General features: G+C 35.8%; 1 pseudogene; it reads left to right on the top strand.

Annotated features, from left to right (window-relative positions):
* The first annotated feature begins 30,148 nt into the window (after positions 1-30,148).
* Positions 30,149-62,199, top strand: LOC101089285 (annotated as a pseudogene).
* The last annotated feature ends 9,890 nt before the right edge of the window (positions 62,200-72,089 follow it).

Genomic DNA, 72,089 nt, shown 5'->3' with positions numbered 1-72,089 from the left:
AAGAAACTATATGTTATTTATATGATATACATTTAACATGTTATAAAAAGAGATGTATCATGCAAACTGTAAGCAAGAAAGGAGCATGACTATATTAATATCAGAAAAAAGGGACATAAAGACAGAGTCCTACAAAAGAACGAAGGACTCTAGATATCAATAAAAAAAAAAAAAAAAAACAATTTTCCAGGAAGAACTGACAACTCTAGATATGTATGCACCTATAACATGAGACAAAGAAAAGTAGAACTAAGGGAAGAAACAGACAAATCCATAATTATTGCTTAGGATTTTAACACTCTTCTTTTGGTAACTGATAGGACAAGTAGGAGAATAAAAAGAGCTAAAGTATTCAGGATTTAGACAACACACCTAGCAACTTGACCTAATTGCCATGTAAGGTGGAACATTGCGACCAGCAACGCTAAAATGTGACTTTCCAGGATGCATTGAACATTGGCCAAGAGAAGTAATACACCTGGACATAAAATAAGTTTCAGTAAGTTTTAAAAAGATTGAAACCTGACAAGGAATTTTCTCTGATAATGAAGAAATTACATTAGAAACCAGTATCGACAAAATATCTAAATATTCAGAAATTTTAAAAATGCGCTTCTACATAATTCATGACTCAAATAAGAATTCCACAATATGTATAATAAAATATTTCAAACCAAATAATAACGTAAACAAAAATATTTAACTTTGCATAATAAACTAAAGCACTTTCAGGAAGTCTACATAGCATTAAATAACTATAAAAAAAAAAAAAGAAAGCTTAAAAACAGTGACCTAAGTCTCTTCCTTAAAAACTTAGAAAAGTAAGTCTATTTTTCTATGCAGAAAAATAGAAATAATAAAAATCACAGCAGAAATCGATGAGTGTGAAAAAAAGCTCATGGAGAGTATTAACAATGCTTGTATGTTGGTTCTTGGAAAGCCTAATACAATTGCAAAGTCTCACATAAATAATGAAGAAAATAAGAGACGATATCTCACAGCATGGTAGTTATAGAGTTACTGCACTTCTTGCACAGTGGCTGTCTTCCAAGTGTCAAGTAAAAGAAACTGACCCAGTAAATGTTACATCCAGAATCAGCCACCATATTTTATTAAACAAAGCAGTCCCAAAGTCTGATCAAATTCAAGAGATAATACACAGACTCCAACTAGCAAGGTCCCACTGCAAAAAACATGCTGGATGGGAAATATTTTGCAACCATTTTTTAAAAATGCCAAACACTGCAAAATCACATACGATAAAAAGCATCTGGCAAGAATCAATACCCATTGATGATAAAAATTCTCAGCTAAATAGGACTAGATGAACAAAGACCTAGGTAGATATTTAGACATCATTTGATATGATTATTGCACAACAAACAAAGAACTTTTAGAAGTGTCTTCTAAATGAACAATTATTTTAGATGCTAATGGTGCCCTACAAAGATTAAAGAACTTTTTGACTGCCCATTTGTAAAATCAGTAATTATTTTTATAATTATTTGATTATTATTAACTAAAAGCAATTCAAAGTATATGAACATAAAATATTTCACCAATAGAAATTTTACTTTATGAAAAGCAAAGATCTATTTAAAAATTATACTATAGCTTCCCTTACATACAAGCCTGTAAGTCAGATTACTATACTTTGTTTGTTGTTTCATAAATACAGTACCCAAATAAAATTTTTATACATACTAATTGGATTCATCACCAATTAATATGTCTGCATGTTCAGGTAACACATTTTATTTTACATTCTGATGAAATCAGTCTTTCTTAAAAAGAATTCTTTTGTAATTTGATTACTTTTTTTCCCGCCTCAGTGATTCAAATATGATCAATCTTTAAATGCATAGTCCTGGGGCACCTGGGTGGCTCAGTCGGTTGAGCGTCCAACTTCAGCTCAGGTCACGATCTCACGGTCCGTGAGTTCGAGCGCCGCGTGGGGCTCTGGGCTGATGGCTCAGAGCCTGGAGCCTGCTTCGGATTCTGTGTCTCCCTCTCTCTCTGCCCCTCCCCCGTTCATGCTCTGTCTCTGTCTCAAAAATAAAAATAAACGTTAAAAAAAAAATTAAAAAAATAAATGTATAGTCCTCTTTAGAGATTAATACTAATATTCCAATTTATAAGATTCTTATCACTGAATATATCAATAATTACATAATTATTGTTATATCACAATGTTTTTGTTGACATTATTATCAGTTGTTGAGTAGGAAAGTTCTATCAAGATTTTTTGTAGTCTTAATGGTCAAGTCTCAATAATCCGAGGTGATGAGAAGGGCCCTTCAGTCCATGATGAATGCAAAGGTCTCATTTCAATCCATTTCATACTCTCGTGATTTTAAGAGGATCATATAATAGAAGCATTTGTTGATTTAAATTTCCCACATGGTCTATTCCTTATAAGACTTCTGGTGTTAATAAGCAGTAAAATGACTATAAAGTGGGCATTGGAAAGATGAGAGATGAATAAAGAAAATGGATAATCCCCAGATTAGATAATTGAGAGATGACAGATATTCCCAAAGTCATAACAATTATATCTTTCTTTTCATACAAAGACACCCTGCTTGCTTCCCAAAGCAATTTAAGATGCATTTTATTTGATTAGAAATACAGAGAGGATTTTATAAAATCTTATGTTTAAATTCAAAGGGGTTTTTCAGATGATTGGCACTTGGAACCTCAGCACAGAGATGAGAAATTTGGGACTAGATGTGGTTATGTGACCCTACTGCAATCCAGGTACCTCGCAGTCACTCATGCGTTGTTTCTCCTCTGGTTTTTGGAACTTGCGTGACTACTCTTCTTTCACACGTCTCTGTCATGCTTCTTCTCTCACTCCTTGTGATTTTTCTTTGCTCTTTAGCGCCTTCTATTCATTCTCTCCACCAAATATATTAATGTCACATGTATTATTAAAAGACATTTTAGGGGCGCCTGGGTGGCGCAGTCGGTTAAGCGTCCGACTTCAGCCAGGTCACGATCTCGCGGTCTGTGACTTCGAGCCCCGCGTCAGGCTCTGGGCTGATGGCTCAGAGCCTGGAGCCTGTTTCCGATTCTGTGTCTCCCTCTCTCTCTGCCCCTCCCCCGTTCATGCTCTCTCTCTCTCTCTCTCTCTCTCTGTCCCAAAAATAAATAAAAGTTGAAAAAAAAAATAAAAAAAAAAGACATTGTATAGTTTTAGAATCCTTTTTTTCAAATAGTACTTTATGGGGTGCCTGGGTGTCTCAATTGGTTAAGCACCCGACTCTTGATTTTGGCTTAGGTCATGAACTCACAGTTCAGGAGTTTGAGCCCCTCCCCGGGCTCGGGGCTGTCTGCTGTCAATACACAGCCAGCTTCAGATTCTCTGTCTCCCTCTCTCTCTGCCCCTCCTGCACTCGCACTCTCTTTCCCTCTCTCAAAAATAAAATATACAATTTTTTAAAAAATCTGTAAATAAATAAATAAATAAATAGTTCTTGTCTTAATATTATACGTTGTAAATATTACAACTAAGAGTGGAAAAGATACTCCAAGCCATGAAATGTATAAAGTCTTGAGCCCATGTATAGTTTTGTTATTTGTGTTAAATATGCCCAATCTCCACAAATGGACTTGTACTTCTATTAAGAAAGAAAATTACATGTGAAGTCAAAGTGGACCTCCATGTATGACTGATGAGATAATTTAACAACACTGTGTAAGCACTCAATAAATTTTTGATGACCTGTTAATTTAAGCACACTAGGAAATAATTGCTTTACTTAAATATACTCACTTATGTACCATTCTATCTAGCTAAAGTGAAAACAATATAATCCTAAAATAAAAAAGTGGAAATTGGAATCTGGATAGATATGGGAAGCATTGTAGGCTCATAACTTGAAAAGTAGCCTTAGAAATAATCTAATACAATGTCCTACTTCTAGGACGATGTTCCAGTTAAGGAATTCTGGCTCAGTGTTTATTGAGCTTCTGAGTGAACACTCCTTTCGAACTCTATGTGACTTGTGCCATATGGTTAAATCAAAATCTGACTCCATCTCTCAATTATATAATTTTCATCAATTTTACATACAATTTAATGATAATAATCCTCTCTTCCTCCCTTCTCTGCCATGCTTCTTTTTCTACACATAATTTTCCCATTTCTCTAATTGTCAACTCTTTTCCTATAACCTAATATCCCAAAGCCTCATCATTCCATTTATGTCTTTGCATGCACCTCATTTTTAAAATATAGTTCTTAAATTGTCAAAACCCAAAGTAAACATAATGCATTAGATGGATGATTATTAAGAAAGAGTAGTGTGTGAACATCTCTGTTTCTGAACATATTTTTGACAAGGCAACATAACATAGGATGATTTCTTATAAGAGACACATGACTTTATTGTTGAACGTTCTTTTTACAATCAGAAAGCCACCTCCCAGTGCTGCACTTAAATGATGTATTTATTTTCTAATCAGAAAACAGAATATTACATTTATCCCTCACAAATACTTTTCTAGATATTAATGAAATAATAAAGCATATAACTTTTTTTCATGAATTTATGAGCCAGTAGGGGGCACACAGGAAACATCTAGCTCACGATAGACAGTAAAGTATTTACTGAATAATTGAATAAACTAATTTTAATACATAAAAAAAGAATTAAGTATCCTCATGGAGATATAAACAAAATGTCAAAGCAGAAAAAGGGAAAAAAATTATTTTAACCCAAGACTTCAAGAAAGGTTTCAGTGCATAAGAAATTTTACTAAGTTTGAGAAGATGGAAAAAAAATGTTGAAACACTGTATTGCATTATTATTTTTGGTTGTCTTCATCTCTCATGTGATGTTTCTTTTATGGTGGTGACCCATCCTAATACTTAATGTCTTTAATACCAAATATAGACCCTTGAATAGTTTAGACACCACCACATTCTGCAATGGATGAGTAAATTACAGAGAATATTGGGAAATGATATAAGATTGAGAAAATATTATAAGAGGAGTGACACAGCGGGTTCTTTTTCCAAGGTAACTGTAATAGAAGTTTCATGGGGAGATTGGTTAAAAAAGACAGTAGAAAGGGCACTTAATGTCACATAACAGCAGTTTTGGTTGCCATGGTAAGGATGTTAATGTGTGGATCCACGACACTATCCGAAAGACAAGTGATATATGATTGGCATGGTTTTCTAGAAAAAAGACACTAATCATAAATGGGAAGGCACTGGAAAGGTTCTGTTAGAGTGGCAAGGCAAGATCAGCAGCTATTAAGATAACCCGAGACAGAATGAGAATTATCAAAATTAAGGCACTGTCAGAAGAATTTTTTTTTAAAGCTGGTTACAATTCACATAATGGAGATACAAATTACAGATTCCCTTACTAACTTTTAGTTGAGGTATTAGGGAAAAAAATCCAGAAACCTAGCTGTGCATTTAAGACTGGGATGACTTTAAAGAAAATAGTTCTCTCACTTGTTCTGTTTACCCACTACTCTGTCCCCATCCATCTTGCCCTCCCTAATTCTTATTTATCATTCAGATTTTTCTAGTTTTCCTACTCCTTCTGTGCATCCAAACTAGCTGTCACTTATGCTGGTATTTTGCTTATTTTTTAATTCTTTTTTTAAGTTTTATTTTTTCCTAAGATGTTTACATCTTGAAGGCAGGGGTGATTTCTGGCTTATTCAGTGTTGTGTCCTGATGTTTAGTGCCTTATATATAATATATGAAATGTAATAAATCTTTTCTGAAGAATTCTTTCATTGCACGTATATGGAATCGAAGGTAAGTTATTTTATCTTCTGGGCTTGTGGTCATCAATTTATGTATGAATTCATTTAGGCAAACATTTATTTATTCTTTTATTTAAACACATTTCATATTTCTGTGCACTGTTCTAGATGATAAGCACAAATGAAGTATAAGACAGCCATATTCTCCATGGAATTGTTTGTTTGAAGTTTCTTGATATTAATTTCTGTCTTGCAGAGATAACCAGAGGAGAAAGTGCCAGGAAACCTTTACTCTGTTATCGATAACTTTCTTAGATTTTTTTTTTCAAATCCAGTGCTCATGTATTGCTCTTTCCTCTGAACTATCCATCTTTATCCAAAATCCCTAATAGCACAAGAACTTAAATAAGGATAATACATTATATAGAATATATTTTAAAAATATAATATCGAATAGGCTGATGATTTCTGTAATTTTTAATGGTTATAAAATTTATTTTTGAAATTATCAAATATATATATATATAGGGTATAAAAGGAAATATTTTCTGTAGAATTTTATTCTCAAGAAAATGTGTCTTTCAACCAAATGGAGGAAAAGTAATCAGCAAATCTGCTGCTTTTGGTTTAGGTATCCTGTCCAAAAAATAAACAAGACTCCTATCAAGTAGCTTTTCTTGTATCTTTTTATCTGTGAGTTTCATTATTTCAGGTCATATGTTTAAGTCTTTAAGCCATTTCAAGCTAATTTTTCTGAGTGATGTAGGTAGGGGTCCACTTTCATTCTTTGATATGTGAATATCCAATTATCCGAGCACCATTTATTAAAGAAACCAACTGTTTAAATTCCAAAGATGGGGACAAGGGACTGTCATGGCCTAAGAAGAGATGGACAGGATTGTTGGCTTGGTTCCTTACCCAATGGAGGCTGTGGGATGGGCTCCACACTTCCTTGAATAGTCTGGCCAGGCCCAATAGATGTTTGAGACTGGGTATTATATTTAGTACTTAATGAAGCTATGCATTTGCTGCCCTGCCCTAGCAGGGAAAAATTTAAGCAAAATTTTCACCATTTATTTGTTTTCTCTTTTGTATCAGAAGACTATCAAAATGTCTGGCTGCTACTGTAATGGTTTATTAAGAGATCATGAACAATGATGTCACCACGATGGTGACATAAGTTGTTCCTAACTTCTCTCCCCTTCATGAGAAAAACAGCTAATATCTATTCAAGAAGAAAACACCACTGAGAGAATCCTAGAACATAGGGTGAGGCTGAGGCAAACTCCTGAACCTCAGAGACCTAGACAGACTGCATTGAAGGGTAAGAGAAGGGGGCTACATGTTGACCACATTGCCCTTTCCTTAGAATAGTATGGCATTATATGGACAGGGTTCTCCTGAGCCGTCAGTTCCCCAAGTGGGAAAAGAGAGACCAGGGGGAAAAACCAGCTCCCCCGGCCCCTGGCCCTGTGGGTCATTTTGTAAGAGCCCCTACTCTGATCTCATACCACAGGGATTGCAGAAGAATCTGAGGGGCTCCACCTGTGATGGAGAAAGGGAAGGGTGCTTGCAACAACCAGCACACAGAGTTGCAGACAGAGTTCATACCTGTAGTGCCCAAGTAGTAATCCCAATTAGTGGTTTTACTCACTGACTCACTAAGTGGGGGACACACACTGAGCAGGGCACTTAGTGGGGTACAGATCTGAGTGATTTGGCAAATGAGGAGTTTTGCTGGCCTTGGAACCCAGTGTGTTCATGTCTAAATAAGGAGTCACAGTCCCATCCACTGTGGAGAGAACACCTTCCAGCCCTATGTGGTCTGAAGGGCTGTTGCCAACTCCAGAAGCTGTGTGCCCAGTGGTGCTAGAGCCAACAGAAGTGCAGACAGCACAGAGAGTCCCCAGAGCAAAGCCAGTAGTGGGCATGCGATTTTTCCAGGCTATGCACAGGCAGGGCGATTAATTCATTCATAGGTCTGAGGATAGCTCCTGGACCTTTCCAACTAGACAGACTGGAAAATTGAGTGTAGCCTGGAGTGGCCCCTCCCTTCCCATCCAGGAACGGTAGTTGAGACACCACCCCACCTACTCTGGCGAGTACCTTTCAGCCCCATCTGACCAGAGGGGTGGTGAAAACTTGAAAGGGATTAAAGACTTAAATGTATGACATGAAACAATGAAAGTCACAGATGAAAACATAGGAACAAAGTTCCTTGCTATGAGTCTTATTAATCATAGCAACAAGCAACAAAATCAGAAATAAACAAGTGGGACTACAGCAAACTAAAATGCTTCTGCATAGCAAAAGAAACTATCAACAAAGCAAAAGACAACCTATCGAATGAGAAAACACACCTGTAAGCCATATATATGATAAGGAGTTAACATCTAAAACATAAATTATTTATACAACTCAATAGCAAAAAACACAAATAACCCAATTAAAAAATGTGCAAATACCTAAATAGACATTTCTCCAAAGAAGACATATGAAAGTTCAACAGGTACATAAAAAGATGCTCAATATCACTAGTCATTAGGAAAACACAATTAGAACCACAATGAAATATCCCCTTGCACCTGTTAGTATGGCCATTGTCAAAAAGACAAGAGATAACGAATGCTGGCCTGGACATGGAGAAAAAGGAACCCAGTTGGTGGGAATGTAAATTGGTACAGTCACTATTAAAAACAGTATAGAGGATCCTTAAAATATTACAAATAAAACTATCATATGATCCAGCAATACTACCTCTGGGAATATATCCAAAGGAAATTAAAATACTGACTCAAAAAGATATTTACACCCCCATGTTCATTAGCAACATTGTTTACGATAGCCAAGATATGGAAACTATGTAAGTGGTCATCCATGGATGAATGAATAAAGAAGTGTGTGTGTATATACATATATATTCATATATATACACACATATACATACACATATATATGCACACATATATACATACATATGCAATGAAGAACTATTCAGCCACAAGAAAATGAAGAAATTCTGCCATTTGCAACAACATGGATGAGTCTTAAAGGCATCACACTTGAAGTGAAATAAGTTAGAAAGAGGAAGACAAATGTTGTATGATCTCAAATATATGTAGAATTTCAAAAAAAATTATTTTTAATTTATAAAGAAAGAGATCAGACGTGTGGCCACCAGAGGCAAAGGATGAGGAAGGGCAATTATGGAAGATTATCAAAAGATACAGATTTCCAGTTGTGCAATAAATGAGTATTAGGGATGTAAGGTACAATATGATGATGGTAGCTAACACTGCTGTATGATTTTTGGAAAGTTATTAAAAGAGCAAATCCTGAGTTCTCACCATAAGGAGGACTTTTTTTTCTTTTCTTCTTTTTCTTCTTCTTTTTAATTGTGTATATAAGAAGATGGATATTAGCCGAACCAGTTGTGATAATCATTTCACAGTATCAAACCATCATGCTGTGTGCCTTAAACTTATCCAATGCTGTATGTCAACTGGGAAAAAGAAAACCAGATCATGAGGAAAGCAATCTAGATGTGTATTGGTGCATGTTAAAATCAGTAGATTGTTTCAGTTTGTAAGTACAATGAAAGGAAAGTCAATCATAGGTGTTGGCACAAAATTTGAGCTTAGCATGTTACTATGCATATAACAGACATTGGATAAATCCTGAGTTATTCAATAACTCTAGTGACAAACTCCTGACCATTTGGGACAAAGTGGAAAGATAACTCAATTTGTTAATTTCAGGTAATTATAATTTAATAATAGCCTCTGCACATAAGTTAAAAGCTTGGAATATATGAATTTCTTCAGTCTTATATCTGAAAATTATAAACAGCAGTACAGTATGTATTTCAAATATATTTATCAAAAATAAAAAGAATTATAATCTTTCTATAAAAACAGATTTATAGGGGCGCCTAGGTGGCTCAGTCGGTTAAGCGTCCGACTTCGGCTCAGGTCATGATCTCGCGGTCCGTGAGTTCGAGCCCTGCGTCGGGGTCTGTGCTGACAGCTCAGAGCCTGGAGCCTGTTTCAGATTCTGTGTCTCCCTCTCTCTGCCCCTCCCCCGTTCATGCTCTGTCTCTCTCAGTCTCAAAAATAAAATAAAAACGTTAAAAAAAATTAAAAACAGATTTATAAGGCATACACTCAAGGGCCCAGTTTATTTCCAAGTATGCTTACCTACAAGTATCACATTATATCCATTATTAAGAAACTTGCTGTTTTTCACTTAATAATGAGGCTCAGAGAAATTTCTATATCTGTACATCAAGATATGGACTATGGACTTTCATAATTTATTAAACACATCTTTTTTGTTTTCATTAGTTTTCATTATAATTCATGGTGTTGTAAATATTTCTTTCCCTCACTTTGTATGCACATGCTCATGAACTGAAGAGAAAGAGGGAGAGCGGGAGAAAGAAGAAATAGAGAACTAGAAGTCCAACTCGCACAATAAAATTTCTGCATTTTTCTTTTGCGTGGACAATTCTAATTTCCTCAATTTAAATGGAAGATTTCACACTCCCACCAGAAATGTGTGATGATACACATAAACTTCACCACACACTTATTAGCAATTGATAGGACTAATTTTTTTATACTTAAAACTATGTTCAGTTAGATGTTTTGTTTTTATTGATTTATTATTTATTTATTTATTTATTTATCTATTTAAGAGAAGAAGAGAGAGACAGAAATGAGTTGGGGAGAGGGACAGAGAAAGAGGGAAAGAATCTTAAGTAGTATCCATGCGCAGCGCAGGGCCCAGATGAAGGGCTTGATTTCATGACCCTGAGATCATGACCTGAGCTGAAATCAAGATACCTATGCTCAACAGACTAAACCACCTGGGCATGCAGATGTTTTCTTTTAATTATATTTTCTAATAGTAATTTTGCTAATAAATGGGAAAATTGTAAATTTCTTATGTCATATCAAGCCATTTTAAGTCATATTAGTTTATATATATTTTGAGGGTATGTTGTGTTTTTTGCATTATTATTATTATTATTATTATCATTATTACATTATTTAATATTAGGTTTAAGGCAGTGAAATTTTAGCATGGCAAATCAGGATTTGGAACTCAGGTTTAATAGTGACTTCTTAATCTTAAGTAAATTCTTTACATTTATAAAAGGTCTTGACTTTAACTTTGACTACCCATTCTATTTCTTCTATAGTTTTTAGTCTAGTCAGGTTTCTGCTTCTTGGTCAGTTTTGGTGCTTTGTAATTTTGTAGGAGTTAACCTGTTATATCTGATTTTAAAATGTATTTTTGTGAAGTTGTATTATGCCCACTAACTTTTATCTATCTATCTATCTATCTATCTATCTGATATTTGTCTATACCTTTACTAAATTGTATTATCTTTGATAGCTTCAACAAAGTTGTGCTTTAATTATTTTATTATGAGTAGGCGTACACTTTTATTGTAAATTTCACTATTTTTACTTTATATCTATTATTTTACCTGAAAATAATTTTGACGATACTTCAGAGATATGGGATGGAAAATTCTACTCGCCTTTGATTTCTGAATAATATAGCAGCTTAAAGAATCTTTTTTTTGTTTTAATTATAAGTGAATTTGTATGTGAACATACTTTTAAGACTATGCTTTTGTTGTTTTAGTTTGGATTTATTACATTTTGGTTAAATAATATGAGTGTGCATGATTCTTAAGTTTTTGAAACTCATTGGGATTTATTATGTTTTCTAATATATCAAGTTTGAAAATGATGCTTCAGTGGATGTTTATTAATCATATACTATTTTTCTTTGCTTATTTATTGAATACATGATTTGTCATTCTTTAAAAGAGACTTAATGAAGCTATTAGGATAAATAAAAAATTAAAAAATTTGTCTTGTGTCCAATATTTTTTGCTTTACACATTTCATAAATATATTGTTAAATATAAATGAATACTCATTATTGTTCTGTCTCGTGGGTGGATTTAAACTTTTATTAATGTGAAGTATTACTCTTGTTTCCATTTAAAGTATTATGTCTTCGATTTTATTTTATATTAGATGTATTACAATAGAGTGCTTTAACATTCCCCATGTTATTTTCTTTCATATCTAGGCATAAGACAGTTGTGTCTATAACATTATTTCATGTTCTTGATTAATGTATACTTTTATAGATGATTATATAAATATAGTATTTTTTAAATTTCCCTCAACAATGTGTTTTGCACCAAACGTTTTGGGGAAGTTTAATTTTTGTTTTCTTCAATTTGTCAATAAATTTTGGAAAAATATATTTCAGAAAATGTCTCTCATTTAGTCTGTGTATTGCAATGTTAGTTTTTCTGCATAGGATGATAGGTTTAAAATAATTCTCTTTCCGGTTGTCATTGTCTTTTAGTAACGATGAAAAACCCTACGCAGAGGATTTTCTGTTGTTGATTTTAAATCTATTTATTTTTGGTGTTTGAAACTTCAGACAAATATGTCTAAATTTGTTTCATTAAAATATATTGTTGTTGTTTTTTTTTCTTTTTTTTTTTTTCTTGTTCTTGCTTAAAGCCCATGTTAGTCCTTTCCATTTTAAAAAAGAGTGTATTTCCACAACTCTGGGAAATTTATTCAGCCACGTCTTTATTTTTCTCTGTTCATTTTTTCTGTTATTTATTTTTACTTCTCTTATATAGATCTTGGAACATATGGATCTTTTCATTTTTTCTACTTTTTCTTTAATATATTCTACCACTTTGCCCTTGACACAGCATCCAGATAGAAACTTTCAATGAGACCTTCCAATTTACTAAGTCAGTATTCAATCATGTTTGTTTTCTTTTTAAAAATAATGTTGTTTTAATTTTTTAAAATACTCTTTCTTTGTGTTAGCTGCACGTTTTTATTGAAGATATTGAATACTCAGTTTTTACTATAGCTAAAAACCGCATGATTCTGAAGAAGGAAACTCTGCGGTTAATTGTATTCTACCTACAATAATTGTGCATCCCTCTTAGGCTCAAGAATTTGGGGACTTCTCTACTTTCTCTCTCTAGCCAGAGCCTGCCATGTCAGAGGTCTTGATCCTGAAAGGGTCACTGCTTCTGCATGAGATCCTGAGTCAGATCTGTTTCTTCTCTCTTTGTTTCTGCCTCAGTAGTCTTCGTGGTGGTATGGATTTACATCCTCTCCTGAAAATCTCCAGTCTTGACTATTACAGTAGGAGTTCTGCCTTAGCAGATGGCTCACTGTGTTTAGAAAATGTCTGAGGGAGATTAAGAATGAAGACTACCCATGATGCCCATGAGCAGCTTCTCAGAATAAAGATCTTAAAAATGCTAACGAATGTCCTTGGAGATTCCATCTTGCTTTTGATTATTACATCATTTAAGATTGTCTCAGAATCTTCCTTGATGTGGTGTTGATTGTCATTTTCTCTGCTCTTTCTTCTCGATTAATCTACCTCATAATTTCCAAGAATTTCTGGAAATATAGGGTCTACTGCTTGCATATTATCTGGCTTTCCATCATGATTATGAGTTTACTCTTTAAAAATGTACAGAATCTGTTATATCATTTCAAGGACTTCTTGGGTAAAAAGCAGGAGAAGATGGGGTAATAGTGCTGTTGGCTTTTCATTAAAAATATAAATATTAATTATTGTATATGCATCCTTCCACTCAATAATAGTCTTTTCTTCATCCTCTTACGTTGTTGTCTTCAGTATCTTTGTGCTTATTTAGATATATGTATTTCATACTTAAGCAACTGTGACATTTAATGGCAGCCATTTTTAGTGCCAACTTTTTTTTACTATACACTATGGAAGGAACTTTGTACGAAGACCTTTGATATAAAATAATAGCAAGCAATTAACTTTAGGCACGAATAGAACTGAATTTGAGTTCTAGTTTTTGCAGCTACTAGTTGTGTGACCTTGAAATATTTGTTTATTGTTTCTAAACCTCTGTGGCTGGAGATACACAATTATCATCATCATCATCATCATCATCATCATCTTTCCATTGCGAGAGTTAAATGGGATAATGCATGCAAAACATTTAGAACACCGACACCAGTAAATACTCAATAAATTCTAGTTTATTATTATTAATATTAACAATATCAATATAATAATTTAAATATTGCTTTTTATATTATAGGTTTCAAGTTATTTTAGATACATTGATTGATGACTATAAGTTTTTCCAAACCATAACTAGAGTATTACTGAAATGAAATATTATGAGTTTTTAGTGGGCTGGGTCTAGACAGAACTTGTTACTTGACAACAACTCCATGCCACACGAGAAGAATTTACCAAGTTACTTTGGTAACTGTAGTGTTTAATGCTGGACTAGTCCATACAGAATGATTGTCAGAACATTCCAGAAGTTTCTGAACACGAGTGTCCAAGCTGAGCAAGGTGTCATAAAGAGCTAATAGAAACTGAATTGGAAAAAAAAATCAGAAGACCCACTGTGAGTATATTGTATATAAAAATAACAAAGCTGTTACTGTGAAGAAATCTTTACAGAGTAAGATCATAACTTCTCCTACTCTTGAGGATTATGCTGAAGATAGATGATAGATGATAGTTATAGATACAGATATAGATGTGGATATAGAGAGACACAGGCCTACCTCAGAGATATTTCCAGTTCAGTTCCAGACTACCACAATAAAGTGGATATCATAATAAGGTGAGTCAAATGAATTTTTGGTTTCCCAATGCATACGAAGCTGCGTTTACACTTTACATAGTCTGTTAAGTGTGCAGTAACATTATGTCTAAAAATAGAATGCACACACCTTAATGAAAAAATACTTTATTGCTAAAAAATGTTAACCATCACCTGAGCTTATAGTGAATCATAATCACTGATCACAAATCACCATAACAAATAATAATGATGAAAAATTTTGAAATACTGTGAGAATTACCAAAATGTGACACAGAGACACAAAGTAAGCAAATGCTGTTGAAAAATAATGCCGATAGATTTGCTTGATGTGGGGTTTCCATAAACCTTCGATTTGTAAAAAAAAAAAAAAAAAAACAAAAAAACAAAAAAAAAACCAATATTGTGAAGCATAAAGAAGCAAAACAATAAAATGAGGTATGCCTGTATAGATATATAGATGTAAAGATATAAAGATATACAGATACAGATGTATTTTTAAATGGAGAGTTAGTATTTACTAGAATTTGTCATGGCTATATATAAACTTACTTAAGCTCTGCTATGAAAAAACTACCAGAATAATAGTCAGGATTGCTATCAATTTTAGATTTGAATCCTCTTTGAACTGAGTAACTACCTGATGTCAGGGCTTCTGTTGTTTTATCGACAAGTCAGGTATGGGGCTATCTTACAGAGATGTTGTAAAATGAAATGAATGACAGTTCTCAAAGCATCACGCACTTAAAGTTGAATTTTTTCTGTCTCCTTTTAAATGCCCCCACGAAGCTGAACACCTTGATGTTGACTTAACCTCCATACCTCTCTAGATCTACCTTCTGTCCCCCCATTCAGCCTTCACCCTACTTGCTCACTCTGCCTTAATCTCGCACGTAGGTTTCCATAATAGACTCAACAATGATCCTTAGTCTTGTTTCCTGTCTTCCACCCCACCCAAATGACAGCAAGAGTTATCTTTCTAAAATGGAGATGGTAATTTAAATTGTATGATATATCTCTAACCCACCTTCTGGTTTGATGTCCCACCACTCATGCCATGTTCTATCCGCATTAGTTACACTGGATTGCAACCCAACATGGGAATGCCCCATGTAGTTTCACCATATCTGCTTGTATGCTATTTCCTCTGCCTGGAAGAATCTTTTCCCCCCCCCCTTCCTAGTCTGAAAAAAAAATCCTATCAATTCATAAAGTTAACTCATATAGCTCCTTCTTTGGGATTCTTTTACTTTTAGTTCGTGTATTTGCACAGGGTCATAGCCCATTGCATTGACACTATCTCATCTGTTAGGTGGCTCATTTCCACTATGAAGCCAGAGATTCTATATTTTCAATTTTGAATTCCAAGTACTTTGTACAATATGTAGTTGAATGTGTGAGTACTTAAATTATTTGAATTGCACAGTCCTACAAATCAGAGTGCTCCTTATTTTATTAACTGTATCAATGAGTATTTTCTGGCTGGTTGGGAAATTCATAACACTCTATTTTCTGTCTATTGTGCTTGCGGTTCATCTGGTTGTACTTGCCTTAGATCTGTACTAATATATTTAGCATTATTACAGATTCAGGGAAAAAATATAACCACTTTCACATTGAACACTAGTGTTGAAGGATTTTTTTTTACCTCAATACCTGGGGTTTGTTGTCTCACCACTTCAAAGAATAAAGAGGTAGACACCAGATGAGCAGCAGGCAAAAGTTAAAAAAGAGTATAAGATTATAAAGGAGTATAATATTAGAAAGTAAGAATATTGGGGCGCCTGGGTGGCTTAGTCAGTTAAGCATCCAACTTCCGCTCATGGCTTGTGAGTTCAAACCCCAAATCGGGCTCTGTGCTGACAACTCAGAGCCTGGAGCCTGTTTCGGATTCTGTATCTCCCTCTCTCTCTGCCCCTCCCCGGCTCACACTCTGTCTCTCTCTCAAAATTAAATAAACATTAAAAAAATTTTTTAATAAAAATAACGTAAGAATATTAGGAAAGCTCTCTTTACAGAGAGGGGACATTCAAAAGTGAATGCTTGCAGACTATAGGTAAGGGTCCTTGTTTTATAAGGTTCTGGTCACCACCCCTCCCTTTCCCCCTCTTCCTTCTCAGATCCTACCCTTACTGACTTGATAACTCTAGGTGCTGTGTTGTCCATTCTTTATTGGCTTACTTCCATTGTATGAGGGGTGGTCTATGGCCACATCCATTCCTTGCGGGTCATACTTTTATGGTCTATTTATTTTTAGTCAGGTCTTTTGTCAAATTCCTAAGGGAAACCTGGGGGGAGTAGGTGGTGTCTGTTACATTCTTTTTTTTTTTTTAACATTCATCTTTGAGAGACAGAAAAAGACAAAGCGTGAGTGGGGGAGCAGCAGAGAGGGAGACACAGAATCTGAAGCAGGCTCCAGGCTCTGAGCTGTCAGCACAGAGCCCGATGCAGGGATGGAACCCATGGACTGCGAGATCGTGACCTGAACCAAAGTCAGACGCTCAACCGATTGAACCACCCAGGCGCCCCTATCTGTTACATTCTTAAGAGGAGCCTTAGGCTCGAAGAAGTTTGCTTGCTGTGGTCAGAAGCCCTCCCCCTGCCAGCATTGTTCCAAAATATATGTTTTTCCATACTGAGGGAACTCAGGTCCTAATCTTTCCTTCTCTGCCTACTAAATTCTATCTTTTCCCATAATACTAGCATTCTTGATATCTCCCTGCCGCCTTTGTTCTGTTCTCATGTGGTGCTTTGGTTCTAAAACAAAGTGTGAATAATAACATTTGAGAAGTAACATGCTGGTGTTGTCTTATGAAAGAGTGCTAAGCTGGTGAAAATAAGAAGGCTTTTATTTGTAGCTGCTATCTTTCACAAAGCAATTATCTAACATCAATCACTTGGCTAATAGGAAGGTACCTTTCAATCATTAACTTTCTTTCAAAGGATATGACTTCCTAACAGCTGCGAAGACAATTAGAAACAAGAAGTCTACTTAGAAATTGTAGAGCAAGGACAGACAAACCTATACTGCAGAAATTCAGAACGTATGTTCATTTCTTCCTCACATTCACACAGCCTATCATTCACAGCAAGAATTCATTTGAAGGACAGCAAGGTCTTGCTATAAAGTTACATAATAATCTTCTGAGGTTATTGTGATATGCTCCTTTATTTATTTCTAAATTTTTACTACCAGAAAACTAGAAGTTCCAAACGAGATTTTTTTTAATGGCAGAAGGAAATGATGATAGACAAAACATATGTTTGCATAACTTTGTGAATAGCAAGAACCAGAATTTTGCTACCAATCACAGGGTTATCATAAATTGCATCTGCTAAATCCAGACCTTACACTTAACACATGTGAAGATGTACACAGCAAGCTTATCCCTCTTCGCCATGCAGAGAAGACAAATTCACATAGCCTGTTTTGTGTCTGTCTCAACCTATTAATAACCACTGTTGTGGCTTGACTAGACCCTGTGATTTTTATTATGACTGCAAGAACTCCTCAGCAATAATCATTAGCTTGGGGGGTGGGGAGGAGGGGGAGGAAAGGTGGTATTTCTTCTAAGTACGTCTGGAAAATTGCTTGGCACACCTGGAGCCAGATAGCCAGGTCACATGGAGAGAGAGCAAGTACGTGTGCCTGGGGTCTGCGTTTATTGGGGTTGAGGGTGGGGGCCTAGGGTTTCCAGGGCTCAATCTTTATTGGTGAATTTAAAATAGAAGATTGGGAATTTAAAGTGTGGAAAGAGAAAAACAAGCATCCCAAATGGTCACTTATTGAAAGCAACTATGATCTCTAAAACAGAGGAGATGCAGAGTGGCCTGGCTCTTTATCTAGTCACATGTCTGGCAGTGTGTTTGGGATAGCCAGGTTTGAAGTGGGTGCTTCTTTGAAGTGAATGAACAATCAAACTTAAGTCAGGCACTTATATTATAAAAAGAAAAGATGGGGGCACCTGGGTGGCTCAGTCAGTTAAGTGTCTGACTTCTGCACAGGTCATGATCTCATAGTCCGTGAGTTCGAGCCCCACCTTGGGCTCTGTGCTGACAGTTCAGAGCCCGGAGCCTGATTCAAATTTTGTGTCCTCCTCTCTCTTTGCCCCTCTGCTTGCACTCTGTCTCTCTCTGTTTCTCTAAAAAATACATAAACATTTTTTAAACAATCAAAAAGAAGAGGTGGGACAACTGACTGGCTCAATCCTTGGAACTTAGAGACGCTTGATCTAGTGGTTGTGAGTTCAAGCCCCACATTGTTGTATGTAACAGCCATTACTTCAACAACAACGACAACAACAACAGAATCCTAAAAAGAAAAGACAAGACAAGACAAAACAAGACAAGACAAGACAAGAAAAAAGAAAAACCAATGTCAGGGCTTATGCTACACAATCAGAAAGCCTGAAATTGAAATCATATTAAGATAATCAACACTGAAAATACTATAAGGAAGTTAGTAGGCTTATTTATTTATTTATTTATTTGTAAGATGAAACAACAATATTTTGGAAGACAATTTTGAACTTAAATAAAATGGTATTTACATAAAAAGGTGTAGCATTTATTTTTTATTTTTTAAAAGTATTTATTTTCAGAAAGAGAGAACACGAGCGATGGAGGGGCAGAGAGAGAGAGAGACAGAATCCTAAGCAGGCTCATTGCTGCCAGTGCAGATCCCGACATGGGGCTGGAACTCATGAAGCATGAGATCATTACCTGAGTAGAGATCAAGAGTAGAACACTTAACCGACTGAGCCATCCAGGGGACCCAAGGTGTAGTATTTAAAAACGTGGACTCAGAAGTTCCAGAAAACTCTTTCCAAATCTATGGTCTATCATGTACTGGCCACATACACTGGGTAAGGTACTTAGCTTCTCTGGGAAGTAGTTTCCTATTGTGCAGAGGAATGCTAGGTTTTGGATTATAACCATAGGTATTGGGTTATGGTGAAGATTGATTAAGGGAATTCATCTAAAGTAGTTAGCACCATGTCTTGCACATTATAAATTCTCAATAAATCATAGCCACTTGTAAAAAAATAAATAATGACATTTAAAAAAAATTAATGTTTATTTTTGAGAGACACAGAAACAAAATGTGAGTGGGTTAGGGGCAGAGAGAGAGGGAAACACAGAAGCAGAAGCAGGTTCCAGGCTCTGAGCTGTCAGCACAGAGCCCGACGCAGGGCTTGAACTCATGAGCTATGAGATCATGACCTGAGCTGAAGTCGGATGCTCAACCAACTCAGCCACAAAGGCACCCCTAAATAACGACATTTTTACAACACGGCTAGAATTGTATTTGGCTGATTCTTTTCATTTCCATCACAACTTAAGAAAGCATACTATATTTATTTTATCAGTTATAGATATATAAAAATAACACACATACAAGGAAACATACATATGCATGCGCATATATATATGTAAATATATATGTATGTATGTCAGTTATATACTTACATGTATTATCAGACAAGTTGAACTTGAGAAGAAATAGTGTATTATAGATAAAGGAGATTTATAAGTATATCACAAATATCTAAATTATTACACTTTAAAAATGAAAATATTTTATTTCCTCTACTTATATGAACAATTTAGGCAGTATGTAAAGAATTAAGCTCGTAGCTTTACCCATACAATTCAGAAATGTTCACTGTCAACATTTGCTAAATGACCTCCTAGGTGTTTTCTTATGAATATGCAAATACACATATGTTTTTAATGCTGGGTCATTGCTGTTCATACTGTTTCATAAAATTTTTCATTTAAAGGTATGTCCTCAACTTCAAAATATTAATTTATTTGATTAAGAGAAATTTTTCCATTTTGTCATCATTAATATTTATTACACTACCAAGTATATAGTAGGTGTTCAATAAATATTTTTTCCAATAAATGATTATTAAGTAGGGGCACCTGAGTGGCTCAGTCGGTTAAACATCCGACTTCAGCTCAGGTCATGATCTCGTGGTCCACGAGTTTCAGCCCCACGTAGGGCTCTGTACTGACAGCTCAGAGCCTGGAGCCTATTTCAGATTCTATGTCTCCCTCTCTCTCTGACCCTCTCCCATTCATGCTCTGTCTCTCTCTCAAAAATAAATAAATGTTAAAAAATTTAAAAAAGTACAAAATAAAAAAGTAATTGTTAAGCAAATGAACACCTGAATATTGGCATCATCACATCTGAGGATGAACAAATATCTGTATTATTTTAATAAGCTAATTTAAATAAATTCTATTGATGTACATTTATCTAAGTGACCCATCCTTGTGGAACATTTAGGTTGTGTCTATATTTTGTCTATTTTAAATAACACCATGCTAACACATTAGTACATTAGTACATGGTAACTAATTAGTACATAATTAGTATAGTACATTAATCTACATACACTTCACTTGGCCAACACCAGAAATGGAGATGAGAAAGCTGTTGCACCAACTGCCTACCACAGTTTCCCATCACTTAACTACACTTTGCAATCTAAAGATCGAGAAGTAACCACCAGAACCATTGGCTCCAAAGTCACTACACGCTTACTTGCCAAGTGGAGGCCTTGCCTCTTGTATCCTCCTCTTTATCTACATCTCTGTCTCTGTTTCTCTCTGATCTTTCCTCGCTCTTCCTTATTTTAATTCAGTTTTCAATTCAGATCTCATATGAACACATCTGCTGATAGAAATCTAAATCACACATAGCTGTATGAGAATTCAGCTGCTGTGAATTCAGGGGCTCTATTTCTTTGCTTGCTAATCTCTGCAGTACAGGAAATTACATGGGAAAGAGGTTAGGATGGATGATGGATAAACTAGAATATTGAATATGTACACCCTCTGGCTCTGGCTCTCTGCCTTAACCTCCAATAGGAAACATTGTTATGTTTTCCTCGATTTTCTACAAGATACTTCCAGTAACTCTCTTCTCGTCTCTGGAAAGGCATTTTCTGTTACCATCTGATATCTTACTTCAACTCAGTTCAATCTGCACTGCGTGCCTCAGACACTCCAAGTTGTTGAGATGCCATTGCCTGGTACAATGATGAAAATATGGAAATTTATTTCTCTTCAGCTATGCTTTCTCAGAGAGCATAGAAAGCATGTTCTCTTCAGTTCTCTTCTGGCTGCCTGGGTGGATCAGTCAGTTAAGCGTCTGACTTCAGCTCAGGTTGTGATCTCCTGGTTCATGGGTTCAAGCCCCACTTCAGGCTCTGTGCTGACAGTTCCGAGCCTGGAGACTGCTTAGGATCCTGTGTCTCCCTCTCTCTCTCCCTCTCCCCTGCTAATGCTTTGTCTCTCTCTCTCAAATATTAAATAAAACATTAAAAAAATAAAAAAAAACAAAAAAAAAACAATATACAGCTTTTCTCTATGAAGTTCCTTATTTTGAAGCTGATCTGAATGTCTTGAATTAAAAGGCCACTTAGTTCATTTAAAATGACATGTTAAATCAAAACTACATTTAGATAAAGATTTCTCAATCTTGGTGTTATTGACATTTTGAAGAAGAAAATTATTTGTTGTGCGGAGTATCCTGTGTGAAACATTTATCTGCATCCTTGCCTCTACCTGGAAGATAGTAGTAGCAAACCCATTAGGGACCAAAGTTGTCTCAGACATTGCCAAATGTCCCCTGAAAGCTATCATTGCACTTGATGAGAAGCGCTGCCTTATGGGTTGTTTTTAGTGTTTACACTAGGTGATTAGACAGCACATTTACAAAGCCGTGAGCTCTAGAGCAGTCTGTAGTTAACACAGTATTCAGACTTAAGCAATCTTTTTTAAAATTGTTATTTATTTATTTTAAGTGTATTTATTTATTTTAAGAAAGAGAGAGACAGAGAGGCAGGGAGGGGCAGAGAGAGAGAATCCAAGAAGGCTCCACAACGTCAGTGCAGAGCCTGATGCAAGGCTCATACTCACGAACTGTGAGCCCATGACCTGAGCCGAAATCAAAAGTCAGCTGCTTAACTGACTGAGCCACCTAGGCACCTCAAGACTTAAACAATCTTACTGAATCTTTGGCTCACGTTTTTATTTGTGAAAATATTATAACCTAAAGGAATTGATAGTGAGGGTAAAAATGTATAAGTATGTTTGGATGCACCTACTTCCCTCTTCCCTTTTGCTTCATGACTATTAATCCTGGTCTAGATTTAAGAAAGTAAATGAGTGTTAGAAGGAAGCATCACCACTTAACAAAATGCATAATACACAGTGTTATTTTCATTTGGGGGAAGAAAGGTGACTACTACTTACGCTGTTTAAAAACAAGCATATATTTACTTATATGTAATATATTTATAATTTATATTTAATATATATAATTTATGCAATGTTTATATATATTTCTTAACTGATGAGTTGGAGTAATGATATCCAACCTAAGGAATAAAATCAGTTTAGATAACATTGTGTTTAGAAATTTGATCTCTCATTAGATGGGACACAAAGAGGAAGGAACTGCATGTAAAATAATGGTCAGATATGCATTTGTAGAGAAGTCATATATATAGCTAAAATATTTGTGTACTTTTGCATTAAAGTGCAATAGATTTGTCTAGAAATAGAGATAGAATTCCAAGTTCTTTATATTCATGGCATATTTTCAAATGTTACTAAATATAATAGTTTATTTAATGATATTTTATTTTAAATTTTAGACTTGATTCAGAGCTTATCAACAGTAAGATTCTAAGGCAAAGTAGATACTGTAACTTGTTAAAAGTCAGGGTTACAGAAATTATTTTTCATAAATCATTCTTTATGATATGAAATAACTTCAGAAATTTTATCATTTTTCCTAAAAATTGATGAGTCAGAAAGTTAAATTGATTATTTATTAAACATAGTAAAATGTTATGGTATTTTGGTAAATATAATTTCAATTTTTGTTTAGGTTTAATTATGAAGCAAAGCGGGAGACATTTTTGTTTTGTTTTGTTTTTCGTTTTTATTTCAGTTCCAGTTAGTTAACATACAATGTTAGTTTCAAGTATACACTATAGTGATTCAACAATTCTATTCAACGCTCTACATGCGCTCCTTAATCCCCATCAGTTTTTTCCCCCACCCCCCCAATAATCTACCCCTTGTCTAACCATTAGTTTGTTCTCTATAATTAAATGTCTGTTTCTTAGCTTGTCTCTCTCTCTCCTTTTTTCCCCTTTACTTATTTGTTTAGTTTCTTAAATTTAACATATGAGTGAAATCATATGGTATTTCTTTCTCTGACAAATTTATTTCACTTAGCATTATACTCTTTAGCTCCATCCTGCAAATGAGAAGATTTTATTCTGTTTTAAGGCTGAATTACATTCCATCGTGTGTGTGTGTGTGTGTATCACATCTTTTTTTTTTTTTTTTTTTTTTTAGTTTTTATTTAAATTTCAGTTAGTTAGCAATACCACATCTTCCTTATCCATTCATCAATCAATGGACATTTGGGCTGCTTAAAGTGGGAAATGTTTTTTTAATGTTTATTTATTTTGAGAGGAGAAGAGAGAAAGTACATGTGTGCATACAGGGGAGGAGCAGAGAGAGAGATGGAGAGAGAGAATCCCAAGCAGGCCTCACATTCAGCATGGACTCATACCCGGAGCTTGATCTCATGACCATGAGATTATGACCTAAGAGGAAATCAAGATTAGAACGCTTAACCAACTAAGCCACCCAGGCACTCTGTGTGGGAAATATTTTTGATGCATTATTTTTGTTTGATATTTGGAAGTTTTTGTAAAATATCAAGAATTTATCTATTTAAAAAAATAATACATGGGGCACCTGGGTGATTGACTTGGTTAAGTGTCTGACTTCGGCTGAGGTCCTAATCTCACAGTTCATGGGTTCAAGTCTGGCCTCAGGCTCTGTGCTGACAGCTCAGAGCCTAAAGTCTGCTTTGAATTATGTTTCTCCCTCTCTCTCTGCCCCTCCTTGGCTCGCATTCTGTCTTTCTGTCTCAAAAATGAATAAACATTAAACAAAAATTTTTTTAAATACATGAATGAATAAAACTGTATTTAGGTTGCATTTTCTAAGACACGAATTTCTCTTACCAATTTGTTTTCTGGGAAATTCTCAAAAGAAGAAAAAAATGAAAAAAAATATGTGAGATATTTCCAGAAAGATAAACACAAAAGATCCAGAAACCCTCTGCATTTAGTATCTTTTCCATTCAGCTTTACTATATTTGTGCATTCTTGATTGGATTGGGGGGGAATGAGGTATTACTCAAATGTTTTTGTCATATTATTTGACCTCAAAGTTATACAGACAAATATAAAAGAATGGGATGCCTGGGTGGTTCAGTCGGTTAAGCATCCGACTTTGGCTCAGGTCATGATCTCCCGGTTCATGGGTTTAAGCCCCACATTGGGCTCTGTGCTGACAGCTCAGACCCTGGAGGCTACTTTGGATTCTGTGTCTCCCTCTCTCTCTGCCCTTCCCCTGCTTTCACTCTGTCTGTCTGTCTCTCTCTCAAAATAAATATAAAAAAAAAGTTTTCAATTTAAGAGATGTTCAAAGTTGTTACCAACTCTGTGTAACAATTGGTGTTTAAGAGCGTCACAGAATTTTACACTTCCCATTACTTCTAGTAAACTTCTTTCATAATTGTTTCATAGGACTTGCTTTATACTTAAGTTCTTGTCATTTTTAAACCATAAAAATAAGTGGAACATGTCAACACAATAAAAGTCATTTTTCTAACAACACCTGAAATTACTCATTTTTATCTTGTATGAATCACTTAGTATAATGACTTTTCTATGACATCAGATTAAAGTATTCTCTGCTTCTCTGAAGTAACAGATAGGAATGAACAAATGAATTCACCAGTCATTTCATTTAACAGGTTTTATTTTCTACCTTCAATTGGAAAGAGACATCTGCTGTATTTTTCTTTTATAATCATATGACCAGTATTTCCATCCCATAGTGTCTTTCACAACTTTTATCCACTTCTACTTCTGTCTTTTTAAATGTTTGCAAATAATACTTTAAAGAACTGAACAGGGGCGACTGGGTGGCTCAGTCGGTTGAGTGTCTGACTTGGGCTCAGGTCATGATCTCGCAGTTGATGAATTCAAGCCCTGCGTCGGGCTCTGTGCTGCCAGCTCAGAGCCCGGAGCCTTCTTCAGATTCTGAGTCTCCCTCTCTCTCTGCCCCTTCCCTGCTCATGCTCTGTCTCTTTCTGTCTCAAAAATAAATAAACGTTAAAAAAATTTTTAAAAAAGAGCTAAACAGTTCTTTAAATGCAAAAGTAGGATTTTGAAATATAATTATATATTTATTTGTTTCCATAAGGACTGAAGAAAATCCTGCTTGTTCATACATATGAAATTATTACCTCTCCTTATAACCAGAGTAATAATAACACCTAGATCTTTCAGGCAACATCCATATCTGCCAACATACCACTCACTCATTCATTTATTCTTTATTCTAACAGAGGTTTATTGAACCGGTACTCCAGTGATGGACATCAATAGTCACCAAGAGTGGAAAACTGCTTTAGTTGATCTTATGTTCTAGTGCGAGGAGGCAGGTGACACACAAAAATTAGTACATGAAATATACTTGTCTAATGGTAATTGCCTGAAGAAAATAACATAGGTTAATGGAATAGAGAGTGACTCATCGAAAAATAATATTTCGTTTCAAAAATAAAAGTGAAAACTCCTCCAACTGAGTCTCCATTTGGCACGTAAGATAGGAAAACAGAATATAGTCAAAGAATTAGAAATAATATATGCATAGTGTAGGCAAAACAGAACTGTTATTGCATTTTCAATCTAATTTGCTATGGGAGAAATTCAGTTTTAAAATTTTCAGGCTTAAATCACACATATACTCTAAGGAAACTAAATTGTATATGTAAAGGAGGATTAAGCTGAAAAATAGTGAAGCTGTACAACTGAGAGTCTCTGCCTTATACTAACTACACACTAATTGTGTGATTGTCTTCTGTGGAGATTGTGCTTTTGTGATGGAAGAGTGCAAATTAATAAAGAAAAGAAATTCACAAGTTAACATTTCTATCTAGTGTGGGACCCAAGGAATTTTACAAAAATCCCCTACCCCTGGAAAAGCAGAACAAGACTAACTCCATTTTGTGCTACACCCACCATCTCATGTATAACCCCCACATGACCTGCTTATTGCTTAAGACACTCCCCCACCCTAGTCAAGCCGCTGAGCACACCCTTACTGGAAACCGGCTCATATAGGAATACGGAACCCCTAACCGCCAAAGAATGTAAACCCCGCCTTTTGCCCGCCAAACTTGCAAGCCAATTCTGACCAGAGTGATAGGCTAGTTCAAACAGTTACTATAGGGTAAATGGTAATTCAATTGGCCACCTGCGTGTGGACTGACATGAATGTGCAACTTTCTGTGTGTGTTACAATCTCATTGGCCACTGGCCCCTATAAAACTGCTACACCTCTTAACCTAGGGGTCCAAGTCCCTGCTCTGCTGTGTCGGATATACTTGGGCCCAAGCTCGAGCTTGCAAATAAATCCTTGTACGTTTGCATCGGTATCGACTCCTTGGTGGTCTCTCGGATTCGAAATCGGGGGCATTACACCAGAAAATATTTTTACCTCCAACCAGCAATCCTCTTCCTAGAATTGTCTACCTGACTCCACCACCAGCTTACCCATTCACGGCTTTGACTAATTTACTCCCAAACTCATTGCCATTTAGAGAAAACTCCCAGGAAATATTTTTCCCATCATCCAAACTGGGTCTAGGCTCATATTTAACTCTCATAATGTCACATAGATTTTTTCATCATTACAGTCAGGCTTCTGCTTGTATCTTTATTTGTGTGACTCCTACTGTCTACTCCTTCCTCCACATTGGGCAACTGGAAGAAACCTGATGACTTTGAGGTAGCCGCATTTACCTTTAGATTAATATCGACAATTAACAAAATTAAAAAAAAAAGTTTTAAAACTTTCAGAAGAAAACACACACACACACACACACACATGCACACACACACACACGCGCGCACACACACACACTCAATAGAGTAAAATTTCCTAAAAGTACTTACTTCCTCTCAAAATAATTTCAATTTCTTCTCCCTGACAATTGCTAAATCTGTCTCTAGATATTGGTCAGTCTTAAAATAGCACATAGGCATTGTTTCTCTTTTTCATAATCATGATTCTTTTTCTACTTTTCTCCATTTCCCACCTCTCTTCACACACACACACAATTAGCTTTTTGAAATATTTATTTCCATTTACCACCCTGACCTACAGTAGGGCACAGCAGCCAAAAAACCCAAAGAAAGGATCTCCTCTCCTGGACCCCCAGGAGCAAGGTTTTGGCTGCAACAATACACTCCTTGAGGGCAGAGGTCATATCTATTTCCCCCCTCATTCTTCCCCATTACCCAGCACAGTGCTGGACTCAGAAAAGTCACATAGTAAGTGTCTAGTAACTATTCATGAACGAATGTGTAAAAATGGAATCAATTGACATTGCAGAGACCCAGTTTTGTGGAAAGAGCCATTTGCTTTTGCTTCATCATTGTTCTTTTGAATCAGAATATGGAAAAGATAAAAGATAAGAAGGATTAAAGAAAAAAAAAGGCAGTTGAGAAGTCTCCATTTGAAATTCAAATTCCCCTTTAGAGACATATAGAGCCAAGGCCATTTTAACTAATAGTAATTATTAATGCTAGACCTAAAGCCTTTTAATTTCCTACAAACATTGCCTGAGAAATGATGAAAGCACATAAGATTGCTCCCAAAATACTTTAAAAAATTCTGACAGCTATCAGTGTATTGCCTCTCAGCTCCAAATTCACTCTTCAATACCTGTTCTGTAATAATGACAGAATTCTGTAAAACATTTCTCTTTCACAGTGAGCATGATGTTAAGCCTTCTCAGGAAGGGTCTGGAGGGATATTGCAAGAGGGGCTTCCCTTGGTTCTGGCCACAGGACTGTTCCTCAGCAATACAAATGTGAAAACATTTGCTTGTACTTTCCCGTAGCCACATACCTACAATGCGAGGTCCCGGGGCAGTGGGCTTCTGCCTGGCTTAATGATCACCTCCCTTTGGGCAAGTACTATTTCCTGGATGGTTGCTTTCTGCTTTTGTGACAGTGCACCAGCTCTCACGCTGTTAACCGTACAGTGACCTGTAACCAACCATCTCCAGTTAAGTTTGAACTCCAACCAAGGGGAGGGGACTCCACCTTCAAGTTTCTTCTTCCCTGGGTTCTTTCCTTCAGCCCTAGCATTGGCTTTTTCCAAAGATGTGCACTAATTACCAAGAAATCACAGCCAAACAGAAATTGAACAAATTATTTATAACCAGTGATTTTCAAAAATCACCATTCTGTTTTAAATTTATTTTTTAAAGAAATGTGTAAAAGAAGATGTTGAATTTTTAATATTTTTCTATGTTGTAATTGATAGGCCTCCAAACTAAGAGTCCCACAGATATCTACCAAGATCTTAAAACTGACTTGGTCAGAATAAAAATGAACCAAAGTTAAATGATAAAACCACGTTGCAGTAATTTCTTGTTTGTTAATAACTGTCATTACAAAAGAACTGCTTACATATGATGGCTATGTCTATGGCTATGAACTTTTCCCTATTTAAATGATGCAGACTATCCTTCATAGAAGGAGAAAGACAGGGTCAAAATTCTGTTGGTGATTGACAAAACAGCAGTAACCATTTCAATGTTATCACTTGATATCTTTCTTTACATATGCTCTCCACATATCTAGCTTCATACTTTCTAAAGTTTGGATTAAAACTGCTAATGTTTAATTTTACAAGTGTTTAAATGGCCAAATCCGAGGTTGTGACTATGTCTCTCAGTCATCTGAGCTTGAAGAAACTGTAATGTCTCCAAGGACTTCCTGATAAATCATTGAAAAACGTTCCTTGAAATGGAAGGTAGCTTCACATCGAAGGATTCAGCAACTCGAAATATGTCATGAAAACATTTTTATTTAATTTTCAGAATTTATACTTCGGGAGAATGAATAATTAATTATACTATTTCCTGACGCCTGTTAGTCCCTTGAAATCTATTTCTCTGCCTGGTTCTTCCAAGTCTTAGTTCATCAAAAATGTGAAACTTTGTAGGAAAGTTCACCTTACAATATTGCAGAACAAGTATATTTACTTCCTCTTCTCTTTTTTAGAAAACACTAATTATTATTATTTTTCATTTTTTATTTGGTAAAATATATATAACCTCAAATGTACCATTTTAATCACATTTAGGCCTGTAGGCCCAGGGGCATTAAGTAGATTCACACCACTGTACAACCATCACCACCATCCGTCGCCAGCATGTTTTCATCTGAAACCATCCACCAAAAAGTTGCAAACTGAAACCCTGTAGCCATGAAACGATCGCTCCCCATTCCATTCCTTTCCTCTCTAATGCTATTTTCCAACCTATATTTTTCCACTCAATAAACAGCCGCAGGCATCCCTCCGTGACAAGAGATGTCCATGGCAGTACATCGCATATGAAATTTTATATACTTCCTGGTGAACCATTCATCCCGAGCTCCCTTCCGTCAGAGCACTTAAACAGTGTTTTATAAAGCCATATGTTCACTTGTCTGTCATCCTAGAGAGTTTTGAACTTCGCAAATCTAGAGTGCAAGTCTTCATCGAATGTTTATCTTTGGCCAAGCATGATGTCTGGTTTGCAGTAAATGATCAATTAGTGTGTATTGAGTGGATAACTCGATGAATGAAGGAGGAATGCCAGCTCCTTGGACTGAGGAACAAAAGGTACCGTAGCTGCAGATTCTGGGCAATCATCCCCAAGACATAAATTGCACCAATATGTTTTAGTTAGAGAATACCTAAAGCCAAGGATTTCAGAGTGTATACTATGGTTTCTGAGATATATTGATTTCTCTTTAAATTTATGGTGAGCTCTCTGAATCCATGACTTCACTTGCCAGTGTGTCGTAGTTTCAAACTGTGCTTGTAGAAATATGTCACTTTGTTCTTATGTTAATATAATTGTTTCTAAAGGACCAATTTTGACAGAAATTATAAATAGTAAGTTGCAAACATAGTTTTAGCTGTTTTATTTGTTCAAAAGACAATAGCATTCATGAATAGTGAATTCAATAACAGAGGTCAAGAGTCAGTTATGTATAAGTGAAGAGATCAATCAGAGAAGTGGAAAACAGAAATAATTGGCTTATAAAGAACGTCTGAGAGCATGAAAGTGCATACAATCATTTCTAGTAAACAAATCTGGCTGAAGCAGCAGCTTTGATTTCCTTCTCTTTATTTTTTGTGTATCCACTTTAGGGGTTTGCTTTGTGTTTATTTGTGAGGCTTGCATAAAACATCTTACAGATAGAACTGGCTATTTTAAGCACAGCCGGGCCATGGGCTGACAACCTCTTTTACTTTCACAATGGCATTCTCCTCCAGGCCCGCAGATTCAGGCCAGCTTTCTGCATATGCTCACTAGCTGTCTGCAAAATCTTGCTCTTGCCACCATTGGGAGAGTGCAAAGGAAACTGCTCATAGGGAGGGATAGAGAGAGTAAGTGAGGTGCATGCAGTGCTGGGGGTGTCTGTGGGCCACTGGGGTGGGTATCGACAGTGAATTGAGGACAGGGCCCTCTATGGAGTTCTTGATGCAGTTAGCGGGATCTGCTTCCCTTTAATCTGCTGTGCTCTGAGCCTTGACTGCTGTGCTCATGAATCAGTATTCTGGATGAGGTAAAAGAGAAATGGGTCTCTTTGGTAGTGTCATGCACAGCAGTGAAACAGCACACTCTCACACACTCATTCACATGCTCTCACTGTCCCCTGTGGGAGGAATCATGGGCTGAGAAGGGTTCGCTGGCACTGAGCTGTACTACCTTGGAGGTAAAATAATGTAGATGAAGTCCAACTGTTTCTCTTGTCTTCTCCAATATATCTAATTTTGGTTTTTCTGCTCCAGGAATATGGTAGAACTGCTTCCTTGGAATCCTGGACTCCCAAAAAGGCTCTCTTATCCGTGGGTGGTTCTCTAAGTCAGTGTTCTCCAAGAGCACCTAGATTGTGGCCAAGTGGGGTGGAGTCAGTTTATAGGTACTTCAGGGTCTAGAGCCATAACCAAGGTCTGTATACTCATACCCACACACCAGTGGGTAAGTCTCCCCTGGGTCCCTTTATGTAAGGTGCTGATGACAGAATTCAATCTAAAACAGGGGGTTAGTGAAGTTCTCTGGGTTTATGCAGTTGTTTCTGGGTCTACTGTTGAGACTTCAGTGGGTGAGTCAGCTACCTGGGTTTAGGCCTGTCTTCTTAAAATGGCCCTCCTCATTTCTGGACGGCCCTATGGTTTCATAATTTCTTACATGGATCCCATAGCTGCCCCAAGGCACTTTTGAGAGAACATGGATGCCAAACTGGTGCTGTGGGGGGAGGGGGTATGAACAAGGATGCCTATTTGGAATCTTGTTAGCATCACTCCAGTTCTTCTCTTGTTGTCGACATTCATCCAGCTTTACGTGTCAAATGTGCCTCAGAGTGTGGTTTTATCTTTTATCTGACTTGCCACTGATGTCTGTGGGAGACAGATATTCCCTGCAATACAAAGCAGCCTGCATTTGCACTTGACATCCAAGTGGGGAGTATCTGCTGCTTTTGGCCACAGTTTGGGTTCCCTCTTCTTCACGTCCTCATTAACAGTGCAGCATCTTTGAGGGAAGGGACACTGAGGTGTCTTTCTATTTGTATAGGATTGTCCAGATCTCCAAACCTTTGATCTGTTTTATATTGTGTTTTCCCATTAGACAGAGGGTATTTCCAGAGTTGCAATGAGTTAATCGTTCAATAAATGCAGTCAGTGTAGCTTAATTCAAAATGAAAATGGATGATGTTAATAAGCTTACATTTCTAGCAACGCAGCTTCATTTAAAGCAATTCCTCAGGGGAATGTACATTAGACTGCATTTAGCAGAGTATAAATTTGAAAAGTCATAACTTTATAAAAAGTTATAAATATTGCTTGATGTTATGAGTGCATTTATTATGACTATAGTAGTTTACTTACCAAATAAACTAATATTATTTATGAATAGATCTGATTTGCCAAATGGACAATTTAAGGATCAATATTAATATTCTTTACACATTTTGATTAAATCTGTTGAATATAATTTGTCTTTAAAAATTAAAATGCGGGGCACCTGCGTGGCTCAGTCAGTTAAGTGTCCGACTTGGGCTCAGGTCATGATCTCCCAGTTCGTGAGCTTAAGCCCTGTGTAGGGCTGGGCTCTTTGCTGTCAGTGTAGAGCCTGCTTCCGATCCTCTGTCCCCCTCTCTCTCTGCCTCTCCCCTGCCCTCTCTCTCTCAAAAATAAATAAACATTAAAAAATTAAAATGCAGGTCACATAAGGAAAAGTTTAATCTATACTTAAATTTTGTCAAGTGTTCATTGTGAGCTTCCGATACGGAGGTAAATAGTTATGAATATTTGTTGTGGACTCAGCAAGTGCATGCCATTAACATGGGTATTAAAGTGATTGCATCAAGTTTTTTAATGGCTTGATTAAAAGTACAAACTGTCTCTCTAAAACACGTCCAACCATGTGGTTTGTGTATGGTTTCAGAGATCTGTCAATATCTACAGTCTCTACAAGGACCTTTTAGCTCCTATGATCTCCTTATTGAGACACTGCATATATGCACAAACTGCATCATATTGTCATATGAAAGCCTACAGAATGTCAGTGATACCTTACATTAGCTTGCATGTAATCTCAGTACAACCAAGTCTATTTGATAAGAAGTCATCATTGCGATCTTTAAGTTCTCTATTGACCAATCTGTTTGGGGGAACATATTATTAATATTTGAGAAAAACCTGTCCCTAGTCGTAAGAAATTGAAGCTACAATATCGATATTACCATTTAGATAAGCATTACAGTCGCTGTTTCAGAGTACCAAATGCCTACTCCTAATGTGGGGAAACCAATACCTATCCTAATTTTGTACTTCTGTAAACTCATGGATAGAAATGTGACACAGTGTGATGAGATTTTAATAGGGTGTTTCAAAAGAATCTCTTGAGCAGCAAACCACTTTTGTTCACTCGTGTGAAGTATCTCTGTTAAGATGTGAAGTAGAACATTTTTTATTGCTTCTCATTGCACTTCTTTTTATTTTGTGAGAATGAAGGTGGAAACATGGCATATTCCTCCTTGACCTTCAGCATTCAACAACTGTGTTATAACTAATCCAGAATAAGGGTTAAAATCAAATAGTAGAATTTTAATCCACTAAAGAAAGATTTAATCAGTCAAAAGCATTCATTAAAATATTGAGATAATACAAAACTAAGACAATAAGTAATCATCATCATAATAAAAACCACTAATTTTTACACTTTTTCTGTATTACACATTATGTTAAGATCATTAGATGTATTGTTCCCATATCTAACCATAACTCTGAAAAAATATAGATTCTAATTTTACAGGTGAGGGAATTGAGATATAATAGTGTTGGCGGACTTGCCTAGATCTCAAACCATAGTTCCAAACAAATTTTATCTGCTTCCAAAAGTTTCTCTTTCTAAACGTAATGTGGCATATCTCTAAAGGAAAATAAAAACTTGCTCAGTGTTGCATTCCACTGGCTTTATCTCTTTTGTGCTAATAGACATAATTATGAGCTTAATGTAAAATAACAAATGGATTCTTTCAGGATTTAGTTAGAAATTTCTCAATTTCTTTTATTTTAAATTTAACTAGAATTTGCATGTAAAATTCAGCCTTCAAAATGTAAAATTCAGTGGTATTTAGTATATTCACAAAACTGTGCAACTATCATCATGTGCAATTGCAGAATATTTTCATCAGTCCAAAAAGAAATCCTGGACCTATTACCAGTCAGTACAAATTCCCCCTTTTCCTATACCCTTGGCTACCCTTAATCTACTCCCTGTCTCTCTATGTTTGCATATTCTAAATATTTTATAAATAGAGTCATATAATATATGGTCTTTCTGTCTGGCTTCCTTCAACAAGCATACAATTTCCAAGGTTCATTCATGTTCTAACATGTGTTAGTAGTCCGTTCCTTTTTTATAGCTAAATAATAACCATCATGTGGATACACCATTTGTTTCTCCATTCCTCAGTGGGTGGGCGTTTGGGTTTTCCCCACTTTTTGGCTATTGTGACTAATGGTGCTATGAATGTTAAAATACATTTTGTTTTCTGTGTGGACCTATGTTCTCAACTCTCTTAGGGATATCCCTAAGGTGTGGATTTGGCTGAATCGTGTGACAAATCTGTATTTCATCTATTAAGAAATAGCTAAACTGTATTTTTTTTCTATTTTTTTCTATTTTTTTGCTTTTGGTATAATATTTAAGAAATTGTTGCCTATAAGCTATAACATCGAATGCCTATCAACCTGCATGCTTAATTTAATAAATTGTGTTAAATGTCTTAAAGTGTATTTACTAAAAGGTAAGTGTTTAATTAATTTATAAACCACCAGGGCTTTCTGAAAAATCAAATAGAAAGACACAAAATCAAAATGGTTGGCATCTTAAGTGTATATTTAAAGTGAATTTGGAAAACTACTTACTATATGGGAATTTAAATCCAATATTTATTTAAAGAGATAAATAGAACTGGGTATACAAATGTTACTAGAATTGTAAGTAATTTGTTTTAGCCAAATGCTAAATCAGGCTCAAGACCCAGTTGTTATGTTATGTTTCTCAAAACACTTATTAACTATAGTATGATTCAGGTTTCTTGGCATACTGTCTGGATAGATAGCAGTTTGATAAATCTTCGGTGTTTAAATGTTCTGAGTTCTACCTGCACCAGCTTTGCTTAAAATATAACTAAATACACAGGCAAAAGGATTTTAATTGTTTACGAGCGTGTTCCTATAAAATAAAGCACATAACAGCTTTATATTGACCACGGCATTTAAAGAAAATGATTGCTGTGTGATTTCTCATTTCTACTCATTGAATGAATAGGCCTTTCTTTCAAACATAAAAATGGCAGATTGCAGCTCCCCAGCATCCCTATTTGGAATCCTAGCTATTCTAAAAATGAACACTGCTGATCGCTTCTATGTAAATTTCCAACATTTGCTATTCTATTTTAATAGCTGAATACATTGGAGGACTAGGAAATCACATCATCTGTGTAGGTAAGGAATTTGTTTGGCAAAGGAAGAAGCTGAAGATTGTCCTCTTTATATAACGAGTGCACAAAGGGAGCCACAATGTGTAACTAGTGAGATAAAACCACTTACTGATATAAGCATCTGAATTACATTTGATTATGGTCTTTTTATTTTAATTTTAAACAAATTGTGCATCACAATATCACTCTTAAGTCCAAAGTGGGACTATTATAGGCCTCTGGCTTGAATGAAACATCCAGGGTTGCCAGGATACCACAGTAGGTGGCTGCCAGGGCGGCCTACAGTGGAGTTTGTTGAGCTCCTGGCTGGCTCCAGTGGTAATCCTGCTCACCCGAAGGGCTGAAAAATCAGCCTTTAAATTCAGTAGTAAGGAGATAATGTATTTTCTTGCTCAGTGCTGAGTTATGTTTATTCACTGTTTCTCCCAAAAGTCAATCCCTTACTATTGTTGAAAAACCTAGAGCTGAAAACCTAGCTGGCTTGCAAAGAAGGTTTTCTTTCTTTCTTTTTTCATGTCCAGAAAGAATATTCACTCTAAGCTATAATAGCCATGTGACCTTCATTTCAACTGCATTGCAACAGGAGACACCAGATGTTGATATAGAAGTTCATCTCCTCAATTAACATGCTTCATCTATGAACTAGGGTATGGTTATTACACTTAAATTATCATTTCTTGCCTCACTTGCATTCTTTTTATATTTGTGGGAACTAAAAGAGGTTTAATCAGTTGTTTTTGAAATGCATGTATAGATTATATTTAGTTAATCATGAGTAGTATACAGTATTTTCCAGGCATATGAGTGTGTGTATTTGCGGTGTGCACGTATGTGTGTGTATTTCTGTGTGTATATTGATTACCACATATTAATTCACAGTGTAATTTATTTATTTTGGAAATGGTTATTCATTTCCTACCTTGAACACACAGTGTCTACACATAAACATGTAGTGGTAAACAAGATTAAGTCCCTAATATTCTGAAGTTTATATTCTGGTAGAGGAGGTAGAAAGTAACTGTTAATTTTCTATGACTTCTGTAACAAGTTATCACAGATTCAGTGGCTTAAAACCACACACATTTATTCTTTTATAGTTTTGGATGTCAGTAGTCTTTAACCAAGATAGAACTGTGTTCTTTCTGGAGGCTTCAGTGAATAATCTACATTCTTCCTTTTCTAAGCTTTTGGATCCTGTTTGCATTCCTTAGTTTATGACCACTTCCTTTTGTTACTCCAGCTTCTTGGTTCTCTATCATGTCTTCTACTCTTCTGATCCTCCTGTCTCCATTTTATAAGACCCTTTTGATTACATTAGGTGTGCTTGGATAACCCAGCCATCTCAAAATCCTTAATTTAATCATATCTTCAAAGTCACCTTTATGGTGTAAGGTAATAGGTTCTGGAGATTACGACATGGACATTTTGTGGGGGGGTGGGAATATGGCATTATTCAGTCTATCACAAAGCAAGTAACATTTCTGAAATATAAAATAATATCAGGTACTAATTAATGCCATGGGTAAAAAATAAGTAAGTTAGGGGGATATTGAGTAATGGCAGCCACTAAAGATCATATCAACAGAGACATGAAGGGCAGATATTGAGCAGAAACTTGAATAAAGCAATGGAGAGAAGCAATGGAGGATGTGGCAGGAAAACTTTCAGCAGAGAGAGCAGCCGTTACAGGGGTCCTAACTTAGGCACTTGATGTCTACAAGAATTAGCACAAAGAGCAGGCTGAGCAGAGTTGGAGCAGGGCTTACGGAGATGGGTAGAAATAAGAAAAAGTCGAGCTTTGTAGGCCGTGGCAAGGACTATTATTCACTAGTAACTCTCTGAATCTATGACATGTGGTCATCCATCATTTTGCTGGTGTGCAATTGTGGATTCTGTTTATTGCTATGAGGTTTATCTGCAGGAATGAGTCATTGGGCTTGTGACAGACGTGAACTAGTGACCTTCCATTGTATCTACTGTTCCCTATCTGTCTGTAGGAAAAGTGACTCCTGAAGTGATAAATCCTAGTTTTGTTGGATTAGCCCATGAAGAAAGCAATAGTCCATTCATACTCCATATTCTGTAAAACTGTTTCGGCTAGTTCTCCAAGCTATGTAGAGGTGTTCAGAAGGTGAGAACTGAAAGGCTAGAGAAAGTTGAGCATTGGTGAATTTCTTGTTTTAGAATATGGTAAAGTACAAGTGATTTCAGACTTCAAGCCTTGCCATGCTATATCAATTAGCAACTGTGAGCTTGTTTTCCTAAATATCTTTGTATGCATGATTTTTGTCTCCATTACCACCATTAATTCTAAGACATTGTGATCTTGCCTCTCTATTACCTACATCCCTTACTCCAGTTCCCTCCATTACTCGTATTAAACTTTCAGCAGCCCGATTTGTTTTCCACAGTGTCAACAGAGTAATCTTTTGTTTAAAAAAGTTAAAATGCATCATATAGTTCCTCCCTTTAAACTCTTCAGTGCTTTCTTTTTTTTTTTAATTTTTTTTTAAAGTTTACTTTTTTTTGAGACAGAGAGAGACAGAGCATGAACGGGGGAGGGTCAGAGAGAGGGAGACACAGAATCTGAAACAGGCTCCAGGCTCTGAGCTGTCAGCACAGAGCTTGACGCGGGGCTCGAACTCATGGGCCGCGAGTTGATGCTCTGAGCCGAAGTCCGCCGCTTAACCGACTGAGCCACCCAGGCACCCCTCTTCAGTGCTTTCTTAATGAAGTTAACTTCTATATGGAGCCGCAGGATCAAGCTCCTGTCTTCTCAGCACCTTCTGATTACAATTTCAAGCAAACATTATGATTTCTTTTTTCCCCCGTGCCTTTATACAAACTGTTTTTTCCTCTTCAAGGCCGACTACCTCCCAATTCCAATTAACAATGGTTATCATCCTTCACATCTCAAATCACAGATCACCTTCCCAAAGAAGCCCATTCTGTAAGAAACATTACTGTCATATGTTTGTATGTCTCTATACTTCTTCAACGCTGTTTTCACAACTGCTAATTATAGACTTTTAATGATTTGCTTGCATCTCTATCAACCACAGGACTGTGTGATCCTTGAGTATAAAAACTGAGTCTGCCATATTCATCGGTGTCCCCAAGACTTTAACACCATGAAAGCCAGGGGGGACTCTGGCTATTTTTGCTTAATAGTGTGTTTCCAGCTCCTCTCACAGTGTCTTCCCACGGTATGCAGCTAGCAAATATTTGTTGAATTGATGAATAATAAATGAAAAGCGAAAGAAGGCAACATGCCTAAACTGTAACACTGTGGGTCATTAAATCTATTATCAGTACAATGAAAATTAGGTAGGGGACTGTCAGCTGTCTTTTAAATATCCTTCTTTCTCTGCAGTTTTTGTATGAGGGTTCTGCTTTCTGTTCTCACCACTTGCATAGTGTGAAGAGCTGTGCACAAATATTTGCCTGAGATTGCCATTTGTATACAGAAAAGCCTCATTCTTTGAGTTGGATAATTCGTAAAATGTATATTGTAATGGTTTTAAAAACTAAATATAGGGGCGCCTGGGTGGCGCAGTCGGTTAAGCGTCCGACTTCAGCCAGGTCACGATCTCGCGGTCTGTGAGTTCGAGCCTCGCGTCGGGCTCTGGGCTGATGGCTCAGAGCCTGGAGCCTGTTTCCGATTCTGTGTCTCCCTCTCTCTCTGCCCTTCCCCCGTTCATGCTCTGTCTCTCTCTGTCCCAAAAATAAATAAACGTTGAAAAAAAAATTAAAAAAAAAAAACTAAATATATATTCAGGATTCAGAGTGGATAGTCACTCACAAATATACCACAAAGGTTTAAGTTAAAGCATATAAGGCAGTCTAAAGACCTAGAAAAATAGAAACACCTAATAAGTTTAGTAACACATGAGGGAAATTGTGGTTGCTTAATTTTGGTTCAACTACTTGGTAAAAAAAATTAATTATTCACAAGTAGAATGATAAAAACAGAAATATTTGTATTGAATGCCCAATTAATCAATAAAAGAAAATGACACGTGTAAAACTAAATATTCAAATTTTACTTAAACTGCCTGGGACATAAATTTGATTCTTTTCTATATTATTTTCCTTAAAGCTTTGGACAAATTTATGCACCAATTAAATTTATAAAAATGGTAGAGACTGTAAAATTACCTTTTCTCCTTTACTCTTTAGGAAATCATCCTGAAATTTTAAATGCATGGCTTGGGGAAGAATAGCCTTGATATTTCTTCATAATTTGCTATTAATTTCATATAACCAAATATGAATGCATTTTTCTTCTTGGGTATTGCTGACAACCTCCAGGCACCACACCCTAATTTGTGAAATCACCTAGATGTAAATGGGGGAAAGTGAGAAGTTATTTTTAAAATGCAGCAGTTTAGCTAGACTGTCCATTTATTTGGAATATGTAATAAAAATATATCTTTCAATAAAGAAATAGTAATTTGATCTTAAAAGGTGGAAATATCTCCCTCTTTAAAAGCAAGTCCTTTTTATCCTGATTTATAATGGCTAATTTCTAGTCAATGTCTACCACTTGGCAGGAAATTTATGTGTACCTTTATATATCATCCCTTGTGTTTCTAAAAACAACTAATTGAATGGGAATTATTCTTTTAGTAGAGATGAAGAAACCAGGCTCAACATTTTTGGAGGAAGCACAACAAAGATATCAAACCAGAATAATTTTTTTTGCTCCAAAGCTTTGTTCTTATGATTTGATTAAAAATTTCCCATAGATCTGTGTACTTGAGAAGGCTATGTATGATATCGAAAGTGAAAGTGGGGTGTGATCGGTCTGTTGAATAAATAGTTTTTTAATACTGTGTGGATGGGACAAAAAAATAAATACCATCTTTGAGCTATTTATCATGCATTCTTGGTTGTGTCATCAGGGAAATTGGAGCAAACAGCTCTGTCAGACATTCCAAAAACATTTCCGCAGAACTGAGGCCATATGAATTAGTCTTAGCAGCTAACTAAAACCGCAAGTTGAATAAAGGGTATTGCGCATTAAAAATGGAGGAACTACATTGTCAATAAGGTATGAGAGCAAAAATTCATCACATCAATTTGCTTATGTGGGCTCTGCACAATTCAAAAATAAAGCAATCTGACCAATGTTGAATAATGTATCAGCTTTATTAAACTTTTGCATCCCTAAACTGAAGGCTCCCACCCAGGAGAGGACCACCCAGTAGGCTGTATATATGTGTGTGTAGAGACACATACAGTAGGCTGTATATATGTGTGTGTAGTAGCAGGTACATGCCTACTGCGGGTTACTAGAGATCAGAGCATTAGAGAGGATTCCTACCTATTATGTTCAAGTTCTTTCTTGAAGTTCACCACTAGGAATCCCTTCCTGCCCAGTAGATGTGGGAGTGAGGAAAGACGTTTGAATGAACAGAAATAACTTCCTTATTACTATTTCCCTCTAATTAGAGTGGAATGGAAGTTTCTTCATTGACACATTAGCATTAGTGATAAATGTGTCTAATGTTTTATAGCTTTTTCTTCTCTTATTTGTTTTAGCCATTAATCCAACAGTCAACCTCTTCAGGGAAAAAGAAAAGGTAGAACTACTGGATCATCTTCATGAGGCTCTCTCCATCTGTCCATTGCTTCTCTGAGTTTTCTGAATCCCAGGACAACAGTTCAGCTTTTTTCCACAGGAAGGTCCTGAAAGGGGTCTGAATAGTTAACTCCAAGATCAAGTTTCCTTTCTATTCTATTTTCCATTCAAAATATACAAGCCATATCCAGTACAATTCACTGAAAGTGATGCAGTGAGCTCAAAGGACAGCCTAAGTACACCTCATTCAGTAACTCAGCCCTGTATGTGAATCCCTTATATGAATAATATGAGTACCTTTTGATGATCCAAATCTCAAAAAGTCAGCAAGGCTGATATGATAATGTATTTGCCTTGAATCTTAGAAGTAAAAAAAAAAAATCAAATTCATTAAGGTTAGATCAGAGGAATCATAAACCAAATATTTCCCTAACCATTTTATTATTCTTTTCATCTCCAACAAGTGAGGTTTTGCCCTGATGCCCAGGGAAAATCCGGCTTCTTCTGGCAACTTCAGCGTAAGCTGTTTTCCACCAAAATGAGTGTAATTCCTCAGGTCTTTTGAGGCTGAATCAAATTGATCCCAAATTTCTCAAATGTCCTCCTCATAACATTAACACAGCATTAAATGCATGACATTAAGAAAATACAAACATATTCCAGCACCTAAAGCATTTATTGAAAACAAAAGTGTGCTTCCAGAACCCAGGACTGATTTTCATACAATTCAGACCCGTGCGATTCTTTTGCAAGACCAAAGTCTTAAAGCATGAAGCAGAGACAGGATGAAAGAAAAACAAATCTTAGATTCAGTTCTTTTAGAAATTTGACATCTTCAGGGATAATGATGCCACTAAATTTTCAATTTCTGGAAGAAGGAAGAATGCACTTATGTAGACAGCATCTCCACTCGGCAAAGGAAATGTGCCATGCTTTCTGCATGAAAGTTTTAAAATCTTCAGGCAACATTACCACACATACTTGAGGCCGACTTTCATCTCTGTGTCATACACTCAATATGTGCATTTTGCTTTTAAGATCTGTTCTCTGAACATCCTGGGCTTCCTGGAGTGTGGACTATGGCTCGTTTCTGCTGTGTCCCTGCATTTGTTTCAGCCATATAATCATTCTGAACAGATGCTTGAAGGAGGCTGCCCTTCATGCATCTGAAGCCCGCGCACTTAGGACACTAGTGAAGAAAAACGCCTCTGTAGTGCCTGCTTCAGAAACCCTGTGCCTTGCCTAAATTTTGAATTTTATAGGCTTTGAATAATATGTGCTTCTGCAGTGGTAGCACAAATATTTTCTTCTGCCACATGATCAAGAAATAGAAGTTGGAAGTGCCTCTGGTATTTTATCTCTTTCTCTTGATGTTTCTCTGCTTTCAGCCAGCCTCAGCTTATTGTTCTACCATTTTTAATTCGATCCTTAAGTTTGTGTCTTTTTTCTTTTCTACTATATTCCGTGTACCTTTCCTTTGCTGGATCTTTCCCTTGCTTTCTGCTGTATACCCATTGCCTCTCTTTCATCTTTCCCTGGCTCTGGATATGGAATTTTTTACCTTTTTTTTTTTTTTTTTTTTTTTTTTTTTAGGGAGGGTGGGGTTTAGAAGAAGAATGTAAAGGATGTCTGGGTGGCTCAGTTGGTTGAGCATCTGGCTTTTGATTTTGGCTCAAGTCATGATCTCAGCATTGTGGGACAGAGTCCTGCATTGGAGCATGGAGCCTGCTTGGGACTCTCTCTCTCTCTCTCTCTCTCTCTCTCTCCTCCTCTACCCCTCTCCCTCTCTTTCTCTCTCTCTAAAATAAAAATAAAATAAAATAAAAATGAAAGTACGATACTTATACAGAGACTCCACGCTTATTCTGACTCATTTAAATATTACTCTGTACACAGATATTTATGTCAATCCTCATTGTGAAATAAAAGGAAGTTCTGATATGCTAGTAACACCTAAGCCCCTTAGCCCCTGAACTTACTATGCTGTAAATTTTGGTAAGCAATTTAATCTCTTGAGTTGTCACTTTTGCAACTGTAAAAATAAATTTTAAAAAACAAAACACAAATTCTTGTCCTATCTTTCTCATTTTATGAGCTGTCTTTGAAAATATTTTTAATATATTTTTAAATATAAAATCTTAGTTGCTAGTATATGTTTTATATGTTTGATTTTTCATGCATTGAATTTTTTAAAATTAGGACACAGATGTCTGATTTCATCTCATTTATATTTTATAATTTACATTTTCATATAGCACTTAGAAATTGACAAAAAAAATCACATGGATATCTTTAAACCTTGCAATAATTCTGATGGGTAGATATTGTTAGCTCTGAAAACTCAGGGTTAAAAGAGGTAAGTCACTGACCTATGGTCCATACCTCCAAAAATGAAAACAAAATTTAAACTATAGCTTATCTGGATGCAGTTTTAACGCATGTTAAGTAGTGTGTGTGTGTGTGTGTGTGTGTGTGTGTGTGTTCCCTCATGTGCACAGATCTGGCTATGTGGATGTTTTATGATGTCTAGTTCTTAATTAGATAACATGCTGACCGGATAATCATACAGCTAGCAAAACTCATTGACTGTCATCTAGGTTCAAAGGTGACAAAGTACCGAAAAAAGGAGCATTCCCCATTCCTTAGCCACAAGGAGATAGGGAAAAGGGGAAAGTCTTTTAAGATACAAAAAGAATGTGGCCTTAAAAACAGAGGACTTGGTTAGAGGAATGGCTTCTTTGTGGCTCTAGTGTAGCAAGGCTAATCTAGATGGAGAACACAGAATCTCTGAAGTTCTCATTTAGTTTTCTTGATAACAATTGATTTACATAAGTTTAATGGACATTGATTTTTATGCATCATCTTCCTGTCTAAATTTTAAAGGTAATAGCTGCAATTTATACTATTTAAAAAAAATGTCTTACAAGTAAGATGGGAATGCTTCCTCATTATAGTTAAGAAGTACAGATAATGGAGTAGGGCAAAAATTATTATAGTTAAACAGCAGCAAAGCTAATCTGTATTGCTGGGCCACTAATTTTCTCTTTAAAAATTTTGAAATCTTTTTATTATAAAATATGAAATCTATATTTTCACATGTACATAAAAACATATACTTGTGTATGTAAATCATAAATATGTAACAGAGTTTTGGTGAATATAGTATAACTATTATACACTGTCTTTAAAATAGTGGGGTTGGTCATGAAAACAATAGATTTCTCTATCTTTCTTTGTATACTCAAGTTTTCTATTTAGCAACTTTCAACTAAGCCAAAAAAAAAAAAAAAAAAAAAAAAACTGAGGCAAAATCTAATCAATTTGGATATCCAGACTAAGTTAGCTATTGCTACATAGTTTCACTTTGTGTCATGAAGAAATCTTAGCAGCAGTCTTATGGAATCACTTTTTAACTAGGGAAGTTCGTCCATGACAAAAATAAGATTGGGGGCATCTGGGTGGCTCAATTGGTTCAGCATCCTACTTTGGCTTAGGTCATGATCTCGTGGTCTGTGAGCTCAAGCCCCACCTCAGGCTCTGTGCTGACAGATCAGAGCCGGGTACCTGCTTTGGATTCTGTGTCTCCCTCTCTCTCTGTCCCTCCCCTGCTCATGCTCTGTCTCTCTCTATCAAAAATAAATAAACATTAAAAAAAAAGATTGAATTATAGCTGATTTTTGCTTTGGCTTGGTTTTCATGCAATTAGTCCTAATTTTCTTTACAAATCACTGCTTAGAAAATTAAAGCATAGCTCTAATTTTTATATACTGTACAGTTGAAGTGAATTTCTAAATTCATTCACTTACATCTCATATGACCTAATAAATACCTATTTTTTTATTTCCCTATTACATGTACATATTTTGCAGTAATAAAATTATCACCATTCCCTTACTTAAAATGGTATATTCTTTTTAGTGACGAGTAAGATTTATCTAATATTGATGAATGAAAATAGAAATACAGAGAAAAGGTCAAGCATATGTAAAAGTAACTGTGATATGTAAAAGTAACTAATGGTCTGTTAGAATAGTGTTGGAAAATGATTAATTTGAGGTATTAAATGATTAAACAGAACTGCATTCCATAGAGCTCAGAGCTTCCTCAGGCATGCTTTGCATATCACTATGTATTTTGGGCTCTCTACCCCTTAAACCCACTCAAACCAAAACAATTCTCCTTTTATGTGTATTCTTTATTGATCTTCTTTTTAAAATTCTGTTGCTAGAAAGGTTTCTCAAGGTCAAAAATGTTTGAAAACATTTTACTGCTATAAAATATTAGAGTATTTTCTTTCCATTAATGTGCTCCATAGGAAAGTATGCATTGCACATGATTTTTGAGCATGATTGTTTATTAAATTAACTTATTTATAGGAGAGCAACACTTTAAAAGGGGTTTGCTGTAGTACATATATGATATTAGAGCATTTATTTTTTAATAATTTATTTATTATTATTTCTTTTTAATTTTACACACAGTTGTGAGCGAGGGAGAGGGGCAGAGGGAAAGAGAGAGAGAATCTTAAGCAGGCTCCATGCTCGGTGTGGAGCCCGAAGCAGGGCTTGACCCGACAAGCTTGGGATCATGACCTGAGCAGAAACCACGAGTCAGACGCTCGACCAACTGAGCCACCCAGGTGCTCATTAAAACATTTCTTGGGGCGCCTGGGTGGCGCAGTCGGTTAAGCGTCCGACTTCAGCCAGGTCACGATCTCGCGGTCTGTGAGTTCGAGCCCCGCGTCAGGCTCTGGGCTGATGGCTCGGAGCCTGGAGCCTGTTTCCGATTCTGTGTCTCCCTCTCTCTCTCTCTGCCCCTCCCCCGTTCATGCTCTGTCTCTCTCTGTCCCAAAAATAAATAAACGTTGAAAAAAAATTAAAAAAAAAACATTTCTTAAGTGTATTTAGTATATATGTTGTGATCACATATGTCTTTCAACTAACATATAATTGATCCCTATTTTACCAAAATAAAACAATTTATAATTCTGTTAAAAAAGCGTGTCATATAAATGAATGCTCTTAATATTTTCAAAATTGCAAGTATTTTCAGTACTGTAAATGGTATCATTTAAAATTTGTGTAAGAGCTTTAAAATTACTAATGAAAACCAATTGATCTAAAAGTAAATGATGTTGTTGATGAGATTTTAAAAAATAAACATCCTCCTTTCATTCTCCATGAAAGAAATCTTACCTTAGCTTTCTTTTTTATATGAGTCACTCATAACTTGTATTTTTCATGTTCAATCTATATGGAACTTTTAAATCTTTGGCCTGAGATAGAAATCTACACTTATTTTAATAGATTGCTAATTGTCCTATATATTGAACAATTTATTTTCCACTTATTTAAATTACCAGTTTTATTATATACAAAGGCTAATGACTTAAAAAGTGCTACCAAGTATAGAGAACTGTGTTCCATAAACTTGGATGTTCACATTGATGGTGAATTTTCCATTCTGAAATAAGTGCCAGATGGAGTCATAAGCATTTGAATAATCAGAAAACCTGGTCTTGATGAAGCTAACCATGGTGAGCATGTAAAGAGACAAAAGTGCTATCATGGAATACTGGTGAACTATGGTAAGAGACTAGACAGCAGGCTAAAAATGTAGGAGAAAATCTAGGGTAGCAGTTCCCCATAAGCTAAAATGCATGCACTCAGGAAGGCCTAAGTAGCAACACATTTTAAAAAGTTCAAGTATGGGAAAAGTATAATGTGTCCTTTGCCTTTAATAGTAAAGATGTTGTTGGGGCACCTGGGTGGCTCAGTCGGTTGAGCAGCTGACTCCGGCTCAGGTCATGATCTCACAGTCCGTGAGTTCAAGCCCCGCATCGGGCTCTGTGCTGACAGCTCAGAGCCAGGAGCCTGTTTCAGATTCTGTGTCTCCCTCTCTCTGACCCTCCCCCATTCATGCTCTGTCTCTCTCTGTCTCAAGAATAAATAAACGTTAAAAAAAATTTAATAGTAAAGATGTTGTAAATAACCTTGGTTAGAGTAGTACTTGGAATGCTATTTCTGAAATACTGCAAAACTTTGGAATCTAGAAACCAGGCATGTGATTTCCCACCCCCCACCCCCAAAATTCATTTACAAAACAAATGTTAGAATGGCATTGAAGTTAATTGCCCACAAATAAATGGAAATTATAGAGGGAAATAAAACCACCAAACCCAGGAAATAACTGTTTTTATTTTAGAGAATTTTAAGTGGTTGACAAGGGAAAATTGTGCATATTTCATGTTCAACACATTCCTGATATTACAGCTATTCATGTGAAAAATATACAAAGTGTACTGACTTCAAAAGGTAGCACTTTGTTTCTCTGAGGGTAAAATGAGTTTACTTTCGAATTTGGGGGCAAGAAGTCTGATTTAAAATTTGTTTGAATAGGGAAGTGTAATTCTGTTTGAGAAAAATGAGCCTGTTGTCCCAGATAAATGTAGCTCTATTGCTGTAGAAGAATCATTACCATGATTGTAATAACAAAACTCCATTTTTACAGTATATCTGCACTCGGAATTACGTACAATTACACCAGACGGCTGGTATGCAGCACAGTCATTAAATGCTATTTATTATTATTAAACTTGATATTAAAAATAAATAGAATTTTCATATTGGAGACAGTGATGACGCGAAGATGAAATGACAACATTAGTAAAGTAACCCCAGATCAGAACAAAAATTCCAGGAAGCAAATGAAGCCTGAGATTGCAAGGTATTTGTAGAAAATACCTGAGGTCTATCTAAATATTCTAATGTCTATATCAGACATATCCATTCAGTGAGGGTACATCAGGCTATTTGAAATGTAATTTTTATTAAATTATTTAAAATGTAACGGCATTAGTTAGACCCTATGAATATAAAGCGGATCTATATCTTATACTCTCAGGATTTTGTAGTGTAGTGGGATTTAAAAAAAAAAACACAATGAAATGAAGAGGGTTGAGAGGTTGTTTTAGAAAATGAGGGGAGTTTTTGAGGAGGAGAGTGACAGGTTGATGGCGTGAAGATTATTAGCTCAGCCTATTCAGTGATTAAATCATCAAATAACCCCTAGTGTCTGGGGAGCAGTCAGGAGGGCTGGAACTTTGACATTTCTCCCTAGATGGTCCATACCCTGCAGCCCCACACGAGCATTTCAAATCTTTATATATAAAAAAAAAATCACTGGTCAGTCTTTAAGTGTAATTTTGTTCATTTTATGGTTGTTATTATTTTACACAAAAACAAAATAGCTCTGAACTATAAAAGTAAGAAAAGCCTATTAATTTTTCCTCTATTTAATTGTTCCTAGCTCCTTCCCTTTCTTGACTCGTACCTTCATTTCCAAATGCTTTGGTTTTGCTGCAGCACTTAAATGAAACCCACCTCAAAGGGAGGTGGAGAGCTTCCGAACCACATTCTAAAACCAGGTCCCTTCATATTGATGAGGAGTCAGAACTACTTGACCCCAGCAGAACATGGTGGCCGTCCTCACCCAATTTCCAGGAGAGCGTGTATTTATCTCTGTGTCTATGTATGTTTCTCACTTTTCCCTGCCGTAGCAACAGCTGGAGAGAGAAGAAGCACAAACTTTTTCAGCAAACCTAGTCTCCCTGTGGAATCCACGGCAGACAAGATTTCTTCTGTTGTGTGCGGACTTGAAAAGGAAAGTCCCAGGGGTATATAACTTCCAGTCTCCATGACTTCTGCGGCTGCTTTCATGTGCCCTCTTTTCCTCATTTCTCCAGGCGTAGTCATAAAATACAGTGGGATGCTTATTTTGGTAATGCAAATTTCCTTTGTGCTTTTTCTAAAAACTATTTTATCTTTGATGTTAGGTCTAAGATATTGCTTATAAACATATCATGCCCATATCTGAATGCTTTAATACCATTGGGAGTGCCTTTTCGTTTCAGATTTCATTTCATTTCGAGGCTACCTCATTCAACACTTAAGACTGCATTATCTCATTCTGTTGGCTCTCCTAAATTTGACATAAGGCAAGTCTTTCATTATCAGTGTCTCCTTCATTTTTAAGGCTGTTCTTTCTATTGAAAACAGGGGATGATGATTTGGGGTTAATCTCATTTAATTACTCAGTGATTGCTTTTAATCATAGAAGTATTTCATATGTGTTTCCCAGTTTTCAACAGCAGAAAACTATATTGGTTTACTTAAATATCCTACTTGTTCTATTTTTTTCTGTCAGTATTTATGCAAAATAAATTTTTACTTATCAAAAAAATACAAAGACATTAATTTTACAGAAAAAGAGAGCATTTTCAAATTTTATATTCAAGTCTTCTCTTTGTTGATCATCGCTTTAAAAATATATATACATTTATCTGTTTTCTGGCTATATTCTGAGCTGGGTATTAATTTCTCAGTCACACTCAGAGGTATGTTTTTATTTTTCTGTAAATATATTATAAGTGAATGAACACTGAAGCATGAAAGTTTTCTTATATTTAATTCTGGAAATCATATAGGTTTTGGTTTTATAACAGTTGATCAAATTATGCCAAAACACATTCAAGTGAAGTTTTAGCTATATAAAATTCTACTGCTTTCTGGGTAAAAGATAGCAAGTTTAAAAATATTGATTCCATTTGATATTATTTCTTCTCTAGTACTTGTAAAACATTCTAGTTTTATTTTAAACCTTATACTGGGAATCTATTTTCTTAAAATACAGACTTTCAGATATTACACTATGATTCACATTTGAAGGTCCATGAAAATAAACAAAAAAGTGAGGGCATTTCATCTGGTTTCTAAAGGAACAAATATTTTGGAAGCATCACCTAGTTCTGTGATGTGTTATCAGAAAAAGGAAGAACATCGAGGATCACAAATTCTCTGATATGTACATTTGTGATAGTTTAACACCACTATAAATAATCCAATCTCTCTCCTTATCTCTTGCCTTTACGATGTTGGGAAGTAATATTTCTTAATCACAGATAACATCATAATATCCCCTTTCTATGTAGTATCAAATAAATCCCTCAGATCTTAGTAACATACTGGAGCATCTCAAAACCAAGCGTTCTTCAGATTGAGCCCCATCAATTGAGTAACATCAGTTTGAACTGCTAGCTCTGAAGACAGTCACAAGTAAAAAAGTATACATATATGTTTCTATGTCCATAGCCTGTGCAAGCATGGTGGTATGGTTCTGTTTATTCAACAAATAATTACTGATTGTCTGTTGTGTGTCAGGAATATGTGAGGTATGGGAGAAAAATAAGCAAATAAGATCCAGCTTTGCATCAAAGCTTCTTTCAGCCTGATGAGAAGAACAGCCCAACGAAGAGTTACCATACAATGTGAGAAGTTCTTTCTGAAGAAGTTATACAAGGAACAGGTGGTAGACTATTTCCTAATAAATTATAAAACGAAAAAAAATGAAGCAAAGGACTACACTTACTCGCCCTCTCTAAAGAGATCTTCAGAAAAACAATGTTAGGACTGAGGGTATGTGAGGTGGCTGGGACCGGAAAGACCATTGCATCTGTGAATCTGTGGATGCATAACAGGGACCAGGGACCTAGATGTTGTGCACTGTTTGCTTTTCCAGTGATGGTGGAGATGAAGCAGACTAGGAAAATTGGAGTGGAACATTGGAGGCTTTCCCACACCACTCTAAGGTTAATGAGGCTTTTTCTTTTCCTCAAATTTTCCAAAGTTCACTAATATTCATAATTTTATTTCTAGTGTGAAATAACTTATTGTAAGTAAGATGCCTAGTGTTACTAATACTTGTAATAAAGCAAGTAATACTTGTGGTATATATGAAGTAGTCAGATATATTTTGGCTTTTTTTCCTTCATTTTGAAAGGAAACTCTACCGATATCACAGCTGCGTTCTATAGGATAAAATTCCAGGAGTATCACATATTCCTTGCATCTTCCTCTTCTCCAAGGATCTGACTATATCTCTGACATTGATGCTGAATGTTGCTGTCAGTTTCCAAATGCCCAAGAAACTCTTTTTTTTTTAATTTTTTTATGTTTATTCATTTTTGAGAGAGACAGAGACAGAGCACGAATAAGGGAGGGGCAGAGAGAGAGGGAGACACAGAATCTGAAGCAGGCTCCAGGTTCTTAGCTGTCAGCACAGAGCCGGTCGTGGGGCTTGAACTCACGAACTGGGAGATCATGACCCAAGCTGAAGTCGGAAGCTCAATTGACTGAGCCACCCAGGCGCCACTGCCCCCCACCCCAAGAAACTCTTTGTATGACCCACAGGCAACATCTGGAATTCTTAAGATTTCTTTCCCTTCAGTTTCAAATATTAGTAGAAACTTCGTATTCCCTCATAAAACTGAAATTAGGACAATAAGGAACAAACATCATCTAAGATGTGTAATGAATGAATCAAATCCATAAGATTGACATGACATCTGCTCCCAGTAGTAAGCAGGATATAAAACGAAATTCTTTCTTACTTTGAATGTCAAGTTGCTAATAAGTTGTATTAAATAAATGAGATTTAATGACATAGCGTAAGGAGTTAAAGAAGATCATGGCATAACAATTTTTTTTTATTACTGTGTAAAAGATTGCTATTCAAGAAACTTACATAGCATGAATAATGGAAATGGGATGTGTATGGATAAAATAAAGTTTTAACCACATTTCAGATATAATGCAGAGGGACCTTGCAGACAATTGCCCTTGGCAAGCTGCAGTTGGAAAGAAAGTGCTTTATTTTGGGTAAAGATTTCTGGCTGGTTCTCAAATCAAAAAAGTCAATAAAATACCTGTGTCTACAAATTGTTACAGCAGCTACATATTAGCGGGTCATTTGTCGTTATTCATGTTTTTGTGATGAGAGTGGGAGTTGCGCCTGCATGGCCAGTGATAACCTATATTCTCCAGGGGTTTCTGGAAGGATGCTCTTTGTTACAGTTTTGTGATTTCAAAGGTACCAATTATAATTACGGGGAGACATTACCCTTTTAAGGCATGGAGATCTTTATATGACAGGGGAAGAGCCAAAATTAAAATTAAATTATACCTGTTTAAAAAAAAGGATGGAACCATGTTCTTTTACATTCTACATCTATAATTTAGTATGCCAGTTCTGATACCCTTGGCAATGGATTTCCTATTCTCAGTTACTTTGTGGGTGTAATAGCATGTTAAGACCTACTCAGAAGTTATAACTGTAATGTCTGTCTTGCAATACTTTGACTTTAGTTCTAGTAAAATAATAAGTCACCGTTGTGGTTAGGATTTTTAATTGAGACATGTAGAAAGATTCCCTGGGACAAGGAAAATGGGAGAAAAATTCTGGACTTTTCCAGAGGGAACATTAATTCCAGTGACCAGTGAACTTTTTTTTAGTGTACTGTAATATTTTTTATTAGTGTAATGTAGTACATACAGGATATTTACATTAATGCAGTTTCATGCATACAGAAAAAGAAATTGTATTTGAAACTAGTGGGTATAGACTCTTATAATTATCCAAGCCTGCAATGCAGAAATGTTCCAACAGAATTTCACCATTAATTTTCTAAGAGTTTCCAAAGCTGAATGGGCCTAGTAGAGTTACTCAGTAAGAATACATCCTGGGTTGATAACTTTTAGGTTAATGTCTGTGAGGTTGAGTATTAGAAGCCCTAAACATACGAATTATTTGAATTCACAAGAGCAGAACCCATTTCCACTGTTTCCCTGAAACCGTGACAACAAAATTAGAACATATGTAGTTTTTATAACCACACTATTAGATTATAAGCCTGCAAAGCCTGCTAGCCAGATATTAATCCCCTCCAGAAAGAGTCCTCTTTCGAGTTGTATTTTCAGGGTGTCCTCAAGGTGCATTGCTCTGAATAGATTCCTATATTCTGGCCCTCTGCACTGTCTGTGCCAATACCAATGCTCACGGCAGGACCCCTGTTCGGAACAGATGTCCTCCGCTCCTCAACATGACCCGTGCTCCCATTTCTGCCTCAGGACTCCGAGTTGATCCCTGAGCTGTTGCAGTTCTTACCACCCCACCTCCCCATAAAGAGTGGGGGCCGATTTTGATGCTCTTTATACTCAGTCTGTCTCCACCTCAATGTAACAATAATAAAACAAACTTACTGTTTCTTCTACCACAGCAAATGCGTTCCATGTGTTCACGTCTCAGAGCCTAGGGTGGTACTCCAAAAGTCCAGAAGCAAGTAGATATCCCTTAGTCTATCATATTAGTCAGATATTAGTTGCCCTCCCCAGAATTAACTGGTTCACAGAATGTGTGACTATGGAATCATCAATCCGCTTAACAAGGAAAGAGACTATCAGCCTCCCCCATTAATATCCAGTCTCATCCCCGAGCCCAAAGGAGATTCTCAAAATGTAAATAGGCAAACAAATAATTAAAGTACCTTCTATGAACCTTAGCATGGAGATCGCTTCTTTGGTGTGTGGACATATGTTTTCATTTCTCATGAGTAAATACTAGGTAGGTGACCCAGTAATTTTATTCCTAGTTATTTACCCAAGAGAGATGAAAACATATGTTTGCAGAGAAACTTCTATATACATGTTCATGGGAGTTTTATTCATCAAGTAAAAAAATAACTAGAAATGACACAAATATCCTCAACAAAATGAATTTAAAATGGATTTTAAATTTAAGATGAAATGGAGTTTTAATTTTTTTTAAATGCTATTTAATTTATTTTGAGAGAGAGAGAGAGAGAGAGAGAGAGCGAGCAAGCAGGGAAGGGACAGAGAGAGAAGGAGAAAGAGGATCCCAAGCAGATTCCACACTATCAGTGCAGACCCCAATGCAGGGCTCAGTCTCTCGAATGATGAGACCATGACCTGAGCCAAAATCAGGAGTCAGAAGCTTAACCAACTGAACCACCCAGGCGCCTCCAAAATGAAATGGAGTTTTTAAATGTAGTACATTCATACAGTAGAAATCGACAGAAATAAAAATGGGCAAACTTTTGATATTGCAACAACATGGGTGAATTCCTCCAGCATTATGTTGAAGAAAGAAGTTAGACACAAAAGAAGGGGCACTGTGTGATTCTATTTATGTGAAATTCTTGAACGGGCAAAATAACTTATGGTGACATCAATCCAAACAATGATGGCTTAAGGCTGGGGAGTGGAGGAAGGGGCAGAGCCGCAAAGATAGGAATGTTCTGTATTTCGGCTGGGGTAGAGTCACTTAAATCTATAAATTTGATCATAGGTCAATTATTCCTTAATAAATTTGTTTCTTTTTAGATCTAGGGAGCGTAACTTCCCAAGGTCTGAGCCATTCAGCTCCTATCTTATTACTCTTATCTTTTATAACACTTTACTGATGTTATTTTCATCCGCATATTCTCTACTGATTTTATAACTACTCTTCTACATCCAGCTTCTATAAATTAAATAAGGCAGATATGAGTACCCCATTTTGCAAGCTTTTGCATATTTTGAAACATGATTGCCTTTCCCCAGACTCGGCTTCCCTTCTCAGTTCAAAGCTATTGTGCTTACCAACGCATTACACAATGCACCTCTTTGCACTAATAGAGAACAAAGCTCAAAAAAGTTTCTTCATGATAGATAATAGAAAAAGGAAAAAAAAATGCTTTGCTTTATTTACCCTTTTCAGTGCATTTGTAATAATAATCTAGTTTTAACTTGTGATAACTTATAATTTTGAAGTTTGGCTTGAGTTAGAACGTGATGCATCCTTGATTTATGCAAAGAGCATCTAACCTCTATAAGACATAATAATTCATGACATTCATTAATCATATCCCTTCATCTTCTTACCATCTGGTCATTTCCCCACAGAGTAAACTTTTATAAAGCTATTTCCAAAAATACATTTTTCATGTTTTTAAATGCTTTGCAAAGTCATCTTTATTCTTTTCACTTGATATTTTTAGCCTTATCTCAAGGTTGCCACTGTTGCATTGCAAACGGTTTTTCCATCAGAAATGGTACTGACTGTAAAATAATGTTCTTAAAATAACACTCCAAAAGTATTATTTATTTTCTCTTTTGGCACAGAAAATATACTCAACAACTTTATAAACTTGTTCAGCAAAGTCAGCCAAGAGCCACTTACAACATATGCTGTATACACAAGGGCACTGTGTTGGCTTGAATTCTTAACTAATTGTGTGTTACAGCAAAGAAAACCTTAAAAATGGTTTGAAGAGCAAGTACTCCATAAAACTTGCATTTACCTCATAAAATCTGTCAAAACCAAATTTCCCAGTGTCGCTGAGATCGCTGTTTCCATTATCACTCAGTAGAGTACATGAACTTATAACCATTGAACAAAATGAGATTGATTGGTATTTCAGTTAGTATCTTAATAAACATAAACCTATGTGCACAATCTCACACACAATTTATTTTCTTTCAATTTATGCAAATTTTTGGTTTGCCTAGCCTTATGTATCTAAAATAATTGTACCAGGTTAATATTAAACTTGTATAAGCACATGATATATCTTCCAATCTGGAAAAATTATTCCAATAACTTGCATTTATATTTTTATTTTATTTCCTAGTTGTTAATAAACATAGAGTCAAATTTACTCTATAGTTATTTCTGATTTCTTCTTGTTTCTAGAAATTGTGCACAACTTTATTTCTTTACTGAATGAATTCATACTCCTAGATTGGTAAGGCCTTGAGTAATCCAGAATGCTTAAATTTGTTTCTGTGTTGCTTAAATTGCAAACAGCCTGAACTTGAAGAAGGTAATGCATAACATAATCTAATGTTAACTGTTCTTTATTTCGATATACCCAAACTCATAGTTAAAGGAAAAGTTATCTAGGTGTTACGTTAAAAGCATCATCTACCAACAAATTAAATTTGAATAATTCACTCCTGCCCCATTGCTTCATCTCGAAAGGGTGCAGAGGGGCAAGAACTTCAACTTTAAAAGGGGGAGGTAGAAACTTATATGCGTTTCTCTTCCTTTCCAAGTCTACGTTTATAGCTTAGTGCAAAGATGTGAGCAAATTTTGAAATGGTTTTTGATGCAGCAGTTTGAACTTAAAAAATTGTGAGAAGTGTGGCCCCTTGCTACATGATTTGGAGAAGATATAAGTAATTTGATTTTTATTAAACTAATGAAAGAAATTAAAAGCCATGCTAAGCTCTAAAACTTCATAATTAATTCTAAATCGCTTATATTTTGTAAACAAAACCAGTATGAGTTGTAGTCTTTCTGACTACAGATCTTTCTGAGATCAGAGGACAAATTAAGAAGTATGCAATAGGGGATATCTTTGATTTTCAGTTTTTATTGAGGATTGATTGTATACACAAAACTGTGCCTATCCTAACTGTACAGTTTGGTGAATTTTCATACATAGAATACACCTATATAACTAACACCCTGATCAAGAAACATGGCATTACCAGAAGCCCAGTCCACTTCATACCTTCATCCAGTCACTAACCACCACCCACAATACAAGTGTAACCACTATCTTGACTTCTAAAAACATACTTTAGTTTTGCTTTCTACTCTACATAAATTAAATTATACAAGTGCTTTATTGTGTGAATATGCCCACATTTATTTTTCATTCACGTGATGATGAACATTTGTATTGGTTCCAGTGTTTGGTTGTCCCAAATAATGCTAGAGTGGCCATTTGAAATCTGTCTTTTGGGGAATGTATGTAAATACATGTCCTGTTGGGTATGTACTTAGAAGTCCAATTGTTGGCATAGAGTGTGTGTATTCATCTTTCCTGGATACCGTCATGTGATTTGTTCCAAACTGATTTTGTCATACTTACCTGCCGTCAGTAATTCATGAGAATTCCTGTTACTTAGCATCTTTGCCAATGCTTAGTATTATCAGATTTAAAAAGTGTTAGTAGGGGCGCCTGGGTGGCACAGTTAAGCGTCCGACTTCAGCCAGGTCACGATCTCGCGGTCCGTGAGTTCGAGCCCCGCGTCAGGCTCTGGGCTGATGGCTCAGAGCCTGGAGCCTGTTTCCGATTCTGTGTCTCCCCCTCTCTCTGCCCCTCCCCCATTCATGCTCTGTCTCTCTCTGTCCCAAAAATAAATAAACGTTGAAAAAAAAAGTGTTAGTATTTCTTATATGTGTAAGTAGTAGAAGTATTGCATTGTGTTTTTAATTTGAATTTCTCTGACAACAAATGTTGTCAAGTATCTTCTCTTATGTCTTATTTATTCTTTTCTCTGATGAGTTTGTCCAAGTCTTTTTCCCATTTTCCCTTCAGTTATGTCACATTCACTTAAGCAATTCCCAAGATCTCTGTGAAATACAGTGTGTGTGTGTGTGTGTGTGTGTGTGTTTTATAATGAATTGCAGTAGTTTCTTGTACATTTGGGGATATGAGTTTTTTTGTTGGATATCTGAATGTAAATATCTTCTCCAATTCTCTGAGATGTTTTTCATTTTCTTAAAATTGTTTTAATGGAAATTTTAAATTTCAGTATAATTTCATTATCAACTTTCCCCTGGATGATTAGCTCTCCTTGTCTTAGTCTATTCCAAATTAACCTAGTTGTTTTTTTCTGTTATCTTCTACAAGGTATATTGTTTTATAAGGTAATTGCCTTTTAGATCAGCAATCCTTTGGAAATTAAATTTTGTGTATGGTGTGGAGTAAGAGTCAAGATATATTTTGTTTCCTATATGCTTATCCAAATACTCTGTCACATTTTATTAAAAATATTATGTTTGCTCTATCATACTGTACAGCCACTTTATCATAAATCAAATCATCAAATATATGTGGGACTTTTTCTAGACTCGTTTTTTGGTTTTTGGTCGTTTTATATGCAATAGAACAAATGCCATATCGTTTTAATTATCTGGTAGATTTTGTTTTATTTTATTTCTTTTTCAAGCTTGTCTTGTCTATTCTCGGTTCTGTGCATTTCTATATAAATTTTAAAATCATCTGGTCAATGTCAGTAGAAAAAAAAAGAATACAGACTTTTATTTGGATTACATTATACATAATAAATATAAATATATTGCGCCTTGTTTATAATGAAAAACAAAGCTATGTATGGAATTCCATTGTTATTTCAAATTCAATTCTTATAAGAGTAAATAACTTCCATCTAATATGTGTAAAAGATAACAATGCAATGAGCTGAACATTCAATAAAGTCAGATTTAATAAAGATGGCTGATGGTTGTCACTTGAGAACCAGAAAAAATATAGCAAGAATTTAACCATGGAGGGGTAGTGGAAGAAGATTGTAGCTTGTATTCAAATTTTACATCTGATTTCCATTCAAATAAAATTGGAAGCTTTTCAGCATCAAAATGCTGTATGAACAGAGATCAAAGCACTTAAGGAGAATTCCAAATGTTGGATAGATTTATGAAGTAATGTTAATAAATATTTTCAATTGAGATAAAAAATGCGTTTGACTTTTTCAGTCCTCAACTGGTTAAGAAATAAACCTAAAACGTCGGGAAATTGACAAATTAGACTGAAATAATAAGAATCTAGTTGAAAAAATATATTATGATCTATTCACATGTTTTAAACCTCCAAATAGTGAGTTCATTTAAACAGGACTTTTAAGCAATCAAAATAATTGGTATCACATGTTATCTGTAATGTTTTCTGAAAATGCTAAATTAATATGAAGAAGCCTAAAAGCCTAAGAATAATTTTAGTAAGATTCTATAATGATAAAGTGTCCTTTTTAGGTATTATATTACCTTAAAATTATCTCATATATATTGTATTATTGACTATCATTTGAACAGTTATTGTGATTTACCAGTTGCCTATGATCAATATATCTCAACATACAGATAAAATATATTTTTTCCTCTTCAAATGCTCAAAAAATCACTCCATAAGCAAAATAGTAGGCTAAAAAATGTCAGTTAAATGTAGAATTAACTGGAGCAGCTTTCTTCTCCTTAATCGTATTTTCCTTAATCTCTGCTCATACCCAGTGACCACACTGCATGCACTGATCTTAGGTGAAGAGTCATTAGAATATTGGAGAAATATCTAATATATTAACTTCCCCAGTCTATTAATAAATATCATTGAGAAGGGCTAGTACATCCTTTCAGCAAAATTATCCTTCATGTAAATTTGACAATGGTTCTTTCAGAAATGGAAAAATGTGAAATAACTTGGGAACGGTTTTCAGGAATTAACAGAAAAGGATAAGAGAATTTGACCGTGTGCATGAAGCAACAGTAACTACATTGTTTGGAATGATGTGTTTCCCTCTTCTTCTTTGTCCTTCATTTCAGACATATTTTCCCCTGTACTGTCAGATGCCCTTTAACATACAGAGAGAACTGTTTAAACACTTGCTTTTATTCTCCCATCTCAATCCCTAGCTACATGTGCCTAATAGTCTCCATTTGGGTAGGCACCTCAGAAGAGTTAATTCTAGACAGAAAGAAATGAAGAAACCACCACTTTCAGAAAGTCACTGAATCATATCAAGTTGTTTCTAATGCCCTGTGCCTGGGTACTGACCTCAGATAGCCTGCGCGGAGCCTGGGTTCTTTTTGTTTTTTTCCTTCTCTTTCATCACCTTTGCCCATTTACTTGATTCCCTTCCCTCAATGAACTTCTGCCCACTTTTTTTTGTTGCTCAATTGATGTTTTGGTCCTCTCGTCTGCCCCTCAAATCTCCATCGGCCCTATCCTCATGTCTTCCAAGCCCCAGACTGACAAATTCTGTAGATTGTTTTAGTGAAGAGTACGTATTTAAGTTTCGGGGTGGGTTGGCATGAAAAAGACTTTAGGATGTTTGGATCTGTCCAAACAGAGTGATTCAGTTAATATTAAGTGGATTTCTTAAATTAAATCCAAATTCTGGATTCTAATTCTCTTGTACAGTTTTTGTTTTATATTGTTCTTTCAGTTTATGTAGGGCTAAATAAGTATGTAGGGCTAAATGTAGGGCTGTATAAGATGATACAGTCATCTTATAACTATAGCTTTAGTGCCCTTGTTCTTTTAGAGTGGATATTTATATTTAACATAATATCACAGAAGCATCTAAAGGGTATCCTAAGGAAATAAGTCCTGAGAGATGGTAGATTAAAACAAAAAGAGATTATTTGGCCAAAAACCTTTGGAGTTATGATTCATACCAGAGACTCTTTTGGGGGTGTTTATAACACACATTATTACATTAAGGTCTTGCAATTTAAAATATATATGTATTAATTTATTAATACATACATACTCATAAGCCATTATATCCTATACTTATTTGAAAGACTTTGGAAAGGAACAACATCATTGTCCTTTTTTGTAGGCATATACAATAGTTATTACACCCATCTACATAATACACTTTGGAACAATCAGCACTAGATCTATATTTATTCCTATTGCCCTTTCTAAAAATGGGTTGGAAATGGCCTCTGAGTGCTATGTTTCAAGAACTTTGACTGCTTATCTTATTTATATTGCTTATATTCAAATTCCAACTAAGTGACTACCAATTTTGTTGAACTCTATAGTTTGATAATAGTAGAAACACCCTGTGTATTGGACCTAAATAAAGATAGATCTATTTCTTGTTTTCTCTACTTACTATCTTTATAGCCTTGGGCAACTTCACTAACAGTCTGGGTCTCAGATTTGTATCTGGAAGACAGCCTTCATACAGTTAGCATTTGTCCTGTAGAGAATTAAATGAGATAAGTGACATTAAGTATGCATCACAGTTCCCTGATACAGCAGCCCATAAATGTTAGCAGTTGTTGAGAACTGTTTCTGAATATTTCTGAAAGCCTTTGCTCCATAATCATTTTAAATTATTTCTCAGCACAACCTAGAATTTAAAATTGTGGATCCAGACTTGTTGTATATGAGAGGAAATAAACATATTTTTAAAAATTCATTTGGTGTGTGATAATATATTTTACCTAAATGCTTAGTAAAAAAAAATCAGTTGTTTAACAATTAAAAACGAAAATGCCTGGGGCACCTGTGTGGCTCAGTTGGTTAAGTATCTGACTTTGGCTCAGGTCATGATCTCACAGTCCGGTGATTTTGAGCCCTGCATCGGACTTTGTGCTGACAGCTCAGAGCCTAGAGCCTGATTCGGATTCTGTGTCTCCCTCTCTCTCTCTCTGTCAGCTTCTCCCCCACTTCTGTTCACTCTCTCTAAAAAATAAACTTAAAAAAAAATAAAATATCTCTTTTAAGCATTGTTATTGAATGTAATTCTTGTTGATAAAGGTATATCAACATTCCTTTTTTATCTAGATATGAGTCCAAAAACCAAAAAACACTCAGGATAAACCTTATTTAAACTCTCTATTTATTTGCATGATTTTGTTATTTCAGGATATATATGAAAAATTATTGTTTTAAAATTGCAGTTATGAAACTGATATTCACTATATGTTAACTAAATACAATGTAAGTGAAAATTTGGAGGAAAAATTACAATTATTCTTTTATTCATTTTGAATATATTTCATCTTGCATTTGGTACGGTACTGTGTCTTCCTTCCCATTCCTCTGGTCTCCTACTTGATTAAAACTATATAAACATATTAGAAATAAGAGAACCTGCCCCTCTCTGTCTTCTCTGCACTGGCAGCAACCCCCCTGCCACAGCCCCTCATCCCCTGAAAACATCCACCTGTGCAAAGTTCGTCTCCTGCCCCTTCCTGGTGAGGAGCACCTCTTAGTTGTTGAGCGCATCACTGCAGCAGCTCTAGGACCACCAGAGACCCTGACAGATGAAAGCCTCAGTAGTTTGGCAGCCCCACGTCCCATCCCTTGACCTCACTTATTCCTAACTTCAGCTTCAGAACCAGCGCCATTTCAAAAGACAGCCATACCAAAGTCAAGTTCACTGGGGCTGGGGCTGCCGTGTAGGGCTGGCTGGCTCTGGGGCTGGAACCCAGACTGTTTAAGTGCCTCACCATTGGTTATGCCAGGAGCCCATCTCTGAAACAACAGTTCTTCTCCTACGCCATCCTGGGCTTTGCCTTTCTCCAAGGCCTTGGGGCTCTTTTGCCTGATGGTGGCCCTTCTCATCATCTTTGAGTGTTAAGAAGCTTTCTCAACACCCCCCCGCCTTGTCATTCCTTTTCCCATACCTCCCCAGGCAGTCTGGGGAAAGTGGTTGGCTCAGGGTTCGAGAGAGAAAAGACAAATACTGCATTAATAAGAAAAAAAAAAGAAATAAGAGAATCCTTTTCATGTATTTTGAAATGAACAATGAATACCAAAACTTAGAGAAAACTGAGAGAAATTTGAGTTTTAAAAAGTCAAACACTGTACTCAAAACAGAAAATATATAAATAGATATATGTATATTGATTCCAAACATGCCCTTTGGAGACTGTGAGTGAAGAGCGCTGCTCAGGTCCTCCTTCAGAACCCAGGCCTCATCTGACAGCTCACAGCCTGGTCCATCAACAGAATTTCCTGCATCCAAAAAAAGATACTTCATCCAGTGACATGCCCTCTCCAGGGCAGCTAGCATCCCAGGACTGTTCATATAAGGGTTTCAAAAGGTCCGTGCCCCGTGGTGTCTAAAAAAATCCAAGGGGCACAGCAGCTCTGGAGCTTTCTGAGTGAGTGATTGAAGCTCTCGCATGACTGTCCAGACCTGCTCTCCCAAACAACACCTGCTAAAAGCCCTGGTTGCCAATCTGATTTTCAGTCTGTTTCCCTAGGACCACCAACCAACAGCAATCCTGAAGGAAGTTGTAACAAATGATTCAGTTACAACTCAAAGAATTTATATCTTCCTCCAGTCCCATTGTATTCCAAAGCCTCTGTTAAAAAAAAGGGGGTGGGGATTGTGAGGCAGAAAAAGCTGTACCAATGAAAGATAGAGGATCTATGGTGGAAATAATTGAGAATAACCATGTAAAGCAATCAATTTCTTATGGGAAAATATATCTGAAAACTATAATATCTCTCACAATTTTGTAAATGCTAATAAGTGCAGTCAATTAAACCCTTTAACATTTATTTATTCAAGTGAAAATGATATACAAAGGCATTCCATTACCAGTTGTCTGTCCAATCCCTGGAAATCACACACAAAATCATTCTTGGTAATATGTTCTCTAGGACAGCAAACATTGTAATCCAAATGTTTTCATTAGTTTATTGGCTGAAGGTGATATGGATAAACAATCTATCTAAATATCAATACCAATGATTTGTAAGTATTGATTGAAGTGAAAGTCCTTATTAAGTAGCCATTAGATTGAAAGCAATGCACTTGATAATGAAAAGTACAGGTAGCCTTTAATAGTGGAGAAAGAATTGCGTGTGGTTCCTGGGCAGCCAACTGGGAGAAGAAAACACAGAGAATAACAAAGATAGAGAGATGTGCCATTGCATATCAGTCAGATATATTCTATTCCTAAAAGAGGTTTGAGGGTGCATATTTACCTGGACAAAAAAATATATAATAAACCCCATAATTTAAACAAAGAGAAAAGAGCCCTGATGGAGTATGGATTTAGTGCCAAGTCTTTAACATGGAGACAAAACCTTGCAGATCAAGATTCAGATTCAGCTTTTAACTCAAGTCTAAACTAATAAGAACTAACATAATTTCTTTCCTGAGGTTTTGATATAATAATTGGTAGCCTCTTAGGCTCAGATTCCCCTATGATTCAAAAACAACCTCAGATTCTATATTTGGAAACTTATATTACTATGGTCTATAAACTGGTAAGAATCTTAAGAGCAAGATGAAAATTACAGGAAAATAATTTTGCTTGTACTATAAGAAAAATAAATAGTATTCTTGTTCTAAGAAAAACTTACTTGAGGGGCTCCTGGGTGGCTCAGTGAGTTAAGCGGTCTGACTCGGTGTCATCTCAGGTCATGGTCTTGCGGTTTGTGGGATCAAGCCCCAGGTGGGGCTCTGTGCTGACAGCTGGGAGCCTGCTTGGGATTCTCTCTCTCTCCCTCTGCCCCTCCCCCACTCTCGCTTTTTCAATCTCAAAATAAACATTTAAAAAGTAAAAACTTACTTGAGTTGTTAGATCCTGTAATCCCAGGACAGCTAGAACTGTGTTAAATTCCAAGCTGCTCCATGCATTTGCTCTGTGATCTTGGGACAGAGTCTAAGCATATCAGAAAATCAACTTTCTTAAATGGGAATGATACAGTATCCATCTCATAGGACACTTACAGGAACTAAGTAAAATTTCACATGAAAATACAGAGTACAGAGTTTGTATGATAGATTAACAACAGTTTGCCAACTGCTAGTTATTTGAGCCACTTTCAGTAATTGAAATTTATTATTAATCTTATCTTAATACTTAAGCTTAACACTTCTCCAACAATTGTAATTTATTTCAATCAAAATCAATCATTGGGGAGGGGCACCTTGTGGCTCAGGTGGTTAAGCATCTGATTTTTCTTGTTTCTGGCTTAGGTCATGATCTCAATTTCTCTCTCAGATCCTACTCTGCTCTTGCTGGCTCTTTCTCTCTCTTTTTCTCTCTCTTCCAAAAAAAAATAATAATAATAATAGTAAAAACAATTAAAAATCATTGGAAAATTAAGACTATGTTTTTTGTTTGTTTTTATTTCTAAAGTTTATTTATTTATTTTGAGAGAGAGGGGAAGGAGGGTCTGAGAGGGAGAGAGAATCCCAAGGAGGCTCCATGCTGTCCGTGCAGAGCCCAATGCAGGGCTAGATCTCATGAACCCTAAGACCATGACCTGAGGGAAACCAAGAGTAGGATGCTCAATCAACTGAGCCACCCAGGCACCCCAGGACTGTGTTTTAAATATATTCATATATTGCATAAGTTATGTTTTCAATAAACAATTATGCATATATAAATATCATAAATAAATAGTATCTTTTAAACTATTTTTTTCTTTTCAAGGTTCTGTAGATCTTATTGAGATAATTAATTTTATAGTTTTGCAAATCTTTTTCTTATAACCTGAGTATTGTGTAGCACTAGGTAGACTTAACCACTGTGATATTCTCTAGAACTTTCAACTGCCGTATTATTATTATCACCTTTCAAAATCTTTTTAGAACCTCTTACATAAAATACAAATGGGTTGTCATTGAGTGACTGGCGTCAAAGTCTCATCTTCCCAAAAAAAAATCTTGTTCTTTTCTATTCCAAAGCATAAGACATAGAGATCACTAATATCTCAATCTGAAAGAAAAAAATTTGTACAATTAAATGAATATTTTTAAAAAGATAAAAAATCATTGATTTACTAAAGTATCTATCTCAAGAAGTTAAAAAGCCAAAGGAAAAAATTAAACATAATGAATGTGGAAGTTAAGAACTGGTAAAAATAAGAGTAAAAAAATCAAAGTAGAAGATGAATATAGAATTGAGAAACCCACAAACTACAAAGCTGAGTCTTTGTGAAGCTTAATAAAATTAAATATTATAAGAAATATTAAAAAAAAAACAAAATTGAAGAGATCAGAAATACCAGCAACAAACTGAAAATAAAATTTAAAATACTAAATAAATTAAACTAAAATTAAAATATTACTAATAAAAAGGCATAAAGACATCAAATAAATAATACTAACGTTATATAAGATCTTTAAAACAAAACAAAATAATACTATAAAATATGTTTGAGAAAAGTTAAAAACAAATTAGATTATACTATACTTATGGATGGATTCAGAGAAAACATTGTAAGTATATTAATGTTTTCAGAATATTCACCTATATATTTAATGTAATCCAAGCAAGTTTCTAGTAGATTGTTTTATGAAAATTAACACACTGATTATAAAATATACACGGAAATGCAAATGATCAATAATAACAAAGACAATGGTGGTACTGGAAGACTTACAACACCAGATATTTAACTTTCATAAAATTTTAGTGTGAGTGAACAGTGAGATATTGACATGTGTATTAACTGCTCAAGGGAACAGAATATGAAATACAGAGGCATACACACACATATACAGTCAGCTAATTATGACATGAAAAAAAGTAACCTAAAAAAAAAAGAAAACTGACAAATTGGACTTCATTAAAATTAAGAAATTCTGTTTCTCAAAATACACTATTAGGAGTTTGAAAAGGCAAGCCATAGGGAAAAGATTATATGTAAACATGTGTGTGGTGTATGTGTATGTATGAATGACAAATTTGAGAATACAAAAAGAAGTATTTCAATTAACAATATCAAGATAGACAACCCAAGAAAAAATAAGCTAAAGATTTGGTCAAGTACTTCAAATAAAGGCCATCTGATGATCCATAAACATGGAAACATGCTCAACCTCATTCATCATCAGGGAGATGAAAATCAAAGCAATGAATTACTACTCTACACTTGCTAGAATGGCTAAAATATAATAAAATACTTCCCATTTCCAAGTATTGGTAAGGATATGTAACTCTCATAATATATGGATGATGGGAGTGTTACTTTGTACACTAGGGAGTGTTTTTTCCCTTTGGAAAAGTGTTTGAGGATATTTGCTGAAGCTAAGCATACATACATTTTGCAAATCAACAATTCTATATCTATGTATATAAGGTGAATACATATGCTCATCAAAATACATGAAAACAATCATTATATCAACATTACTTATAGTAGATAAAATATCCATCACTATTAACTAGATCTAGAATTATGTATCCATATTATGGAAAGCTTTATGTTAATGAAAATTAGTGAACTAGTTATGTACAATGACATTGATAAATTTCACTAACATAATGTTAAGCAAAAAAAAGCTAGAACAAAATGTACATATGGTATAATTTCATTTATATGCATTTCAGATGTAATTAAAAGTAGTTAACGGTTGGGGCGCCTGGGTGGCGCAGACGTGGGGCGCCTGGGTGGCGCAGTCGGTTAAGCGTCCGACTTCAGCCAGGTCACGATCTCGCGGTCCGTGAGTTCGAGCCCCGCGTCAGGCTCTGGGCTGATGGCTCGGAGCCTGGAGCCTGTTTCCGATTCTGTGTCTCCCTCTCTCTCTGCCCCTCCCCCGTTCATGCTCTGTCTCTCTCTGTCCCAAAAATAAATAAACGTTGAAAAAAAAATTTTTTTTTAAAAAGTAGTTAACGGTGATAGATGTTCAAAGGGGTAGTCTTCCACGGTGGAAGCAATAACTATGAAACATAATCATATTATTATTGAGTTATGGGATGTACAACTGTCAGGAATGGAACATATTGTATTTCCTCTCTTTAGTTTCTAATATATATTTTTAAATAGGGTTTCTTTTTTTTATTTTTTAAACATTTATTCGTTTATGAGAGACAAAGAGCACAAGCAGGGTAGAGGCAGAGAGAGAGAGGGAGACACAGAATTGAAACAGGCCCCAGGCTGCAAGCCGTCAGCACAGAGCCGGACGCAGGGCTCGAACTCACAATCTGTGAGATCATGACCTGAGCCGAAGTCAGACGCCCAACAGACTAAGCCACCCAGGCGCCCCTAGTTTCTTTTTTTTAAGTATTTATTTATTTTTGATAGACAGAGAGAGACAGAGTGTGAGCGGGGGAGGAGCAGAGAGAGAAAGACAGAATCTGAAGAGGCTCCAGGCTCTGAGCTGTCAGCACAGAGCCCGCCGCGGGGTTCCAACTCAAGCCGTGAGATCGTGACCTGAACCGAACTCGGACACTTAACCCACTGAGCCACTCAGACGCCCCTTAACTAGAGTTTCCAAACTACAGGATTGCCTTTGCCTTTAGTAACAAAAGATGAAGAACACTTAACAAGTAGATTCTATAAGAAATATGATGCAATCTGTTAGCCTCGTTGATCCAAAGCTAACCTGTTTTAAAGATCTATTACATCTCATGAATCAGAATCGAAACATATGTGTTCAGAATAATGCAAGTCAGATTCACTGAAATTCTCTTTGCTTTATTCCCCTAGAAATCAAATATGAATACCTTGAAAAGGTGATGGTGGCATCCAAATTAAATGATGACCTCTGATTTGTCATGTTGTGGACCCATTTATAATCTTCCCCAGTCTCAATTAGCAGAATAAAGAGGAAGGACACTTTCAATTATCTTATTGATCCATGTATAACGTGAACAATGTTGAAACACATAGTGGTTTGCTTTTCTAAATCTGACCTCAGGAACTAAAGACAAAATTGTCAAGCTTCCAGCTGTGCTCATTCTCTGCCACAATCTAAATTGTACACTCATGCATGTTACACCCTCCCCTTTTCTTATGTGTTTCACAGTGTGTAATTTTGCTAAAACCAGCCCTTTAATTATACATTGCCAAAAGTGTCACCTACTGTTAAATGATTCTTGTGCTGCAAACAGAGAAACTGTGGGTCCTGTAAGGTTCTGAAGTTTCCATTATGTGCACAGACCCCAGGAGCATCTGTTAACAAATCTGTTGGTGGCTTTGTGTAAGAAAGAGCCAGGCTGGACTCCTGCTGTATTTTTGGTCAGAGAGTGCAATTTACATCTTGACAAGCTTAGTGGGTAAGAGAGAAGACCGCACAAGTATAAAAACAGCTCAACATGAAACATTTTGGACTAATAGATTACTAATATTGAAAGACTTATTAAATAATGAGGAGTGATCAGAGATAAATTTATCTTGGGGAAAGGTAATAGGAAAGCTATTTATTTTGATTTTGCATTACTCATAAGTCTATTTTTTAAAAAATGTATAGCGTAATAGTCTATTAGACTGTTTAACACAATTCTGATTTGATCAAAATCAAGTAGAATAAGATAAACCTGGGTGGTAATACAAATCAGTTTTGTCTTTAAGAATTTTTTTTAAATATTTGAATTCTCTGTTGTTTTATTATACTCTAAATCCTTTATCTATGTTGGACTTCACTATTTATGCCAAATAATTTAAGCTATAAGAAATTATATATAAGTACACATTATGTAACTTTTCCTGTTAAACAAAATACCTGAACTTTCATTGTAGTTGCCACTCCATTTTTTTTTTAGCAGATCTTAAACATAGTGATTTAGAGTAGAGAATAAGTAGTGCTGGATTTAAATGTTAAATCTAAATGAACTATTATTGTAGCCAAATTATTTTACTCAAGTCTTCACTGGGTAATAGAGACAATAATAACTTCAAAAATGTTTACATCAACCATAGATCTCACCATAAAAGAATTCACATTTATAAAATGTTAATAAAAAATAAAGTCATCTTAACGGTGGTAGATTATTTACCAATATTTAGTGCTTCTCTGGTGGCCAGACATTCGTAAATACCTTTGTTTTCCAGCTTCTTTGTTTCTCTGTGGGGACATGAGACATAATCTTGGCTGGAATGCAAGGCAATTGAATATCCCTCTGACACTTTCTGTCTTTCCTCTCCCAAGCCCTAAAAAAACGGCAGACACAATACAAGGTGGGGTATACCTGAGTCAGAGCATGGAGAGGAGCTGTCCACAAGAGCTGTCTAGCAAGGACCAAAGTACTGGACCTCACACAAACGAGAAATAAAATTTTATTGCATTAACCACAGAGATTTAGGGAGTCTTTTGTTTTCATGGTTACTCTACCCTGAGTAATATTATTATCATACAAATATTTAATCAAGATATGCATGCCTTCCTAAAAAAAGGTCTGAATTAACTTCCTTAACTTAAAGTTTTCTTTTGTTGTTGTTGTTGTTGTTTGCTGTTATTTTTGGCAAGTAAGCTAGACAATTAGAGGCTAATGTGGTAGAGACTCTAGATGCGAAACTTTGAATACAGAGACTCAAATATAGTACATGAGTAACCAAGGCAATAGCATAATTCTTTTGAGATTTGTAACTGTTGTCTTAACTATCCATTATGTCACAAAAAATAAACAGATAATTTTAGAGATAATTTTATTTTATTGCAAGTACCCATGCTTTGTGTTAATTACATGCTGTGTAAGCTACATAAAAACACAGGAATTTTGCCTTTAAAAAAGTGGCTTATAAGTAAGTGTACTAAAATGTGCATTTAGTTATCAATAAATAGTATAGTAACTCTATAATTCTTATGTATATAGTATTTTTCAGACTAAAAACTCAATCCTATTTCTTTAGTTATATTATTGTATATCTAACCAATTTTTATACAAAAATTTTGTAGATTATACAGTCTATGCAATAGATTCATACAATCTATTGTATAGATTAATATAACTAAACATTTATTTAACCAAAGTGGTTGGGAGTGAAGTAACATTGTATATATAATGTTATGTATATAATTATCATGTAATACAATGATTCCCTGAAAAGCGAAGTGCAAATCATATGCAAAACTAGGAAAAAGTAGTTTTCTGAGGTAAAACTTTTAAAACAATACTTTCTTAGACAAGTATACTATAACATTTTTCTCAAATAAAGATCTACAGTGAATAGAGAATATATCCTGAAGACAAACAGATGATGATTCATTTTAGTGAGTCTCTCTATGACTAACACGTTTCTCATTTTTACATTTTCCCTTGAAGGAGCAGCATGTCGTAGGCCCTGAAGTGTCCAAGGCAAACACCTGCTTTGTCACGTTTTCCATTTCCGCATGCTGTCCACCTAACTTCTTTGCCCACCCCCCATAGTCCCACTAACTTTCTAATTTTCCCACCACTCAACACATTCTGTGTGTCTCCAATTTGATCCGTGTAGCTATCAATCACCATTCCATTCAAGGTGGTACAATGACTTAGTACCAGAGTGAGTGCAGTGTTATGCAAATGATATTTCCAGACTGACTGGCAAACTTGAAGCTTAGCCTGCCTTATTGACACTGCAGCTCTGAGCAATATACAGGCAGTCCCCAAATTACGATGGTTCAAGTGGCCATGTTTCAACTTTATGATGGTGTGAAAGTGACATGCATTCAACAGAAGCTGTACTTTGAGTTTTGAATTTGGATCTTTTCCTGGACTAGAGTTGTGTGGTACAATCCTCTCTGGTGACACTGGGTGCAGTGAGCGGCAGCTACCGGTCAGCTATGCGATCACAAGGGTAAACAACTAGATACACGTACAATCATCCTATACTCGTACAACCGCTGCGTTTCCTTTTCGGTACAGTATTCAATAAATTACATGATATATTCAATACTTTATTATAAAACAGGCTTTGTGTCAGATGATTTTGCCCAAATGGAGGCTAATGTAAGTGTTCTGAGCATGTTTAAGGTAGGCTAGGCTAAGCTAGGATGTTTGGTAGGTTGGGTGTGTTAAATGTATTTTTCACTTATAATATTTTCAATTTACAATTGATTTATCCTGACAAAACACCATCATAAGTTAGAAGGATCTGTACAAAGGATCTTTTTTTTAAATATTTTTTAACGTTTATTTTTGAGACAGAGAGAGACATAGCATGAACGGGGGAGGGGCAGAGAGAGAGGGAGACACAGAATCGGAAGCAGGCTCCAGGCTCTGAGCCATCAGCCCAGAGCCTGACGCGGGGCTCGAACTCACAGACCGCGAGATCATGACCTGAGCTGAAGTTGGACGCTTAACCGACTGAGCCACCCAGGCGCCCCTGTACAAAGGATCTTAATAAACTTTGCCCCTGGATGAGTTTGAACTGTAGTATTGATTGGGAAGTTCCCAATCAATTCAGACATTTCTGAACAAATGTTGAAAATACGACCCCTTAAAGCCACTGGTTTAAAGCAAGCCAAGTATCAGGACATTGAACAAATGGATCTGGGAAGGGTTTAATCCAGACAGTTGAAGATCAGCATGGAATAAACCCATGTGAAATGAACATATTTATGATAAGAAATTTGTTTTTACCCATCAAGCAAATTTTGGATCAACGTGGTAGATTGAACACAGAGGAAAAGTACCAATCAGCCAAACCTGTAAAGCCATCCTAATATATACCAATACAGAACTATTTTTTTAAACTTTATTCAATGTAAAGAATTGCAACATTTTACCTTTCATTCATTTTACTGCCAGATTTCTTGAAAGTTCTATAGCGTGCTCTGCTTTTATATTTTCAACTGCA

Source organism: Felis catus, chromosome C1 (genome assembly GCF_018350175.1).
Source record: "Felis catus isolate Fca126 chromosome C1, F.catus_Fca126_mat1.0, whole genome shotgun sequence".
Classification (NCBI taxonomy): domain Eukaryota; kingdom Metazoa; phylum Chordata; class Mammalia; order Carnivora; family Felidae; genus Felis; species Felis catus.
Note: the sequence above shows the minus strand (reverse complement) of the source record. Positions and strands in the feature narration are given on the sequence as shown.